General features: G+C 45.9%; 1 pseudogene across 1 annotated transcript; it reads left to right on the top strand.

Moving 5' to 3' along the window:
• The first annotated feature begins 26678 nt into the window (after positions 1 to 26678).
• On the top strand, positions 26679 to 30017 carry LOC147101978 (zona pellucida sperm-binding protein 4-like; annotated as a pseudogene). Its single transcript, XR_015073290.1, has 9 exons — positions 26679 to 26905; positions 27395 to 27573; positions 27756 to 27853; positions 27929 to 28047; positions 28130 to 28319; positions 28563 to 28710; positions 28870 to 28942; positions 29579 to 29692; positions 29765 to 30017. The product of XR_015073290.1 is annotated as a zona pellucida sperm-binding protein 4-like (transcript).
• The last annotated feature ends 42072 nt before the right edge of the window (positions 30018 to 72089 follow it).

The raw sequence follows: 72089 nt of genomic DNA, 5'->3' as shown, positions 1-72089 counted from the left end.
GGAGTCGAGACAGAGCTATTGAAAACACAACTGCTTTATTCAAGCTACATGGCAAACAGGAACTAGAAAAGCCCGCGCATCCACTTAAATACTTCCCAGACAGGAAGTGCACCCGGCAGCCTGTCCCTGCGGGAAACAAGCTGCTGGAGGAAAGGGCCCCCGGCTGGGGGCTTCTGCTTAGACTGTCCGTGCCGCCGTGAGCGGATTATGTCCAGTGGTGGCGTGTCGCCACACCAGGTTATTTAACAATCAGGAAGGACAGGCAGGAAGGAAGGGGAGGTGGGGTGGCTATGTTAATAAAGGAAGGAATCACTGTAATACAGAGAAATGATATTGGGTCAAAAGATCAGGATAATGAAACAGTTTGGGTGGAGATAAGGAATAATAAGGGGAAAAAAACACTAGTGGGCGTAGTATATAGGCCTCCGAACAGTCGCAACTCGGTTGGACGGAGTATCAATCAGGAAATAGTTGAGGCTTGTAACAAGGGAACATCTATAATTATGGGGGATTTTAACTATCATATAAATTGGACGAATCAAATTGGGCAGAGCTGCCTTGAGGATGAGTTCATTGAGTGTATTAGGGATGGGTTTCTTGAGCAGTATGTAACTGAACCAACCAGGGGGCAAGCAACCTTAGATCTGGTCCTGTGTAACGAGACAGGATTAATTAAAAATGTCCTAGTAAAGGATCCCCTTGGAATGAGTGACCATAACATGGTTGAATTCCATATTCAGTTCGAGGGTGAGGAGGTTGTATCTCAAACAAGCGTGCTAAGCTTGAATAAAGGAGACTATGAAGGTATGAGAGTGGAATTGAGTAAAGTGGATTGGGAAAATAGGTTAAAGGATAAGACGATACATGATCAGTGGTGTACATTTAAGGAGTTATTTTACAACTTCCAAAAAAAGTATATTCCACTGAGAAAAAAAGGGTGTAAAAGAAAAGACAGCCATCCGTAGCTAAGTAAAGAAATTAAGGATAGTATTCGACTAAAAACAAGGGCATATAAGGTAGCCAAATCTAGTGGGAGGATAGAGGATTGGGAAAAATTTAAAGGACAGCAAAAAATAACAAAAAGATTGATTAAGAAAGGGAAGATAGATTATGAAAGTAAATTAGCAAAAAATATAAAGACAGATAGTAAGAGTTTTTATAGTTATATAAAAAGAAAAAGGGTGGCTAAAGTAAATGTTGGTCCCTTAGAGGATGAGACCGGGAAATTAATGGTGGGAAATATGGAGATGGCAAAAACACTGAATGAATATTTTGTATCAGTCTTTACACTAGAGGACACCAAGGATATCCCAACACTTGACAAGCAGGGGGCTATAGGGGGGGAGGAGATAAACACGATCAAAATCACTGAGGAAGTGGTACTCGGTAAAATAATGGGACTCAAGGCGGATAAATCACCTGGACCTGATGGCTTACATCCTAGGGTCTTGAGGGAAGTGGCGGTAGGGATTGTGGATGCATTGGTAATAATCTTCCAAAACTCCCTGGACTCAGCAAAGGTCCCGGCAGATTGGAAAACTGCTAATGTAACACCCTTATTTAAAAAGGGCAGTAGACAGAAGGCTGGAAACTATAGACCGGTTAGCCTAACATCTGTGGTAGGTAAAATTTTGGAGTCCATTATTAAGAAGACAGTAACAGGACATTTGGATAATCATAATTTAATAAGACAAAGTCAGCATGGTTTTATGAAGGGGAAGTCATGTTTGACAAATTTGCTGGAGTTCTTTGAGGGAGTAACATATAGGGTGGATAAAGGTGAACCAGTGGACGTAGTGTATTTAGACTTCCAAAAGGCATTTGACAAGGTGCCACACAAAAGATTATTGCTTAAGATAAAAAATCACGGGATTGGGGGTAATATTCTGGCATGGATAGAGGATTGGCTATCTAACAGAAGGCAGAGAGTTGGGATAAATGGTTCATTCTCAGACTGGCAATCAGTAACCAGTGGTGTTCCGCAGGGGTCAGTGCTGGGTCCCCAACTCTTTACAATCTATATTAACGATTTGGAGGAGGGGACCGAGTGTAACACATCAAAGTTTGCAGATGATACTAAGATGGGAGGGAAAGCAGTGAGTGAGGAGGACATAAAAAACCTGCAAGGGGACATAGACAGGCTAAGTAAGTGGGCAGAGATTTGGCAGATGGAATACAATACTGGAAAATGTGAGGTTATGCACTTTGGCAGGAAAAATCATAGAGCAAGTTATTATCTTAATGGCAAGAAACTTGAAAGTACTGAAGTACAAAGGGATCTGGGGGTCCTGGTGCACGAAACTCAAAAGGTTAGTATGCAGGTGCAGCAAGTGATTAAGAAGGCCAATGGAATGTTGGCTTTCATTGCTAGGGGGATAGAATATAAAAATAGGGAGGTATTGCTTCAGTTGTACAAGGTATTGGTGAGACCGCACCTGGAATACTGCATACAGTTTTGGTGTCCATACTTAAGAAAGGACATACTTGCTCTTGAGTCAGTACAAAGAAGGTTCACTCGATTAATCCCGGGGATGAGGGGATGGACATATGAGGAGAGGTTGAGTAGATTGGGACTCTACTCATTGGAGTTCAGAAGAATGAGAGGCGGTCTTATTGAAACATATAATTTATGAAGGGGTTGGATCAGGTGGATGCAAGGAGGATGTTCCAGATGATGGGTGAAACTAGAACTAGGGGGCATAGTCTTAGAATAAGGGGCTGCTCTTTCAAAACTGAGATGAGGAGGAACTACTTCACTCAGAGGGTGGTAGGTCCATGGAATATGCTGCCCCGAAAAGCTGTAGAAGCTACATCATCACATAAATTTAAAACAGAAATAGACAGTTTCCTAGAAGAAAAGGGAATTAAGGGTTACGGGGAGCGGGCAGGAATTTGGACATGAGTCTAGGTTCGGATAGGTCATGGCCCTGTGGGTAGCGGAGCGGGCCCAGGGGCCGTGTAGCCTGATCCTGCTCCTGTTTCGTGTGTCTAATTCTGTTAGATTCAAGAGATAGTCCTGTCATACTGGATTGGCGGTTAGGATCAGATCAGCCATGATCTTATTGAATGGCGGAGCAGGCTCGAGGGGCCAATTGGCCTACTCCTGCTCCTACTTCTTATGTTCTTATGTTCTTATGTTCACAGGCTCGCAACCCCAGAGGACACCCACCAAAGGTGTCGAAACAGGAGCAACAGCAAAGTGAGCAAGGGGCCTCCACACCTGCTGAAGCCACAGGGGAGGCACCACGTAGGAGTATGCGCAAGAGGAAAATTCTGCACAAGTAGTCACAAGGGTAGTCACTCTGGTGCAATTTTGTGTTTACTGTAAAAATGCCATCACTTCGTAATTGTACATAAAAATTCTGATGGCAAATTTTGCAGCTGTGGCGTCTGTCATTTCACTATTGGGACTTCCACATTGAGGCCTTAGGAATACTTGCAACTGTCAGTATGGTGGTCAGAGTGCTAGGAATCCTCTGGTTCTTGGCCATTGTCAATGCTCTGCTAAGAAGCTGCGAGGCAAAAGTGTTTGATTGACTAGGCTAATCAAATCTGGCCAGGATGAGTGCGTTCCTTGCATCCCGGGCAGCAATGTCCTCGTGTAAGGCTGCTGCTGCTTGATGGACCTTTGCAGGATGCTCGTTTTCGCACTCCAAGGAGGAGGAGGATATGTGAGGAGCCACTTGGTCCTCAGGAATCTGCTAGTGACGAAGCTGTGCCATGTTGTGAAGTGCACAGCAAACCACAACGATTCTGGAGACCCTGGCTGCTGAGTACTGCATGACTCCACCTGATCTGTCCAGGCATCTGAAGTGCATCTTCAGCAAACCAATGGTTTGCTCGATTATGGCTCTGGTGGACATGAGGCTGGAGTTGTAGCTCTCCTCAGCTTCATTTGATGGGCTCCACAATGGTGTCATTAGCCACGTCTTCAGGGGATAGCTCTTGTGTCCTTGTAGCCATCCGTTAAATTGGTCTGACAGACTGAATAGCGGAGGCACACTATACTGGCACAGTATGAAGGAGTCATAAGAACATACGAACATAAGAAATAGGAGCAGGAGTAGGCCAGTCGGCACCTCGAGCCTGCTCCACCATTCAATAATATCATGGCTGATCTGATCCTAACCGCCAATCCACTATCACAGAACCATCTCCTGAATCTAACAGAATTAGACACACGAAATAGGAGCAGGATCAGGCTACACGGCCCCTGGGCCCGCTCCACTACCCACAGGGCCATGACCGATCCGAACCTAGTCTCATGTCCAAATTCCTGCCTGCTCCCTGTAACCTTTAATTCCCTTTACTTCTAGGAAACTGTCTATTTCTGTTTTAAATTTATGTAATGATGTAGCTTCTACAGCTTTTTGGGGCAGCATATTCCATGGACCTACCACCCTCTGAGTGAAGTAGTTCCTCCTTGTTAAGTCTGTGTGTTCTAGTTATTGTTAATAAGAATCACTGCACACAGACCACAAGAATAAATTCAACAGGTCTTTACTAGTCGAAGGTCAGGCTGAACTGCCCAATAAATCATTACACAGCACTTATATACCGGTGTGGTCACCACCGGTATTACAGTATACAGCAGCCAAGATAAAGTAGTGCATCTCTTAAAATAGTTCTCTTAAAGGTGGAACGGTTACATACACCACAATCCTCCCTTTTTAGCTTAACAGTATATATTCCCCATTTAACATAACATAATAACATATATACACAACTTCATGTAAAAACAGTTCACAGATTCAGTCTCTGAGGAGGCCTCCTGATCCGAGATGGATAACGCCTTTCAGAGGTCTCTGGTTCTCGTTGCTGGGGTGACTCATCTAGTTGATCCCCTATGGATAGGACATCATCATCAGGTATATTCACTTCTGAGGTAGATGCTTCAGGTTCACTAACTTCCTCCACGGTTGTCTCTGTCATAACCATGGGCTCAACCCTTGTTCTCGATCCCACCAGTTGGTCAGCATGACGTCGCATTACATTTTCACCAACATCTACCATGTACATCAGGGGTCCTTGGCTGGCCCGAATTGTTCCAGATTGCCATTTCTCGTTTTTATAGTCCCTGGCTAACACCGGTTGTCCTATTTCAAAACTCCGAGTGGGCTTGTTATTGATATGCTGGAACTGTTTGTTTTCAACTTCCTTCCGCACATTTGGTTTTAACAAGTCCAACCTGGATCGCAACCTTCTGTTATAGAACATCATGGCAGGACTTTGGTTTGTTGTTGCATGGGTGGCGTTTCGATATGCCAGTAGGAAATTGTCCACCTTGTGTTGCAGTGGAATCTGATCTTCGCTCATGGCCTTTATTGCCTTTTTGAACGTCTGTACAAACCTCTCGGCCAGCCCATTCGTAGCTGGATGATATGGGGCAGAGGTATAATGTTTCACCCCATTCTTCTTCAGGAATTTCTGGAATTCCTCTGACATGAACTGTGGTCCGTTGTCTGAACATATTAGCTCTGGCAATCCATTTCTTGCAAATATCATTCTTAGCACTGCGATCGTCTTCTCCGAGGCAGTGGTAGTCATTTTAATCACTTCTGGCCATTTAGAATGTGCGTCCACCGCAATTAAAAACATGGAATCCATGAATGGACCAGCAAAGTCAATATGTACACGTTGCCATGGGGTTGAAGGCCATTCCCATGGATGCAGCGGTGCAATTGGAGGTGCATTTTGGACTTTTTGGCACCCTGAGCAGCTTTTCGTCAGATCCTCTATCTGTTGGTCGATACCCGGCCACCACACATAAGCCCTAGCAAGGCTTTTCATCTTGACTCCCCCCAGATGACCTTCATGTAGTTCTTTTAGAACTCTCTCTCTTAACTTAGGAGGGATAATCACCCTTGTTCCATACATCAATGTTCCCTGACAGATGGACAGCTGTTCTCGTCTTGCTGAGAATGCCGGTAACAGTGGATCACCATGGGCTGGCCATCCCTTTACTGTCAATTCGTAGACCTGGGACAGTGTCGGGTCATTCCTAGTCTCCCTTTCAATATTTGCATTGGTGACAGGTAAACATTCGCTGATGGTCGAGTGAAATAACTCCACCGGGTCAACCGTCGGTGCCTCCTCCTCAGTAGGTAGTGGCAGGTGCGACAGCCCATCAGCATTACCATGCTGCTTTGTACCTTTGAATTCTATCTGATATTGATGTGCCCCTAGGAAAAGGGACCATCTCTGGAGCGCTGTCATCACCGAAACACCCTTCTTAGGGTTAAAAATGGATACCAACGGCTGGTGGTCTGTCAGCAGTGTAAACTTCTGGCCCTGCAGGTAGTGATTAAACTTCTTTACTCCCCACACAAGGCTGAGAGCCTCCCTATCTATCTGAGCATAGTTGCGCTCAGCGGAGGTCAATGATCTGGATGCAAATGCGACTGGCCTTTCCAAGCCATTTGGCAACTTGTGTGAGAGTACTGCTCCAATACCATAAGGAGAAGCATCACAAGCTAAACGAATAGGTAGCGTTGGGTTGAAGTGAGCCAACACTTCCTCTGAGGTGATCAATGCCTTGCTTTTGTGAAAGGCCTTCTTACAGTCCTCGCTCCACTTCCATGGTACTTCTTTCTGCAAAAGAGCGTTCAGCGGGTGCAGCACCGTGGATAGATTTGGCAGAAACTTATGGTAATAGTTAATCAACCCTTGGAACGACCTCAACTGGGATACATTTTCCGGAGCGGGAGCCTTCACAACAGCTTCGATCTTGTCAGGTGACTTGTGCAGCCCCTTTTGGTCAATGACATGACCACAGTACGAGATCCGTTTCTGAAAGAACTCACATTTCTGGCGATTAACTCGAAGTCCATATTCCTTCAATCTGGTGAGCACCAGTTTCAAATTTGCAAGGTGTTCCTCATCGTCATCTCCTGTAATCAGGATATCGTCCAAGTAACATTGAGTGCTTGGAATTCCCTGTAATACCTGCTCCATGGCCCTCTGCCAAATTGCTGGAGCCGAAGCCACTCCAAAAACCAGTCTATTATATCGATACAAGCCTCTGTGCGTGTTGATTGTGAGATACTGGCGCGACTCTTCCTCAACTTCCATCTGTAAGTATGCTTGCGCCAGGTCTATCTTGGTGAAGTGTTTCCTGCCAGACAATGAAGCAAAGATATCCTCAATCCGCAGAAGCGGATATTGCACCGTGTGAAGCACCGGATTAACCGTGATCTTGAAGTCTCCACAGATGCGGACCTTCCCCGGTTCCCCTGGCTTTTTACTCGATGAACGCTTCATGACGGGAACAATGGGCGTGGCCCACTCACTCCAATCCACCTTAGACAGTACTCCTGAATGTTCTAGCCCTTCCAGCTCAGCTTCCACAGCAGGTCGTATCGCATCAGGTACCGGTCTGGCTTTGAAAAATTTTGGGTTTGCATGTTCTGCAATCTTGATTTTTGCCGTAATTCCTCTCAGTGTTCCCAGTCCCTGTTGGAACACGTCTTTAGCCTCATCCAATATTCTGGACAAGCGTTCAGGTTTGACATCTTTTTTTCCGGAATCTACCGTTATTGCTTTTAGGGAGTGCCAGTCCATATTTATTTTCCTGATCCACTCCCGTCCCAGAAGTGGTGGACCTCCCTCAGGTAGCACATATAAGTCCATTCCTTGGTGTTCTTTGCCCTTGTGTACCATCTTGACTTTTATCTTTCCGATGGGGTATACTCCAATTCCAATTCCAATTTTTTCCTGCACCGTGTATGTCTGCAATACTATCTCCGTATCCCATAGGGGAATATGTGTGAATAACCTTTTGTAATCTTGCTTATTCATGACCGTCAACGCCGATCCGGTGTCCAATTCCATCTTCACTTGGACTCCTGCTATCTGAAGTGTGACCCAGATAGTTTGTAGGTCAGCTTCCTTACTCACATTGTGAATTCTCAGACTACCTAGTTCCTTGCTGTTGGAGTCTGAATCCGAATTCTGTTCATCCGAACTCTTCTCAGCCACCTTATGTACCTTTCTGCACTTTTCCTGCGGTGACATTTTGTTGCTGGTCTTCTTTCCTGACCGGCATACTTTAGCTATGTGACCAAGCTTGCCACATTTTCTACATTCCTGATTTTTAAACCAGAATTGGTTCTGATCGTGTGTTGTCTTTCCACAACGATAACATTTCACTGTACCCAAAGCCATTTGATCTACGCTGAGTACCGCTGCCTTCAGCTGCATTGCCGCAGTGCCTCTCGCTGCGGCTTCGTGCGATGCTGCAATAGTGACAGCCTTATCAAGTGTAAGATCATTCTCTTCAAGCAGCCGCTTTTGTGTTCCTTCTTTCGACAATCCACACACGAATTTGTCTCTCAGTGCCTCTGTCAGTCTTTCCCCAAACTGACAGTATTTCGCTAGCTTATGTAGTTCAATTAAATACTCCGCGTTGCTTTCCTCTTTCAGTTGCGTTCTCGCATAAAATTTAAATCGATCTGCTAACATCAGCGGTGTGGGGTTCAAATGATTTCTCAGGACAGCAACAATATTAGCGAAATCCTGATCCGCCGGTTTAGCTGGCGATAGAAGATGCTTCAATAGCCCGTATGTCTTCGCACCCATTGAGTTTAGTACGGTTAGTGCTTTATCTTCATCTGATATTTTATTTGCCTTACAATAAATCTCTATACGTTCTACATACGTGGCCCAATCTTCAACATCGGGATCGAAATCGTTGATGTTACCACGCTTAGGCATCCTCGCAATCTTCTTGAGAAACAAAAAGAAATTTTTCTTTTATTTTTTTTTTCAAAATGGCGGTTTCCCGCGCTTGTCTTCTTCCCCCGCCTACGAAAATGGCGGCTTCCCGCATTTGCCTTTCTCCCCCGCTGGCTGTAATGGCGATTGCCGTATTGCTGCGTTCGCCCTCCCCAGCGGTTCTCAAATCGTGCCTCCCAGCCCCTCTTGCAGTCCGGTCCTTTCCCCCGGCTGCGGCTGAGCTCTCCCCGGTTTTTAAAATTTTTTATCCCGCGCCTCGCGGCCTCGGTAGCTGCCCGGCCTTTTTCCCCGGTTGCGGTCGAGCTCTCTCTCGACGCTGTTGCGTCTCCCAGCCCGCTTGCAGCCCGGTCTTTTACACCGGCTGCGTTTGCATTCACCGCGGCTCCCATGCCTTACGCTGCCCCAGTCTCAGCGCCTCTGGCCCCGACTTCTGTCCGGCTCTTTTCCCCGGCCGTGGTCGAGTTCTCCGCCCTTATATCCTCCGTTTTTCCCTCCCCTACTTCACAGCCAACGTGGCCGACTTGCTGCTCATCGCTGATCGGCTTACCCACCACCGTGATAGAAGGGATGATCACTGCCTGTTGCTGATGGAAGGCTTCGTGTCAGGATTCTTCCTTGCTCTTCAGACCCAAGTCTTTTCTCAGCAGGATGATGAGGGCGGATGCCTCTTCTCGATGCCCGTTAAACTGCCTTGGATATATCTCTGCCGCAGGGTAAGATCGTCATTGTCGCCACTGTTAAGTCTGTGTGTTCTAGTTATTGTTAATAAGAATCACTGCACACAGACCACAAGAGTAAATTCAACAGGACTTTACTAGTCGGAGGTCAGGCTGAACTGCCCAATAAATCATTACACAGCACTTATATACCGGTGTGGTCACCACCGGTATTACAGTATACAGCAGCCAAGATAAAGTAGTGCATCTCTTAAAATAGTTCTCTTAAAGGTGGAACGGTTACATACACCACAGTGTAGACAAAAAGCAGCAACTCCTTCCCCCTCCTCTCCAAATCCCCACTCTTTCCAAATCCCAAATAAAACACTCTGTTTAAGTAGGCTCTGTGCAGACCACTTTGTGCTGTGCAGAAATGTTTACTTTTATCCACTCGAGCCTCGACCACTTTCCCAGTATTGACTCAGCTCCCCTGCCCTTGGTGATTGGCACTTATTCAAGGCAAACACTTGCAGCTGACTGACAGTTAACCCCCACTGGCAGGCAGCTCCTGTTAACCAGAGTTTTTAAAGTTCGAGGTTAAAAACAAAAGCTTAAACTAAATATCACTTTTTACAACTTCTACTAACCCAATATTAACCAGAAATTCCCACTCTTTCCAAATTCCCAAATAAAACAGTCTGTTTAATCCTGCTCTGTGCAGACAGATTCTCCACAATCCGCAGCTTCTCCACAATCCCAGCTCTTCCACAACCCCCAGCTTCTCCGTAACCCCCAGCATCTCCACAATCCCAGCTTCTCCGCAACCCCCAGCTTCTCCGCAACCCCCAGCTTCTCTGCAACCCTCAGCTTCTCCGCAACCCCCAGCATCTCCGCAACCCCCAGCTTCTCCGTAATCCCCAGCTTCTCCGCAATCCCAGCTTCTCCACAATCCCCAGCTTCTCCGCAACCCCCAGCTTCTCCGCAACCCCCAGCTTCTCCGCAGCCCCCAGCTTCTCCGCAACCCCCAGCTTCTCCGCAACCCCCAGCTCCTCCGCAATCCCCAGCCTCTCCATAATCCCAGTTTCTCCACAATCCCAGCTTCTCCACAATCCCCAGCTTCTCCACAATCCCCAGCTTCTCCGCAATCCCCAGCTTCTCCACAATCCCCAGCTTATCCACAATCCCCAGCTTCTCCGCAATCACAGCTTCTCCGCAATCCCCAGCTTCTCCGCAATCCCCAGCTTCTCCGCAACCCTCAGCTTCTCCGCAACCCCCAGCTTCTCCGCAACCCCCAGCTCCTCCACAATCCCCAGCTTCTCCATAATCCCAGTTTCTCCACAATCCCCAGCTTCTCCACAATCCCCAGCTTCTCCGCAACCCCCAGCTTCTCCGCAACCCCCAGCTTCTCCGCAACCCCCAGCTTCTCCACATCCCCCAGCTTCTCCGCAATCCCCAGCTTCTCCGCAATCCCCAGCTTCTCCGCAAGCCCCAGCTTTTCCGCAAGCCCCAGCTTCTCCGCAAGCCCCAGCTTCTCCGCAACCCCCAGCTTCTCCGCATCCCCCAGCTTCTCCGCAATCCCCAGCTTCTCCGCAACCCCCAGCTTCTCCGCAACCCCCAGCTTCTCCGCAACCCCCAGCTTCTCCGCAACCCCCAGCTCCTCTTCAATCCCCAGCTTCTCCACAATCCCAGTTTCTCCACAATCCCAGTTTCTCCACAATCCTCAGCTTCTCCACAATCCCCAGCTTCTCCACAATCCCCAGCTTCTCCACAATCCCCAGCTTCTCCACAATCCCCAGCTTCTCTACAATCCCCAGCTTCTCTACAATCCCCAGCTTCTCTACAATCCCCAGCTTCTCTACAATCCCCAGCTTCTCTACAATCCCCAGCTTCTCTACAATCCCCAGCTTCTCTACAATCCCCAGCTTCTCCACAATCCCCCAGCTTCTCCACAATCCCCCAGCTTCTCCGCAATCCCCAGCTTCTCCACAAACCCCAGCTTCTCCACAACCCCCAGCTTCTCCACAACCCCCAGCTTCTCCACAACCCCCAGCTTCCCCACAATCCCCGCTTCTCCGCAATCCCCAGCTTCTCCACAACCCCCAGCTCCTCCAGACTCTCCACATATCTGAAATTCCACATCCCTTGTATGATTCTAATAAATCTCCACGGCCCCTCTCCAAGGCTTTTACCATCCTGAGATGTTACTCGTGGTGCGTGAATGAATCTGCCATTTTATAATGCTCATTGCAGAGTGTGGAAGGGGATGCCAGGACCCTCTCCAGCTATTCCTTAAGGAGCTGAGTGACTATTCCAACATTCTCCTGGCTGGCCTCCCACTTTCTACCCTCTAAACTTGAGGTCATCCAGAACTCTGCTGCCCGTGTCCTAACTCGCACCAAGTCCCGTTCGCCCATCTACCCTGTGTTTACTGCCCGTGTCCTAACTCGCACCAAGTCCCGTTCGCCCATCTACCCTGTGCTCACTGCCCGTGTCCTAACTCGCACCAAGTCCCGTTCGCCCATCTACCCTGTGCTCGCTGCCCGTGTCCTAACTCGCACCAAGTCCCGTTCGCCCATCTACCCTGTGCTCGCTGACCTACATTGGCTCCCGGTCCGGCAACGCCTCGATTTTAAAATTCTCATCCTCATTTTTAAATCCCTCCATGGCCTCGCCCCTCCCTATCTCTGTAATCTCCTCCAGAGCTACAACTCCACCCCCCCCCGCCACCTCCCCGAGATCTCTGCACTCCTCCAATTCTGGCCTATTGCCCATCCCCTGATTTTAATCGCTCCACCATTGGCGGCCGTGCCTTCAGCTGCCTAGGCCCTAAATTCTGGAATTCTATCCCTAAATCTCTCTACCTCTTTTCTCCTTTAAGACGCTCCTACCTCTTTGACCAAGCTTTTGGTTACCTGCCCTAATATCGCCTTATGTGGCTCGGTGTCAGATTTTGTTTGATAATCGCTCCTGTGAAGCTCCTTGGGATGTTTTACAACATTAAAGGTGCTATATAAATGCCAGCTGTTGTTGTTGAAGGGGCAGGTGGAGTGGGAGTAATAGGATCGCTCGACCAAAGAGCTGGCACAGGCACGATGAGCCAAATGGTCACATTCCCAGCTGTGTGATTCTATGATTCTCTCCCTCCAACCTGTCTGCTTCTGACGGGCTCCATTCCAACCTTTTACGAGGTCTGATTGGGGTAATAATGTAGTAATACTATTCCACCAGGATTTATTGACCCCAGCGATTAAGAGCCACATAATACCATACAACGGATTGGTAAACTAAATTACAGTTCCATTTCCTAAACAATAAAACAGAGAACCTGTTCCTTTGAGAGTTCCGAGGCAGTGGAATGATCAGTTCTGTGGTGCTTGAGATCTTCTCCCTTTGACTTCCTCCGAGATGGCTCTTCTGTCTTCCGCACCGACTGCAGAGCCACCAGATGGAAAAGGCCTTTTTATATCTTCTGAATACAGATAGCTGTTTGTTGATTTACATGTCTGGTTGCACTCCTTCTGTAACGTATGCACCAACCTGTTTATCTATGGTAGCTGGGTCACAATATTCTGTTCCAGTAAATGCAATCTAAGTCACGTAGTCTCAAAAATTTTTTGACATATTTCTCATTCTTCCTTCGTCAGGTAAGCCATCAGATCTTCTGATATACATCACCCCTAGTTAATAATTCACATTCCGGTACAATTATAAAAAAACGCTTCTCTTGAAAAAAACTTTCTCAAGTTTGCTTAATACAGTATAACATGATAAGCAAAGGAACTCTGATTCTCTCCCTCCAACCTATCTTGTTCTAACAAGCTCCAGTCCCAGCTTTCGAGAGGTCCGATTGGGGTTGATACTGAAAACCTTCACTGCCAGGGAAAAGAAGTAGATTTTTCTTGTAAAACATTAGGCTGACACATGGGTTGAAACATTGATGTCACATTAAAGAGATGCTGGTCATCATGCAAATGGAGAGACTGTGCATCTTTTAGCAGGGCTCCTCATTGCTCTCACGTTAGTCTATTCCCTGTGGCCCATCAAATGGCAAATATATTGTCAATGCCAGGTACCTGCTGCATGTTCTCACACTCACACAAATTAGCTGCTGCATACCTGGGTCACATCTTTTCTCATATCCCTTAGTCCAACATATATCCCTTTAACCCTTTGCTGTCTGTTTGCAGGAGAATGTCACACATGACAGGTGAGAGAGCATGCAGATCAGAAAGAGGTCTTGTGCTGAGAGGATACATTCTACACGTTGGAGGTTTTCACAATCAGATCAGGATGGTGTAATGATCAATAACATATCATTCTATAGTGGACACTAGGTGGAGCCGTAGAGCTGTGTAGAGCTGTATATAGCTGTATGTATATAAGACTACACTACCCAGCTGTATGTATATTAAGACTACATTACCCATGAGGCACTAGGCTACCCACAAGGCAGCAGTCAATATGGATGCCTCTACAGATACTGTACCTAGTCCACATGGGCTCAATAAAGTGTCTAGCAAAAGCTAGCTGTGTTCATAATAAGAATGTCTATTTATTAATGAACATAAGATGGTACCAGGATTGGTGAAGATCAGCTGAAAATTGTGAAAAGCGACAAGGAGAATTTGAAGCCACCAGAGCGTTTGAAACTCACAGGAAATACCGACTACAATTGGCAGACTTTTAAACAACAATTCGAACTCTACATTGCAGCCATCGGATTCGGTACGAAGCCAGACGCAAGGAAGATAGCGTTGCTGCTTACGGTTGCAGGCCCACAGGTGATAGAGGTATTTAATACATTTGTATTTAATCCAGAGGAGAGCAGAGAAAAATTAGAAGATGTGCTAAAAAAATTTGATGCACATTGCTCTCCCAAAAAGAATGAGACCTATGAAAGATGCATCTTCCGTTCTCGGACACAGCAGCAAAATGAGATTTTTGATTGCTTTATAACTGATCTGAAACTGAAAGCACAGACATGTAATTTCTCTGAGCTGAATGCATCCATGATTCGTGACCAGATTGTGTTTGGTATTCATGATATAACAGTCAGGGAACGTTTGTTGAGAGAAACCGAACTAAATTTGGAAAATGCTGTGAAAATATGCCAAGCCAGCGAGCTAGCTCGAAAGCACACGAAGATTTTCAGTGAAATCAGTAATGATGCGATTGTAATGAATGATAATGCTGCTGTCGGTGCTGTGTCCTACAAGGGGAAGAAATGTGGACAGAACAGAAATGAAAAGCAATCAGAGGATGACATTTTTAATTGTAAACGCTGTGGTTACAAACACCAGTTAAGACAATGCCCAGCGTTTGGAAAAATGTGCACAAAGTGTAATGGAAAGAATCACTTTGCCATACAATGCTTGTCAAAAGTAAAAACTAAGAAAGGGGAACGAGTTAATGTAATTGAGGACACTGATTTAAGTGAGACATTTTTTGTAGGAATGGTGTCATGTGACAATATCAAAAAGGATACAGAAAATGTGCAGCCCTCAGAAATGGACAATGCTGAACATAAAGTTAATGCAGTAAAAGAGGACAAATGGATGATCCCACTGTAGGTAAATGGAGAATTAGTTACCTTGAAACTAGACACTGGGGCAAAAGCAAATTTAATCAGTATGAGTGACATTAACAATATGAAAGAAAAGCCCAAAATACAGAAAAAGTCAGTACTACTGAAGGACTATAATGGACAGAAAATAGATAGCTTAGGTGTATGCAGACTTAAAGTGACAGTCAAAGACAAAGTGCATCATCTCATGTTTTCTGTTGTGGCTGAAAGACTTGATTCACTACTGGGTGACAAAGCTTGTGAGGATTTAGAACTGGTCAAGAGAGTCTACCGTATAAAATGTGCCATAAGCAGACCAGATGACACAGTGGATTCTGTAGTGAATAATTTCCAGGATGTGTTCAAAGGATTTGGAGTTCTGCCATTCACTTACAAGATCCAGCTAAAGCAGGATGCTCAGCCAGTGCTACGGCAGCGCCCCTCGCAGACAGTCGCCGGTACCGCAATCTCATCTACAGCAGCTTCCCTCGCAGACAGTCACCGGTACCGCAGCCTCATCTACAGTAGCGCCCCTCGCAGACAGTCGCCGGTACCGCAGCCTCATCTACAGCAGTGCCCCTCGCAGACAGTCACCGGTACTACAGCCTCATCTACAGCAGCTTCCCTCGCAGACAGTCACCGGTACCGCAGCCTCATCTACAGTAGCGCCCCTCGCAGACAGTCGCCGGTACCGCAGCCTCATCTACAGCAGTGCCCCTCACAGACAGTCACCGGTACTACAGCCTCATCTACGGCAGCGCCCCTCGCAGACAGTCGCCGGTACCGCAACCTCATCAACAGCAGCTTCCCTCGCAGACAGTCACCGGTACCGCAGCCTCATCTACAGTAGCGCCCCTTGTAGACAGTCGCCGGTACTGCAGCCTCATCTACAGCAGCGCCCCTCGCAGGCAGTCGCCGAAACATAGAAGATAGGAGCAGGAGTAGGCCATTCGGCCCCTCGAGCCTTCTCCGCCATTCAATGAGATCATGGCTAATCATCCAAATTCAGTACCCTGTCCCTTCCTTCTCCCCATATCCCTTGATCCCTTTAGCCTTAAGAAATATATCTAAATCCTTCTTGAATATATTTAATGAATTGGCCTCCACTGCCTTTTCTGGTGGAGAATTCCACAGGTTCATCACTCTCTGGGTGACGAAATTCCTCCTCATCTCTGTCCTAAATGGCTTACCCCTTATCCTTAGACTGAGACCCCTGGTTCTGGACTCCCCGGCCATCGGGAACATCCTTCCTGCATCTAGTCTGTCTAGTCCTGTCATCATTTTATAAGTTTCAATGAGATCCCCTCTCATTCTTCTAAACTCCAGCGAGTATAAGACCAATCGACCCAATCTCTCCTCATATGTCATTCCTGCCATCCCAGGTATCAGTCTGGTGAATATTCACTGCACTCCCTCCATGGCAAGAACATCCTCCCTCAGATAAGGCGACCAAAACTGCATACAATACTCAAGGTGTGGTCTCACCAAGGCCCTGTACAACTGCAGCAAGACATCCTTGTTCCTGTACTCGAACCCTCTCGCTATGAAGGCCAACATACCATTTGCCTTCTTAACCGCCTGCTGCACCTGCATGCTTACCTTCAGCGACTGGTGCACAAGGACACCCAGGTCTCGTTGCACTTCCCCTTCTCCCAATCTATTGCCGTTCAGATAATAATCTGCCTTCCTGTTTTTGCCACCAAAGTGGATAACCTCGCATTTATCCACATTATACTGCATCTGCCATGCTTTTGCCCAATCACCTCTTCCTCCTTCTCTATGTCTGACTCGGACACAGTCAGCTTGAGGGGCCGCCTCCTCACCTGGCGAGTCACCATCTGAAAGCAGGGAGGCACAAGAGTTGCTTTAGAGTGAGGACAGGGCGGCAGCGAGGGAGGCATGAGTGCTGCTGTGCACTGCATTGGTTCGATAGTGGCAAAGGATGCTGGTGTGAGGCGCAAGTGGAAAGGGAGAGGTCAAAAAGGTGATGACCTTACCATTGGTGCCCAGAACAGTGTCAGCATCTCCAGTGGCGACGGGGCCACTCAGCCGGCCTGCCATGATCTGCTCCACTCTCTGCTCGAGGTCGCTCAGCTGTTTCAGGTCAGGACGGCCTCCTCTGCTCTGTCGCTGCTGTCTTCTGTTATGCGCCAGCTTGGACTGCAAGAGAAAGGACCGCCTCTAAGTACAGTGTCAAGCCCTGATATTGCCCGCACTGCCTCCCATGGTCGAATAGCCCTGACAGTGTCTAAAGTCCTGAATGTGCAAGTGCTTTTCATGACAGTCCCATAGCTGCTGGATGAGGGCTGGCCATTAGAGCTTTCAGACTCGTTTGGCCATAAAGTGAGGTGCACATGCAGGGATGAGGAGGATTCTGGAAAGGGTACTCACCCTGACAACCCGAGTGAGGACGTTGAATTTTTTCCGGCACTGGGTTGGTGTCCTGCCAACCACACTGTTGGACATGACCTTGTTTGCCACATCCCTCCATGCTTTCCGATATTCGGTGGGCAGCGGCTTCCTGCCACCCTCAGGGAAGAGGATATGGCGCCTGCGGTCCACTGCACCAACCAGCAGCCTCAGGTCACCCTCGCCGAAGCGCTGCACTCTCTCCCTGGCCTTCTCCATTCTCCTGGGCATGGAGCTGTTCCAGAAGCAGTGTTCAGGCCTTGCCTTAGGGCTGCAGCGTGCAGGGCGTGACAGCCAAGCAATTCCACCCTCCCCCTTTAAGTGCTGACCGGCGCCTGACTGTCTGCCCTCAATGAGCAACTCGCCGCACCTGCGCTGCACCCGCCCTCGGTGTTTGCGCCCTGGATCGCCGGCTTAGCGCCTAATGATAGTCGTGCATCGCCTGCTTTAGCGCAGCAGCAACCTCTTGGGGCAATGCAACTGAATATCGGCGAAGGTGGTGCTAAGTTGCGCCGGGCGCAAAAGTTAGCGAACGCCATGCTGTAGCGCCCCAAATGTGGCTATACTGAATTTCTAGGTCTTGGTGTCTAAATTCTATTAGTGCTGCCTCCTTAAGAGGGACACTTGTGGAGCTGACTCTTCTTATTACTGGCAATTGTCAATTTAAAGTCAACTACAATTTCCACACTTTTGTACTCTATAGCTCTATTTATGAAGCCCAGAATCCCGTAAGCCTTTTTAACTGCTTTCTCAACCTGTCCTTCCACCTTCAACGATTTGTGCACACATACCCCCAGGTCTCTCTGTTCCTGCACCCCCTTCAGGATTGTACCAGTTAGTTTATATGTCCTCTCCTCATTCTTTCTAACAAAATGTATCACTTCACACTCTTCTGCGTTAAATTTCATCTGCCACGTGTCCGCCCATTTCACCTGCCTGTCTATGTCTTCCTGACTTCTATCACTCTCCTCCTCACTGTTTGCTATACTTCCAAGTTTAGTCTCATCTGCATATTTTGAAATTGTGCTCTGTACACCCATGTCCAAGTCATTAATATGTATCAAGAAAAGCAGTGGTCCTAGAACTGACCCCTTAGGATCACCACTGTATACCTTCATCCAGTCCAAAAAATAACCGTTCACCACTACTCTCTGTTTCCTGTCACTCAGCCAATTCTGTATCCATGTCCACTGTCCCTTTTATACCATGGGCTTCACCTTTGCTGGCAAGCCTATTATGTGGCACTTTGTCGAACGCCTTTTTGAAATCCATGTTCACTACGTCAACTGTATTACCCTCATCAATCCTCCCTGTTGCCTCATCAAAGAACTCGTGAAGTTAGTTAAACACGATTTGCCTTTAACAAATCCGTGCTGGCTTTCCTTAATTAAACCACACTTGTCCAAGTGACTGTTAATTTTGTCCCTGATTACTGTTTCTCAAAGCTTCCCCACTACCGAGGTCAAACTGAATGGCCTGCAGTTGCTGGGTTTATCTTTACACACTTTTTTGAACAAGAGAATAAAATTTGCAGTTCTCCAGTCCTCTGGCACCACCCCCGTATCTAAGGAGGATTGGAAGATTATGGCCAGTACCACCACGATTTCCTCCCTAAATTCCCGCAGCATCCTAGAATGCATCCCATCCACTCCTGGTGATTTATCTACTTTAAATACAGCCAGCCTTTCTAATACCTCTTTTTTATGAATTTTTATCCTATCAACTATCTCCACTACCTCCTCCTTTACTATGCCTGATGTAAGAAAAGGAGACTTACCATCAAGTAACTTTAAATTAAGCTTTAAGTAACTTATAAACACACTATATACAGAGAGGTCTTTACCATGCCTCTGGTAGAAGCCTCTTACAATACTGAACAGACTAGTATTTATACCAGTCCAACAGGAAGTGACATGACAGGAAGTGAGGTATGTACACATTTCATAGTTCACAGTTCACAGTTCACAGGAAGTGATGACATAACTTCCCGGAAGTTATTATTTTTATCACATTCTTCCCTCCTGCAGAATTCGGAGGCTGTGGTCTACCTTTTGGTCCGCAGCCGCCGAACAAGGAAGAGTCGCACCCGTTTGGATTCCCGTCGTAGAGGGTCGCTGGTCCGCTTACATGCGGTTGGCCATTGGTCAGAGTCTGGATTGCCCTGTGAAGGGTCGGGGAGATCATGGCTTCGAGTACGAGCCCCAATAGGTTCAAAGTCGAACTGCCTCTGTTCAGAGGGAGGTGCAGAGCTGGTCTGTGGTAGATCAGTACTTTCATGCACAGTACTGGGAGGGTCGCAACCTTGAGCACGAGGTTCTACCGGCACCAAGCTAGTTGGTGTCCGATCAGGATCCTGGAGATGGGTACCCGATAGGTCCCAAGAGTTTCCTGGTGAAATGCCATCACCCGATGTCCCACTAGGTCCTGGTGGGCAGGGAGCCAGATCCCGTAATGATACGGTAGATTCTCGGCCGTCGGAATATCGTATGTTTGCATAGGTGGTGTTGGCATCGGTTAGTTCGACCTCGTCTACAAGGGTGTCATTTTTAGACGTCCGAACGTATCTTCGGAGTAATACAGGTCCAGGAGTAGGTAGCCATGACGGGAGTGATGTCCCATGAGATGAGCGATGCTGGAATCCAAAGAACCGCTCATGAGGTGTAGTATTTGTGGCTGTAGAAAGCAGGGACCGTATAGAGTGCAATGCATCCGGAAGCACTGTTTCCCATTGCTGGTCTGGTAGGCCCCGAGATCTTAAAGCGAGACGTACGGAATTCCAGATGATACTGTTATACCTCTCTACCTGCCCGTTTCCGATGGGATGGTATGGTGTTGTTTTGCTTGTAGCAATTCCCCGTTCTGAGAGGTAGTCCTTGAGTTCTCTTGACATAAATGATGGACGCCGATCTGAGTGAATTTAAGCCGGCATGCCACAGAGAGAAAATACCTGCTCAAGGCAGCAGATTACTGTGGACGCCAGCATATTGGAGCAGGGGAAGGCAAACGGAAAACGTGAATATTCGTCGATCATGGTGAGCAAATATGTGTTCCGAGTTGAAGAGGGCACTGGGCCCTTAAAATCGATGCCAAGTCGTTGCATCGGTTGGGTTGCATGTATGAGTGTACCATCTGAGGGGCGGAAGAACTGAGGTTTTAATTCCGCACAAAGCCGGCATTCTGAGCATATTTTCTTTACATCTCCAGTGGAAAAAGGGAGATTCCGTGATCGTACGAAATGTAGCATGCGCGTAACGCCAGGATGACACAATCCATTGTGGACATCCATGAGAGTAGAGGATGACATAGTGGAGCAGAATGCCCGTGTGAGGGTGTCCGGGGCCACATTCTCCTTGCCAGGCCGATAGAGAATGTTATAACCAAAAGAGGCCAGTTCCATCCTCCAAAGTTGTATTTTATTATTCTTAATTTTGGTTCGTTTTCGATTATCGAGCATGAAGGCAACTGATCGTTGGTCCGTGATCAATGTAAAGTGCTGGCGAGCTAGAAAATGGTTCCACTTCCGTACTGCCTCTATGATGGCTGTGGCTTCTTTCTCAACCGGAGGATAATGTAGCTCTGCACCTTGTAAGGTCCTGGACATAAATGCTACAGGACGACCTTCCTGATTCAGAGTAGCCGAGATCGCCACCTCCGAGGCATCACATTCAACCGTGAAAGGGAGATTCTCATCAATGGAGTGAAGAGCCGCTTTCTCCAACTGTTTTTTGAGAAGGTTAAAGGCTGCAACAGCCGCTTTTCCCAGTGGAAATGATCTAGCATGCAGCAAGGGTTGGATTTTGTCCGAAAAATGAGGAATCCATTTAGCGTAATATGCAAACAGACCGAGAGCCCGACGTAAAGAAGCCGGATTCTTAGGTGACGGGAGCTCTTGGAGCGGGCGAAGTCTTTCTGGGTCTGGTTTAATGATACCATTGCCTACGCAGTAGCCAAGGATGTTGATGGTCGGTTGCGACTCAACAGATTTGGATTCATTCAGGGTCAAATTACGGCGATGGAGGGCATCCCGAAATTTTTGGAGGTTGGCGTCGTGTTCCTGTTGATCGTGACCTGCAATGGTAATGTTATCAAGATAGGGAAAGGTGTCCCTTAGGTTTTCCTGCTTAACCAGGCCTTCCATTGCCCGTTGGAAGACAGCCACTCCATTAGTAACCCCGAATGGGAGGCGACGAAATTGGTACAGCCGTCCATTAGCCTCAAAGGCCGTGTACTGCTTATCTGAGACCTTCAAGGGTAACTGATGATAGGCACTTTTTAAATCGTAAGTTGAGAACACTTTGTATTCGGCCAGTTTATTAACCATATCATCAATGCGTGGCAATGGGTAGGCGTCCAAGTCGGTATATTGATTGATGGTTTGCGAATAATCGATGCATAGTCGCCGTTTGTGAGGTTTTAGAGGGTTCTTGACAATGACGACTTGAGCCCGCCAGGGCGACGAACATGGTTCGATGATATCCTCTGCTAGAAGTCGAGAGATTTCAGCCGCAATAAAAGATTGGTCTTCCTGATTAAAGCGCCGCGATTTCGTTATTATTGGTTTGCATTGAGGCGGAATACTGGCAAATAATGAGGGTTCATCAAGTGAAGCTGCTGATAATGCACAAAATGGTAATTTAGACGGTATATTAGAAATAGTAAGTCCGGGTTTGGATCCACCAAACTCAATGGTGAGTTTCTTATGCTGTTTTTGGAAGTCCAGCCCTAAGAGGAGATCACTACATAAGTCCTTGAGCACCGAAAGTCGGGTGGAGGGATACATACGACCATGAAGTGTCATATCAACAACACAAAAGCCGGAGATTCTGGTATTAAGTGATGACTGGGCCATCGCAATTGCCTGGTCCGATGGGAAGACATGTAGTTTCAATTTCGCAACAATCTGTTCCTTAATGAAACTATCAGTACTTCCTGAGTCAATTAAGGCATCTAAGGTATGCCCTTTAATTGAAATTTTTGTGGCTGCATGAGACAGGTTCTGTGGGCAAGCAGCTGTAATTGGTGTCGTTGCACAGAGAGAGGCTAAAACTCTCGGTGTGCTTCTTCGGGAGAGAGCTCGAGAGGAAGCTTGATAGGTCCTAGCTGGAGCATCTTGATAGGCCCTAATTGGGGCAGTTCGGTAGGCCTTAGCTGGATTGGCCCTCGTAGAGGCCCTTGATAGGCAAACTTTAGCAAAGTGTCCTTTTTTCCCGCAATAACTGCAGATTGCATTGCGAGCAGGGCAGGTTTTCCTAGGGTGAAAAGCATCTCCACAAAAGAAGCATTCCTTCCTAGATTGCCAAGAGGCTGCTAAAGTGGGATCATCCTCGTCTTCTTCATCGGAATTATCAGAATTAGATTCCCCCATGATAGGGTTCACCTGAGACCGCTTGAATTGTCTGGTTGCAGCTACAGCAGCAGATCGAGATCTGGGCAGCTGATAGAGGTCTGCATTTCTCTTTGCCAAATCCAGAGAACAAGCTAGGTCAAAAGCTTTTTGTAGCTCAAGTGTTTTACTTTCTAGTAGACGCTGGCGTATAAATGGAGAGGCAATCCCACAGATGAAAGCATCACGAATCATTTCTTGGCGGTACAGCTCAGCTGAGGCTGCCTGAAAGTTACAATCTACGCTGAGCCTGCGAAGTTCTTGCAGGAATTCGTCAATTGATTCCCCTGGCCCTTGTCGGGCTGTGGCCAGTAGATGTCTAGCGTAGACCTCATTTGGGGACTTCGCATACAGTTTCTTAAGTGCCCGAATCACCTCTTCGTAATTATCCCATTCATCAACATATTCGAATACTTTTGGGGTCACATAATTGACAAGTATCTTCAATTTAGCAGGAGCATCCGCTTTACATTCATCCAGAAAATTCTCAAAAGTACGATACCAATGCTTCCATACCCTGCCAGCTGCTGGTGTATTCGTGTCCAAGTCCAGACGAATAGGTCTAAGGATTTTCTCCATGATGGGTGGTTCCCTGGATCCTTAACTTCCGAGTTTGTCTGAAGGTCGAGTATTTGTCAGTGTAAATACTACGTTACTTAAATTGATGTAAGAAAAGGAGACTTACCATCAAGTAACTTTAAATTAAGCTTTAAGTAACTTATAAACACACTATATACAGAGAGAGGTCTTTACCATGCCTCTGGTAGAAGCCTCTTACAATACTGAACAGACTAGTATTTATACCAGTCCAACAGGAAGTGACATGACAGGAAGTGAGGTATGTACACAGTTCATAGTTCACAGTTCACAGTTCACAGGAAGTGATGACATAACTTCCCGGAAGTTATTATTTTTATCACAATGCCTATGGCAGCATCATCTTCCTTGGTGAAGACAGATGCAAAGTATTCATTTAGTACCTCAGCCATACCCTCTGCCTCCATGAATAGGTCTCCTTTTTGGTCCTTAATCAGCCCCATCCCTCCTCTTACTACCTTTTACTATTTATATGGCCATAGAAGACTTTTGGATTACCTTTCATGTTGGCTGCAATTCTATTCTCATACCCTCTCTTTGCCCCTCATTTGATTTTTCACTTCTCCTCTGAACTTTCTATATATAGCCTGATTCTCAGATGCATTTGCAACTTGACATCTGTCATACTCGCTCTTTTTCTGCTTCATCATATTCTCTATCTCTTTCATCATCCAGCGAGCCCTGACTTTAGTTGTCCTGCCTTCCCCCCTCGTTGGAAAGTACCTCAACTGCACCTGAACTATTTCCTCTTTAAAGGCAGCCTATTGTTCATTACAGTTTTTCCTGCCAATCTTTGATTCCAGTTTACCCGGGCCAGATCCGTTCTCATCCCACTGAAGTTGCATTTCCCCCTGTTAAACATTTTTACTCTAGATTGCTCTCTGTCCTTTTTCATAGCTAACCAAAACATTATGATATTTTGATCACTGTTCCCTAAATGTTCACCTATTGAAACTTGCTCCACCTGACCAACCTCATTCCCCAGTCTGGAGTGCAGTTACGTTGAAAGACTGAAGAAGCTGGTGTTGTTCTCCTTGGAGCAGAGAGAATTGAGAGGAGATTTGATAGAGGTGCACAAATCCATGAGGGGTGTGGACAGAGTAGATAGAGAGAAACTGTTCCCATTGGCAGAAGGGTGGAGAACCGGAGGGCACAGATTTAAGGTGATTGGCAAAAGAACCAAAGGCCACGTAAGAAATACTTTTTTACGCAGTGAGTGGTTAGGATTTGGAATGTTCTCCCTGAAAGGGCGGTGGAGGCAGATTCAATCAGAGCTTTCAAAAGGGAGTTGGATAAGTATCTGAAGGGAAGAAATGTGCAGTGTACGGGGAAAGGGCGGGGGAGTGGGACTGGCTGAAGTGCTCTTGCAGAGAGCCGGCACGGGCTCGACGGGCCGAATGGCCTCCTTCCCCGCTGTAACCATTCTATGATTCGATGGTTCTATGACCATGTGCTGTAACTTTAAAAAAGGTTAAAAGGAAATTGAACAAATTAAATTAAAGTACTGTTCCTTATGGTGATGCAGCACTCCAGTCCCTGCGGTGCCCACCGGTCGCGGAATGCCTCGAGCGTGCCGGCAGACACCGCGTGCTCCATCTCCAGGGCCAGCCAGGGGTGAACGTGGCCGCGGAAGAGAGGCAGGCAGTCGGGCCGAACAACCCCCTGGAACGCCCGCTGCCTGGACCAGTTAATGGCCACTTTGGCCAGGCCCAGGAGCAGTCCCACGAGGAGGTCCCCCGACCTGCCCGCTCCCTTCCGCACCGGGTGACCGAATATCAGGAGCGTGGGACTGAAGTGCAGCCAAAAATCGAGGAGCAGCCCCTTCAAATTCGCTCCCCAGGATGAAGGTCGGCATCCTATTGGGTGAGCGTGAGGCCTGTCTGGACGGATGAACGAACGCACGCATGCACGCAGGGAGACAAATACATAGATAGATACATAGAAGATAGGAGCAGGAGTAGGCCATTCGGCCCTTCGTGCCTGCTCCGCCATTTAATGAGATCATGGCTGATCCTTTAATTCAGTATCCCGTCCCCGCCTTCTCTCCGTAACCCTTAACCCCTTTTGCCCGTAGAAATATATCTAATTCCCTCTTAAATATATTTAATGAGCTGGCGTACACTGCCCTCTGTGGCAATGAGTTCCACAGGTTCACCACTCTCTGAGTGAAGAAATTCCCCCTCATCTCTGTCCTAAATGGTTTAGCCCTTATCCTTAAATTATGTCCTCTAGTTCTGTTCTCACCCGCCAAGGGAAACATTCCTTCTGCATCCAGTCTGTCTAGACCTGTCAGAATTTTATACACTTCTATGAGGTCCCCTCTCAATCTTCTAAACTCCAGTGTGTACATCCCTAAACTACATAGTCTCTCCTCATAGGTCATTCCCGCCATTCCTGGTATCAGCCTGGTGAATCGCCGCTGCACCCCCTCCATGGCAAGAACATCCTTCCTCAGATGAGGCGACCAAAACTGTACACAGTACTCGAGGTGTGGTCTCACCAGTGCCCTGTACAGCTGCAGCAAGGTATCCCTGTTCCTGTATTCTAACCCTTTTGCTATGAAGGCCAGCATACCGTTGACACGCACGCACGCAGACATTCACAATGGAATTTACACTTGAGCGAACGAACAGAGGAATGAATGACTGAATGATTGAGCGATGTCAGTAGGACTGGCGAATACGGGTTCTTTCTTTTCTTGGTTTATTAAACAGTGGCAGCTTGTACTGTAAACATTATTGATTTACCTGTAAAAATGAATTATTGTATTTATATTGTTGACCATTAAGCTGTTTTTGAGGCTTTATCCTTTTTATTGTGGTCAATGAATGTAATGGATTTACTATGTAATTGATGAGTTGTATAAGTAATGTTGTACATGAATATTAAAATTTAAAAAAAGGACAGCAGGTAATACCAAGCAAAAATGAAGAGTTACTAGATTGCCAATAGGACTGGTGTAAAATTGTTTTTCACTATGGGTACCTGTACTGTTAATATTGTTGATTTGTCTGTAAAATTTACCACTGCATTTGGACAGTTAGTCCTAAAGCTGTTTTTAAGGCTTTGTTTTATTGTGGTTAATGAATGTAATGGGTTTATTATGTAATTGATGAGTTGTGACAAGTACTGCCATATTTAAATAAATATGTTCCACACAAAAAAAGAAAAAAATAAGTTTAAACAAGGCCCCAATCTCTCCGTGTGCCCCGTGGGAATGCGGGTTCACATTGGGAGCCCGTGGGCCAATCAGACCATTCATTTACTGCGGGTTAAACAAGTGGATAAAAAGGGGGAGTCGGCTCTACAGCCTCACTTACCTGGGAGCCTCGCTTGTTAGAATGGAGGGGCTGCGGGTTCTGGGCTTGTTCTTTCTTACAATCTGTTCATCTCAGCCGCCCTCTCTCCTTCTCCCCGCCGATCAATGTTGGCTGGATACCGAATTCCGCCAAGACTGCGGCTTTGGGGGAATTGAAGGCAGTGAGTGTGTGCGGAAAGGCTGCTGCTTTGATGCCGGGAGCCGGGATGTGCCGCCGTGTTTCTATTCACTCCACAATCTGCCAGGTGGGTGTATTCTCGGCTCGCCTATATTCTGGGCCAGGGCTTCCCAGGACCAGCCGCAATCCAACTGCACTGGGGATTCCATGGACAGAATCCTCTCTCCTCCTGTCCTGAAACATCAGCTGTGTTTATTTCTACAGTTTGAAAGTCTGATCATTGAGATCCTGACCCAAGATCTCTCCTTCCTTCTCTATGCGACTTGGGACTTCTGATGGTTGAATTGCGCCCCAGGATAGGAGGGCAGAGTAAAGATCAGTCCCTGGCTGGCACTGACCGGACAGGGTGTGGATTTGATGCAGGTCTTGTGTAACCAGTCCAGTAGGGATGGAGTTGGTGAACCGTCTCCAGTAGATGGAGAATTGGGGAGTGGACGGGGAGAGAAAGAAACTAGAAGCTGGTGCTGAGCTGGGCGGAGTTTCTCCCCCTCCCGGTAACGGTTCCCTTGCCATTCCCCGTGCAGCAACTAACCGCCTTTCATTGACTCTCTTGCAGTGTGCACCAAGGATGGGCGGGTCCTGATCGCCATCTCCAAGGATTTGACGCTGCCTCCTGTAGACCTAACAACGGTCCATCTGAAGGATGGACACGGAGCGGACTGCAGTCCGACCGTGGCCTCTGCAGACACTGTGCTCTTTCAGTTCGCAGTCACTGAGTGTGGCACTACTCAGCGGGTAGGTATTGTGGGCTGGGAGCCCCATCAATGGCTGTCAGTCGGGTGGGAAAGAGGGGGTCTAAAGGGCAATGGGGGCCCTGAAAGACACTACATGTGATAAGGCAATGGCAGACTTGCTCAATTTCCCTGCAATCGGTCTACTCCTGGTCCTCTGTAATGATGGTCTTCTGTCTCTTGTAGCTGGACGGGGTGAACGCCGTCTATGAAACGGATGTGTTGGGTCAGTTTGAGATCTTGGATGGAGCTTTGGGATCGGTGACCCGGGACAGCCCCTTCAGGTGAGACTGGGAGCACATGGAGCGGGTAGAGAAGGTGAGGAGCTGAATTCTCCAGCCGTGTCCGTTCTCTTGCAGGCTCCATGTGCAGTTACAAGGGGAGCCAGGAGTCTGAACTGCAGGTGAAGCCCCGAGTTTACAGCCTTTCTCTGCCACTGAGGCCGGGATCCTGGTTCTGGAGCTGAGAATAGCGAGAGGTAGCGAGTGCTGCTGATGGTTAGTGTCCAACTTCAGGCTCTCTCTCCAAATAGTGGCCGGCCTTCATCTTTCTCTTTGCAGATGGTGGCTACCGGAGCTGGTACGTGGCCAGTGACTACCCGATCCTGAGTGTGCTCCGGGACCCCGTGTTTGTGGAGGTTCGAGTCCTGAACCGGAACGATCCGTCCCTTGTGCTGGTGCTCAATGACTGCTGGGCGACCCCCACCCCCGAGCCGCATTCGGGGCTCCGATGGGACCTCCTGGTGGGCAGGTAAGGCAGCGAGTGAGGGACCTTGGGGCAGGCTGGTGATTGGGGAGGGGGGCGACATGGACTGGGTGAAAGAACGGCCAATAATCAAACCAATCTGAGCTCCAGGTTGACGATTGGTGACTTGAATGGACTGGTTTCTTTATCTAGTCTAATCTCGGGACTTTGCTTTGATGTGCCGCTGTAACTCTGTAGTTGGGAGTTCCAGGTGCCCTCTCCATATAACCCGCTCTTTCTCTGTTCCAGGTGCCCCTTTACTGGAGACAATTACAAAACCCGCCTCCTCCCGGTAGACGCCGCTTCCCATTCGCGGTTCCCAACTCACCAGAATCGGTTTGTAGTCAGCACTTTCGCTTTCTGGGACCGAGTTTCGGGCCGGGCTCTGAGCGGGGAGGTGAGTTTCCTTCAGTCTTTCTCTCTGGCTCTCTTGGTTGAACTTGTTCCCTGGGTCTTGCTCACAGTGAGGAGGCCCCTGTTGACCCTTTGACTGTAGAAGCATGAATCTCTTGACTGGGAGCTGTGGCACTGACCAGACCGCACTGTCTCTTTCCAGGTTCACTTCCACTGCAGTGCTGAGGTTTGCTTCCCTTCCACCCGAGAGAACTGCACGGCTCCCTGCAGCCCCAGTAAGTAGCTGGGATCTGACTAGAAACTGAACCTTGATGGGGAGGGGTGGGTGTGGGGCATCTGGACACTGGGCTCACTCAGCAAGGGCCCAACACTGGGCACAGGAGCAGTGTCCTCAATCTGCCCGCTCAACTCTATCCCAGTTAGTCTATTGCAGAATAGCAATCTGGCTCAGCGGCTCTGAGCACATCTTGCACTGGTTCTGAATGGAACCCACCTCTGGCCTTGAACATTGATCTAGCATCCTGCTGTCACCGGGAGTTCCAGGGTGGCATCGAACCGATTTCTGGGGGAGACCTGGGCAATGTGTGTATGTCCAGTGTAGCCGCTAGTCAAACTAGTGCTTCAAAACAGGTCTCTTTCCCTCCCCCGCCCCCAGGAGACCAGACTGGCCATTGGACCCGTCAACGACTGCAAACTTTGCTGGGTTGAAGCGGGTCTTTCTGAGAATAGGGAGTGAATCTTAGTCTGACAGTGAGGGAACCGTATTTAACTAGTCCAATCTCACTCCGGTGCTCACTGCCCGAGGGTTTTTGTATTGGGCCATCGGATTGACCACCTGATTTGGGGCTTCAGACAGCTGCACATTGAATCGCCCACCTTGAACTCTTGTCTCTGTCTCTTGTCTCCCCCAGAGAGGCGAAGAAGCGCCGATGTTCGGGCTGGGTCCCTGGTGACTGCTGATGGAGCCATCATTTTCCTGGAAGATGAGGAGCGATTGGCTGCTGGGATCCACCAGGAAGAGAAAGGTAAAGGAGGCCCCTGCCGCTGTCTAGTGATGGAGTAACTGGTGCCCATCTAACCCTCCCTTCTCCCCACAGATGCTGCTGCTGATTCCCCCTCCCGTGTTGTTCCTGGAGGCGCGGTTGGGGTAGCTCTGCTCTCCGTGGCCCTGTTGGTTGGGACTGTTGCCATGTGGAAAATGAACCATCGCCGCAGGGTGGGCTCCGAGTGCAGCTCCATGGAACTGTAGATGTGTCTGTTGGATAATAAACCCCTGTTATACATGAAACCTGATCTCGTTATATTCCAAATTCTGGCTGGATTTTACTGTCCTTGTGTTAATTGGTAGCCTGTTTTGAGAATCTATTGGGCCGCTTCTCTCAGCTGCCTTAACAATTGTGCCTGCCCAAAAAAAATCAGCCAAATTTGAGTTCCAGAGCAGTTTTCTATTCGTTCCTGGGATGTGAGTGTCACTGCCACGGCAGCGTTTATTGCCCTTGTGGTGGTGGTGAGGTGCCTTCTTGAACTGCTGCAGTCTGTGGTGAAGATACACTCCCAGTGCTGTTAGGGAGGGAGTTTCAGGATTTTGACCCAGTGATGAAGGAATGGCGATATTACCAAGTCAGGATGTTGTGTGATTTGTAGGTGGTGGTGTTCCCATGCACTTGCTGCCCTTGTCATTCTAGGTGGAAGAGGTCACCGGTTTGGGAGGTGCTGCTGGAGCAGCCTTGGCGAGTTGCTGCAGTGCATCTTGTAGATGGTCCACAGTGCACCGGTGGGGCAGTGAATGTGTAAGATGGTGGATGGGGTGCCAATCAAGCAGGCTGCTTTGTCCTGGATGGAGTAGCGCTTCAAGTGGTGTTGGATCTGTACTCATCCAGGCAAGTGGAGAGTATTCCATCACACTTAGATTTGAACTCCAGATGCTTGGAGATTACTGGATCTGTGACTGGAGCCTGGCAGAGATACAGGTCTCCAGGCTCCCATTGTTTCACTGGTCAGGGGTGATGTGGGTACATGTGACTGGCATTCTCTACAGGTAAACTACAATAAATGGTTGGGTTGGGCCTCACTAAAGCGGCAATGGAAACATTGGGCTAGAAATTCAGTTGTTAGTGCTGGAGAAGTGGGGCGCGAAGCAGCTAGCACCCAGGCATGGCGCGATCTGCGCCTCTCGAACTTCAGTCAAGATTTAGCGGCAGCACAAAACTGCAGTGCCCACTCAGAAGCGCGCACAGATCCTGAAGTCATTTCATGGTGCAACGCCCTTGGGGCACCCTGATCTGGAACTTCAGTGGCACCCCCTCTGTGCGCCTGGCGCCCCCAGCGACTGGTAGGGGGAACGGTTCCCAGTTGCTGCGGGGGGTGCTATTTAAGGGGTACTCTTCCTGTATTATAAGTGGCAGCCATTTTGTGCCAATCCTTCTGGGGGAGAGCTTTCTGCTTTGACTCAGTGCTCGCACAGGTGCTTCAGGCCAGAGCTTTGTACTTGGATTTAACTTTCAGTGCCACAGCCTAGAGTCGCCACATCTAATAGGGGCTGCAATGGGTGGAAACGTTGGCTTTCTGCATTGCATTCAAACGACTCCGATGCCGTGAGTGCCAATCGTGGCCAGACAGAAGGGCCAACAGGTGTTGGCACAGGAGGCCTTGCCTACCCAGGCTATACCGCCAGCAGTTCTCATATCTGGACATGTCTGAGGAGTAGTGTGTTCGGAGGCTGTGATGCAGAAGGGAGGTGGTCACTGAGATCTGCCACCTGCTTCGCAGAGATCTGCAGCCACAGATGAGGAGCAGGATGTCTGTCGGTGGCAGTGAAGGTGATGGCTCAACTTCTATGTCACTGGCTCCTTCCAATCTGCTATTGGGGACATTGCCAATATCTCCCAGTTTGCGGTACATTGCTGCATCCAGCAGGTGACAAATGCCCTTCTCAGATGAGAGGTTCTGCTGAGTGAGTTTGAGCAGCTAGGGGTCAAATTAAAAAGCAGAACCACAAGGGTAATAATCTCTGGATTACTACCTGAGCCACATGCAAATTTGGCTAGGGTAAATAAAATTAGTTAAATACGTGGCTCCAAAGCCTGGTGTGGGAGAAATGGGTTTTGCTTCCTTGGACACTGGCATCAGTACTGGGACAGGAGAGAGCTGTTCTGTTGGGATGCACTTCACTTGGCCAGTGCTGGGACGAGAGTGCTGGCGAATCGAATAACTAGGGCTGTAGAGCGGGCTTTAAACTAATTAGGGGGGGTGGGGAGGATTGAAGAGCGAAAAATGACAGCAGAGAAGGCAATAGAGCAAGGTAGCAGTGGGGGAATTAAAAACCAGAGCGTGTCAGGAAGGGACAGAATGTATAATAAAGGTAAAGTAGTAAAAGCAGGAATAAATTGCCAAAAGATATTAAAGTTCTTTATCTGAATGCACGCAGCATTCGTAACAAAATTGAGCTGAGTTGACGGTACAAATAACTACACATGGGTATGATCTGGTGGCGATTACGGAAACATAGCTGCAAGATAATCATGACTGGGAACTAAACATACAAGGGTATTTGACAATTAGGAAGGACAGACAGGAAGGAAAGGGAGGTGGGGTTGCTATGTTAATCAAGGATGGAATCACTGCAATAGTCAGAAATGATATTGGGTCAAAGGATCAGGGTAGTGAAATAGTTTGGGTGGAGATGAGGAATAAGAAGGGGGGGGGGAAAGTCACTAGTGGGCGTAGTCTATAGGCCTCCTAACAGTTGTAACTCTCTGGGTCGGATTATAAATCAGGAAATAGTTGGGGCTTGTAATAAGGGAACAGCTATAATCATGGGGGATTTTAACTTTCATATGGGCTGGACTAATCAAATTGGGCATGGCAGCCTTGAGGAAGAGTTCATCGAGAGTATTTGGGATGGGTTCCTTGAGCTGTATGTAACTGAACCAACCAGGGGGTAGGCAATCTTAGATCTGGTGTTGTGTAATGAGACCGGATTAATAAAAATGTCCTTATAAAGGATTCCCTTGGAATGAGTGACCATAATATGGTTGAATTCCAAATTCTGTTTGAGGGTGAGTTGGATCTCAAACCAGCATACTGAGCTTAAATAAAGGAGACTATGAAGGTATGAGAGTAGAATTGACTAAAGTGGACTGGGAAAACAGATTCAAGTGTAAGACGGTACAAGAGCAGTGGTCTACATTCAAGGAGATATTTCACATCTTTCAAGCTAAATATATTCCACTGAGGAAAAAGGGAGTAAAAGAAAAGACAGCCATCTGTGGCTTAGTAAAGTAATAAAGGATAGTATCCAACTGAAAACAAGGGCATATCAAGTAGCCAAATCTAGTGGGAGGATAGAAGATTGGGAAGCATTTAAAAGCCAGCAAACAATAACTAAAAGATTAATTACAAAAGGGAAGATAGATTATGAAAGTAAACTAGCAACAAATATAAAAACAGATAGCAAGAGATTCTACGGCTATATATTTATTTATTTTTTAAAAAGGAAAAGGGTGGCTAAAGTGAACGTTGGTCCCTTAGAGGATGGGACCGGGACACTACTGGTGGGGAACATGGAGATGGCAAAGATGCTGAACAAATATTTTGTATCAGTCTTTATGGTGGAGGACACTAAAAATATCCCAACACTGGACAAACAGGGGGCCATGAGGGGGGAGAGAGGAGCTAAACACGATTAAAATCACTAAGGAGATGATACTCAGTAAAATAATGGGACTTAAGGCGGATAAATCCCCCGGACCTGATGGCCTACATCCTAGGGTTTTGAGAGAAGTGGCGGTAGGGATTGTGGATGCATTGGTGATTATTTTCCAGAACTCCCTGGACTCAGGAAAGGTCCTGGCAGATTGGAAAACTGCTAATGTAACACCCTTATTTAAGAAGGGAAGTAGACCAAAAAGCTGGAAACTATAGACCAGTTAGCCTAACATCTGTGGTTGGCAAAATGTTGGAGTCCATTATTAAGGAAACTGTAACAGAGCATTTGGATAAACATAATTTAATAGGACAGAGTCAGCATGGTTTTATGAAGGGGAAGTTGATGTGCCTTCAATAACCACAAAACTAGAAGTTTTAGACTTTAACAAGTTGGCTTTTAATCACTAAGATCAGAGCTAACATCTCAACACACTGACTGGCTCGCAGGAATGAGTCATACAGATCCTGGGATCTTTATGTAAGAGAAGTCCGGGGCGGAGCCAAGAGCCAAGACCTGGAACATTCCAGGTTAGTCAGGAAAGAGGAAGTGGAACGATACACCGTGTGGGGGAGGGTAATATACATGAGTGCAAAACGAATACAGGCAAGCCAAACACATTTCATTACATTCACCCCTTCTTTAGATTTAGTCCATCGGGGTGATGTTTCTTAAAAGTTGGTATAAGTGAGTCTGTCAGGAGGTTTTGCGGTTCTCGGTGATCGGCGCAAAGCCGGTTGGCGTGCCTCTAGGGGAGTGGATTCTGGTTCCTCCGCTGTCTGGGCCTCCACAGTATCCTCCATGTTAAAGTTGGATATTGATACCTCTGGGCGTCCTGTCTCTTTTTGGTGTAGGTCTTCCTCGGGTAGTCTCTCATCGTTCTCTCCGCTCCCCGAGGGAGCGAGGTCTTTTATGGAAACAGTGTCCTCTCTCCCGTCAGAGTATTCGATATAGGCGTACTGAGGGTTTGCATGGAGGAGCTGTACCTTTTCCACAAGGGGGTCTGTTTTATGGCCTCTCTCTCGTGCTTCCACAATATTACTGTCCCCGGAGACATCAGCCACGTGGGTAGAGATATGCCCGAGGTAGATTCCGGGGGAAAACTAACATCTTTGCGTGAGGGGTAGCGTTAGTGGCTGTACATAACCGAGACCTTATGGAGTGGAGCACGTCTGGGAGGACTTCCTGCCAGCGGGAGGTCGGAAGGCCTTTTGACTAAGGCTAACGTGACAGCCTTCCAAACAGTAGCATTCTCCCTTTCCACTTGCCCATTACCCCGGGGGTTGTAGCTAATGGTTCTGCTAGTGGCTATCCCCTTTGAGAGCAAGAACTGGCGCAGTTCGTCACTCATAAATGACGTCCCCCTATCGCTGTGTATGTAGTTCGGCATGCCAAAAATGCAGAATAGATTACCGAGACACTTGATGACCGTGGCACTGGTCATGTCTGGGTAGGGAATGGCGAAGGGGAAGCGGGAATATTCATCGATGATATTGAGGAAGTATACGTTACGGTTGGCAGAGGGAAGGGGTCCCTTGAAGTCCAGACTTAGGCGCTCGAATGGCCGTGTGGCTTTGATAAGGTGTGCACGGTCAGGCCTGTAGAAACGAGGCTTGCATTCCGCACAGATGCGGCAGGCTCTGGTCATTGCCCTGACCTCCTCGATGGAGTGGGGCAGATTGCGGGACTTTATAAAATGGTATAGTCGGGTGACCCCTGGGTGACAGAGGTCGTTGTGGAGACCCTGTAATTTGTCCGTATGAATGCTGGCACACATTCCCCGCGATAGGGCGTCTGGGGGTTCATTAAGGGCTCCCGGCCTGTACATAATATCATAGTCGAACGTGGATAGTTCGATCCTCCACCTGAGTATTTTGTCATTCTTGATTTTGCCCCTTTGTTTGTTATTAAACATGAAAGCCACCGACCGCTGGTCGGTGAGCAGGGTGAAACGTTTGCCGGCTAGGTAGTGTCTCCAGTGCCGCACTACCTCCACTATAGCCTGTGCCTCCTTCTCGACAGAAGAGTGCCTGATTTCAGGTCCCTGAAGGGTTCGGGAGAAGAAGGCCACAGGTCTCCCAGCCTGATTGAGGGTCGCAGCTAAAGCAAAGTCTGACGCATCGCTTTCGACTTGAAAGGGAATGCTTTCGTCCACTGCACACAGTGCAGCCCTTTCAATGTCCTGTTTGATACTGGTGAAAGCCTCCTGAGCTTCAGCTGATAGTGGGAAGGACGTCGATTTAATGAGGGGTCGGGCCTTATCGGAGTAATTGGGCACCCATTGGGCATAATACGAAAAAAATCCCAGGCACATTTTTAAAGCCTTGGGATTGTGTGGCAGGGGCAGTTCCTTTGAGGGGCGTAATCGGTCAGGGTCCGGTGCAATTACCCCATCTTCCACCACACAGCCGAGGATACAGAGACGGGTTGTGTTGAAGACGCATTTGTCTTCGTTGTAGGTTAGATTCAGCTTTAGGGCAGTTTTTAAAAATCTCGCAAGATTTAGATCGTGGTCTTGCTGGTTGTGCCCGCAGATAGTGACATTGTCCAGATAGGGGTAGGTAGCTTGTAGTTTATTCTCGTCAACCATGCGGTCCATCTCGCGTTGGAAGACCGAGACCGCATTTGTTACCCCGAAGGGCACTCTGAGAAAATGGTAGAGGCGTCCGTTCGCCTCAAAGGCGGTGTATGGGTGGTCCTCCGTTCTAATGGGGAGCTGGTGATATGCGAATTTGAGGTCGATAGTCGAGAAGACTCGGTATTGCGCGATCTGGTTGACCATTTCTGATATGCGGGGTAAAGGTTAGGCATCGAGCTGGGTATAAATATTAACAGTCTGGCTGTAGACAATTACCATCCGTTTCTTTTCGCTATTTTTAACTATGACTACTTGGGCACGCCACGGACTGGTACTGCATTCAATAATGCCTTCCCGCAGGAGTCTGTCCACTTCCGCCTTGATAAAGTGTCTGTCTTCCAGACTGTACCATCTACTTTTGGTCACTATGGGCCTACAGTTCGGAGCGAGATTAGCGAATAAAGAGGGCGGGCTGACTTTTAAGTTTGATGGGCCACAGACTGTGAGTGGTGGCTGGGACCCGCCATATGCTAGCGTGACACTTTCGTGGTGGCACTGGAAGTCCAGGCCCAAGATTACATTAACACAGAGCTCTGGCATCACGCAGAGTTTAAAATCCTTGTAGTCCGTGCCTTTTACAGTCAGTGTTACCACACAGTAGCCCAAAATGTCCAAAGTGTGGGGCTTAGCAGCCATAGCAATTCTGCTCTGTGTAGGGGTTACCGTTAATGAGTGCCACCGTACCAGGCTAGGGTAGATAAATGTCTCGGTACTCCCACAGTCAATTAAACATTTCGTTAAATTCCCGTTTACCTGTATGTCCATCATGGATTTTGTCAACGGGTGTGGCCTGGATTGATCCACCGTGATGGAAGCCACTGTTGGGCCCTGGTCGGCCGTTGAGTCAGGAAAAGATGGCGGATCCCAAGATGGCGGCCCACATGGCACGCACGAGGCGGTGACGGAGTTGGAAATCGGATTCCCCCTGCAGACTTTGCTAAAATGCCCCGATTTCTTACATTTGAAGCATGTAGCGTCCTTCGCTGGGCATCGTTGACTGGGGTGCCTGGCCTGGCCGCAGAAGTAGCATTTTGGGCCTCGATACATTGCCGCTGTAGTAGGACTCCTGGGTGAACTTCTGTGTGGGGACTCCGGCGGCGTAGAGCTGGTCTGAGACCTGGATGGGGAAGATGGCTGATTCCAAGATGGCGGCCCCCTCGGCGCGCACGAGGTGGTGAGGGCCGCATGGCCGGAAGAATAAGAGTCAGAGTTTTTCTGGGCCGCGTCCAGCGATTGCGCAGTGGCCACTGCCTTTTTTAAGTCCAGGACCTCCTTCTCCAGCAGTCTCTGATGGATATAATTCGATTTGAGGCCCGTGATGAAGGAATCGAGGACCAATTCGTCAGAGTATGCATTGGCCGTCACAGCCTTGCAGTTACAGTTCCGGACCAGGTCCTTTAGGCCCTGTAAGAAATCGTCCATTGATTCCTCTGGTCGCTGCCTGCGTGTAGCCAGCAGATGTCTGGCATACACTTCGTTTACCGGCCTCTGGTATTGGGTCTTCAGGATAGTGTTGGCCTCCATGTAAGAGGTGGCATCCCGGATGAACGAATAAATCCGATGACTTACACAAGTAATCAGTAGACTCAGTTTATCTACCTCGCTAGTGGATGAGGCCCCTGCGAAGAGTTCGAAGCATTTGAGCCAGTGTCCAAATTGATTTGATGCTTCAGCAGAATGTGGATCCAAGTCCAGACGCTCTGGTTTTAGGAGTCGATCCATCCTAGTATTCTTTAGTGATTACAATTGATGGGCCTTCAATAACCACAAAACTAGAAGTTATAGACTTAAACAAGTTGGCTTTTAATCACTAAGATCAGAGCTAACATCTCAACACGCCGACTGGTTCACAGGAATGAGTCATACAGATCCTGGGATCTTTATGTAAGAGAAGTCAGGGGAGGAGCCAAGAGCCAAGACCTGGAACCTCCCAGGTTAGTCGGGAAAGAGGAAGTGAAACTATACACAGTGGGGGAGGGTAATATACATGAGTGCAAAACGAATACAGGATCAAGACAGACAGCTTTCATTACACCCTGATAATAAACGATGTGATAAAGACAGTAGAGATAAAGGATCTTAGCTCTGAAAATCAAGACGTAGAATCAGATTGGGTGGAGCTATTAAAAAGCAAAAGGCAGAAAAAATTTGTGGAAGTTGTTTATAGACCCGAGAAAGTAGTTGGATTGTAAGGCAGAATATATACCAGGAAATTAGAGGAGCAGGTAACAAGGGCAATTGAGTAATCATGGGGGACTTTAATATACATATAAACTGAGCAAACCAAATTTGCGGTAATAGTGTGGAGGACGATTTCATGGAATGTTAGCAAGATGTTTATTTTAGATCAGTATGTTGAGGAACCAGTCTATTTTAGATCTAGTATTGTGCAACGAGAAAGGGTTAATTAATTACCTTGTAGTAAAGGGGCCTTTAGGGAAGAGTGATAATAATATGATGGAATTTTATATTGATTTTGAAAGTGACTTAGTTAAATCCGAAACTAGGGTCTTAAATATAAACAAAGCAAACTATGTAGATATGTGGGGCGAGTTGGCTAAGGTAGATTGGGAATCTACATTAAAAGGAATGACAGTGCACGAGCAATGGTTATCATTTAAAGAATTAATTTATAAATTACAACAAATATACATTCCTTTAAGTCACAAAAATCCCACAGGAGAAGTGGTCCAACCGCGGCTAACAAGAGAAGTTAAAGATAGTATTTGATCAAAGGAAGAGGCTTATAATGCTGCCAAAACGAGTAGTAAGACTGAGGATAAGGAGGATATTAAAAATCAGCTAAGGTGGTCCAACAAATTGATAAAGAAAGGGAAAAAAAAATATGAGAGTAAACTAGCAAGAGGCAAGAAAACATACTTTAACATATTCACCGGTATATAAAAGGAACAACATTAGCGAAAGTAAATGTGGGTTCCTTACAGGCTGAGACAGGAGAAATTATAATGGGGAATAAGGAAATGGCAGATAAGTTGAATAAATACTTTGTGTCTGTCTTCACGGAAGAAGAGGTAAAAAATTCCCAGAAAGAGTGGACAACCAAGGGTCTAGCGAGAATGAGGATCTGAAAGATATTAGTATTAGTAAAAAAGGTAGTACTGGAGAAATTAATGGGACTGAAACTGATAGATCCCCTGGACCTCGTGGCCTGCATCCTAGGGTTTTGAACGAGATAGCTGTAGAGATAGTGGATGCATTTGGTTGTCATTTTTAAATTTCATAGATTCTACAACGTTTCCCGCAGATTGGAAGGTAGCAAATGTAACCCCACTATTTAAGAAAGGAGGGTGAGTGAAAATGGGGAACGACAGACCAGTTAGCCTGACATCAGTAGTAGGGAAAATGCTAGAATCTATTATTAAGTATGTGGTAAGACAGCACTTAGAAAATAGTAATAGTACTGGGCAGAGTCAGCACGGATTTGTGAAAGGGAAATCGTGTTTGAGGTTGTAACTAGTTGAATAGATAAGGGGGAACCAGTGTGTGTGGTGTATTTGGATTTTCAGAAGGCATTCGATAAGGTGCCATGCATGAGGTTATTAAACAAAGTAGGGCTTAGGGTATTGCAATTAATATACTAGCATGCATTGATGATTGGTTAATGGACAGAGAACATATAATAGGTATAAACGGGTCATTGTTCTGATGTCACTATTGAATGGTGACTCCGTGTCTGTTTTAATAAGGAAAATATTCCTTTCTTTCCGCTGGCTGGGCAGGCTGCAGTTCATGGGTGTGTGAAAGGGGGAGATGGTGAGCTGTGCGCGGCAGTAATCAATTGTACTTGTTCTATGATCCTATGAAGAAATGTACTTCCAAAGTAAACCATAGAGCAAGGTCACAATCGTGACCTTGATTCAGTCATCTAGGATAACGCAGGAAATTCTGGTGGGCGGAGGGCCAGACGGGCGGACAGATGGACAGGTGGATGGACAGGCGGGAGTTGCACAAGTGGGTGGGCGGATGCACAGACGACTGATGGGCGGCCGGCCGGCGGGCGTACGAGCAGGCGGGCGGTTGGGCAGATGGATGGTGCTGCTAGATAGTGACATCCACTATTTTGTGTCTGCGGCGATGAACGCAAATGTAAACAGATACTATTCCCAAATGTTGCCAGTATTTTGCAATTACCACAATCTGTCAGTAATTAAATTAGCTAAATTAGTCAACATTATAAAAATGCTAAAATCAAGTTACCACTGTCAATATTCATCAAGCCAGTAATTAGAACATAAGAACATAAGAAGTAGGAGCAGGAATAGGCTGCCTGGGCCCTCGAGCCTGCTCTGCCATTCAATAAGGTCATGCCTGATCTTGGGCTCAAAGCCACTTACCTGCCGGCTCCCCATAAGCCGTCACTCCCGCAACTTGCAAAACTCTGTCTATCTACAGCTTAAATGAATTTAATGACACAATGCGGAAGCAGCCCGAGGCGGGAGAGCTTAAAAGCTCACCTTTCGCGGGCTTTTTCTTTCACAGCTGGTGCAATCAGGAGAGCAGGAGGCCAGTAACTCTTATATAGGTGGAGCTGTTGCTAAACCCGAAACACTACAGTGTAGTGTCTCCCACCCTTCCACCTCCTCTAACCTTTTAGAGGTTAGGGGAAGTTGAAAAGGTAGGTTCAATTTATTTTATTTCAGGAGCCTAACCTAGGTGGAAAAGGTTCCAGGACAGGAGGCGGCAGTGAAAATACAACACCAGAAAACAGGTAGGTGACTGGTTGGTGAGTACTTTCACAAACTTATTCTAAGTAGAATTCAATAATTAAGCTAAATCGTAGTAAATAAAAGGGTATTGCAAGGGTTAAGTCATGGAAGGGCAGCTCGGACCCGTGCCATGCTCCTCCTGTGCCATGTGGGAAATCAGGGACACTGTCCCTGACAACTATGTGTGCAGGAAGTGTGTCCAGCTGCAGCTCCTAGCGGACCGCATGGCGGCGCTGGAGCTGCGAATGGACTCACTCTGGAGCATACGCGATGCTGAGGATCTTGTGGATAGCACATTCAGTGAGTTGGTCACACCGCAGGTAAAGGCTAGCTCAGACAGTAAATGGGTGACCAAAAGGCAGGGTAAAGGCAGGAAGGTAGTGCAGGAGTCGCCTGCGGTCATCTCCCTCCAAAACAGGTTTACCATTTTGGGTACTGTTGGGGGAGATGACTTATCAGGGGAAGGCACCAGCAGCCAGGTTCAGGGCACCATGACTGGCTCTGCTGCACAGAAGGGCGGAAAAAAGAGGGATAGGGCTATAGTGATAGGGGATTCAATTGTAAGGGGGATAGATAGGAGTTTCTGTGGCCGAGACCGAGACTCCAAGATGGTATGTTGCCTCCCTGGTGCAAGGGTCAAGGATGTCTCGGAGCGGGTGCAGAGCATTCTGAAGAGGGAGGGGGATCAGCCAGTTGTCGTGGTACATGTAGGTACCAACGATGTAGGTAAAAAGAGGGAGGAGGTCCTACAAGCTGAATTTAGGGAGTTAGGAGCTAAATTGAAAAGTAGGACCTCAAAGGTAGTAATCTCTGGATTGCTACCAGTGCCACGAGCTAATAAGTTTAGAGAGAGTAAGATAGATAAGCTAAATACGTGGCTTGAGCAGTGGTGCAAGGGAGAGGGATTTAAATTCCTGAGGCATTGGAACCAGTTCTTGGGGAGGAGTGACCTGTACCAAGGGGACGGTCTACACCTGAACTGTGAGGGAGCCGATGTCCTCGGGGTAATATTTTCTAGGGCGGTTCGGGAGGATTTAAACTAATTTGGCAGGGGGATGGGAACCTAGGTAGTGGAAAAGAGGGAAGTCATATGAAGTCAGAAATAGATGGTAGAAAGGTGAGAAGCAATAAGCAAAGGAGAGAAACACAAAGGGCAAAACTAATTCATAATGAGAGTGTGAAAAAAGCAAGCCTGAAGGCTTTGTATCTTAATGCTAGAAGCATTAGGAACAAGGTGGATGAATTAGTTGTGGAAATAGAGGTAAACAAGTATGATTTGATTGGGATTACAGAAACGTGGCTGCAGGGTGGGCAAGGCTGGGAACTTAACATCGAGGGATATACAATATTTAGGAAGGATCGGCAAAAAGGTAGGGGAGGTGGGGTAGCATTGCTGGTAAAGGAGGGGATTAATGCAATGGAAAGGAAGGATATTAACTCGGATGAAACGGAATCTGTATGGGTAGAAATGAGAAATAGCAAGGGGAGGAAAACGTTAGTGGGTGTGATATATAGGCCTCCAAATAGTAATATGGAGGTGAGGGAAGGCATAAAAAGGGAAATTAGAGAAGCGTGCGATAAGAGCACAGCTGTCATCATGGGTGACTTTAATTTACATATTGATTGGACTACCCAAATTAGTAAAAATTCTGAGGAGGAGGAATTCCTGGAATGTTTTCGGGACGGTTATCTGGACCAATATGTCGAGGAGCCGACTCGAGATCAGGCCATTTTAGACTGGGTATTGTGCAATGAGAAGGGACTTATCAGCAATCTTCTTGTACGAGGCCCCTTGGGTCAGAGCGATCATAATATGATCGAGCTCTCAGTCGAGATGGAGAGTGAGGAAATGGAATCAGAGACTAAGGTCCAGAACTTAAATAAAGGGAATTACGAGGGTATGAGACGGGAATTGGGTAAGATTGATTGGGTGGTGTTTCTGGGGGGATTGACAGTGGATAGACAATGGCAAGCATTCAAAGATAGAATGGAAGAATTCCAGAACATGTTTATACCGGTTTGGCATAAAAATAAACCTAAAAAGGTGACTCAACCGTGGATAACGAGGGAAATTAGGGACAGCATAAAATCAAAAAAAAGGGCATATCAACTGGCAAAAAAAAGCACCAGACCGGAAGATTGGGGGCAGTACAGGATACAGCAAAAGAGGACAAAGGGATTAATCAGGAAGGGGAAAATAGAATACGAAAGTAAACTTGCAGCAAACATAAAGACAGACTGCAAAAGCTTTTATCGGTATATCAGGAGGAAAAGACTGGTAAAATCCCAAGTCGGTCCCTTGCAGTCCGATTCGGGAGAATATATAATGGAGAATAAGGAAATGGCAGACCAATTAAACTCATACTTTGGTTCTGTATTCACAAAGGAGGACACAAATAACCTCCCAGGAATATCGGCAAACATAGGGACTAATGAGAGGGAGGAGCTGACAGAAATTAGTATCTCTAGGGATATGGTGTTGGGTAAGTTGAGGGGACTGAAGGCTGACAAATCCCCAGGGCCTGATAAACTACATCCTAGGGTACTTAAGGAGGTGGCCCTGGAGATAGCAGATGCTCTAAGGATCATCTTCCGGAACTCCATTGACTCGGGAACAGTACCCGTGGATTGGAGGGTAGCTAATGTTACCCCAATATTTAAAAAGGGGGGTAGAGAGAAAGCAGGGAATTATAGACCAGTAAGCCTTACATCGGTTGTGGGCAAAATGCTAGAGTCCATTATTAAGGATAAAATAGCGGAGCACTTGACAAATGGGGAAAGGATCGGACAGAGTCAACATGGATTTACAAAGGGTAAATCGTGTTTGACTAATCTGCTGGAATTTTTTGAGGAGGTAACTGGTAGAATAGATGGGGGAGAGCCAGTGGATGTGGTGTACCTTGACTTCCAGAAAGCCTTCGATAAGGTTCCACACAAAAGATTATCATGCAAAATTAAGGCTCATGGGATTGGGGGCAAAGTATTAACGTGGATAGAGAACTGGCTGGCGGATAGAAAACAGAGAGTTGGAATAAACGGCTCGTTTTCGGAGTGGCAGGCAGTGACCAGCGGGGTGCCGCAAGGATCTGTCCTGGGACCCCAGCTGTTCACAATATATATAAATGATCTGGATCAGGGAATTGGATGCAATATTTCCAAATTCGCTGACGACACTAAACTAGGAGGAGGGGTGGGCTCTGATGAGGATGTCAGGAGGCTACAGTGTGATTTGGACAGGTTGGGGGAATGGGCGGATACGTGGCAGATGCACTATAATGTGGATAAATGCGAGGTTATCCACTTTGGGGGTAAAAACAGGAGGGTAGATTATTATCTAAATGGCAATAGATTGGGAGATGGGGAAGTGCAGAGGGACCTGGGTGTTCTTGTGCACCAGTCACTGAAGGAGAGCATGCAGGTGCAACAGGCGATTAAGAAGGCAAATGGTATGTTGGCCTTCATATCAAGGGGGTTCGAGTATAGGAATAGGGATACCTTACTACAGCTGTACAAGGTGCTGGTGAGACCGCATCTGGAGTATTGTGTACAGTTTTGGTCGCCCCATCTGCGGAAGGATGTTCTTGCCATGGAAAGAGTGCAACGGCGATTCACCAGGCTGATACCTGGAATGGCGGGAATGACCTACGAAGAGAGATTAAATAGTTTGGGCTTGTACTCACTGGAGTTTAGAAGATTGAGAGGGGATCTCATCGAAACATATAAAATTATGGCAGGCCTGGACAGGCTGAATTCAGAGAGAATGTTTCCAATGGCCGGGGAGCACAGAACCAGGGGCCACAGTCTAAAAATAGCGGGCAAATCATTTAAAACAGAGATGAGGAAGAATTTCTTCACTCAAAGAGTGGTGAGCCTATGGAATTCCCTGCCACAGAGGGCTGTGAAGGCTAATTCAATAAATATTTTCAAGAGAGAATTGGATATATTTCTGAAGGCTAAGGGGATTAAGGGTTACGGAGAAAAGGCGGGGACGGGGTACTGAACAGTAAGATCAGCTATGATCTCAGACGAAGATCAGCCATGATCTCATTGAATGGCGGAGCAGGCTCGAAGGGCCGAATGGCCTACTCCTGTTCCTATCTCTATGTATCTATGTAACCTCCACGGCTCTCTGGGGCAGAGAATTCCACAGAATGACGACCCTCTGACAGAAGAACTTCCTCTGCATCTCAGTTTTAAAAGAGCGACCCTTTATTCTGAAACTATGCCCCCGAGTTCTAGACTTTCCCACGAGGGGAAAAAATCCTCTCTGCATCTACCTTGTTGAGCTCCCTCAGTATCTTAAATGTTTCAATAAGATCACCTCTCATTCTTCTTAATTCCAATGGTTATAAGCCCAACCTGCTTAACCTTTCCTCTCAAGTCAACCCCCTTATCTCTGGAATTAACCTAGATAATCGTCTCTGAACTGCCTCCAATGCAAGTATGTCCTTCCTTAAATAAGGAGACCAAAACATTACGCAGTAGGTAATGCGTGGTCTCACCAATACCCTGGACAGATGTAGCAGGACTTCCCTAGCTTTATACTTGAGATAAAGAATAGATTTGCCTTCCAAAGCTAGGCTTTATTAACTTAAAAATCTGCAGCACATCTTTCCACATCCAGTCCCAACCAAAGCTGGAAAAGAACTGAATTTAAGGTGGCCACCACACATCATGTGACATCAACTACCAATGAGATTACAACATATATCCCAAGGCAGTTAACAAACAACCAATCACAATACTTTTACTAAACAAGGAATAATCACCACATTCACCCCTCCTTTTAAAATATACTCCAACCTAAATAACCTTTACAATTTATAATTAATTATTTACAACTAAAACTATGCACAACAAGAGTAAAACTGTTTACATGACACAATACTAAGTGAACAACAACAAATAATAACATTGCACATAAGTATTAAGTATCTCTCAACGTGAAAACAATATAATATAATATTTCAACAATTTTAAAACATTACTATCAATTTAAAAGTCCATTTTCAATCGGTCGACCGAATATCTTGTTCGTGTCGACCTTCTTAACCTTGGTGAAATTCCTTGCCCTCCCACACCAGAAGGCACAGAAGTATCTTCAGCAGGAAGGCTATCCATATCCCGATTTTCAACGGTTTCCGGATTAGAAATCCCATCAGAAGGTAAACTGAGACGGTCATAAACATCCATCAAGGGCTGACTAATAGAAGTATAATTATCTGCAATCGGATTGGAGACATTCGTAGTACCTGTAACAGCATCCACATTATCTAAATCATGACTATTGTTAATATCCTCAAAAGAGGGCTGGCCACCACAAGGAGCCAAGTCTTTAATTGAAACGGTACTTTCTTTCCCATCTTGGAATCGAATATGAGCATATTGGGAATTTGCCTCCAACAGCTCCACCTCCTCCACTAAAGGATCATATTTTGACAATCTAACATGGCGTCGAAGCAGCACAGGTCCCTGCATAGTAAGCCATGAAGGTACCGAATATCCCGTAGTAGATCTCCGCGGATAGTTAAAGAGCCTTTCATGTGGGGTCACATTAGTAGCCGTTGAAAGCAATGATCTAATGGAATGCAGGGCATCAGGCAGTACCATTTCCCACTGTGTATTCTTAAGGTTCCGGGATGTCAAAGCCAACATAACTGCCTTCCAGATCACCCCATTGTATCGTTCGCACTGTCCATTACCCTGGGGATTATACGGGGTAGTTCTACGAGTAGAAATTCCCCGACTCTGAAGGTATTCCTTCAACTGGGAAGACATAAAAGAACTTCCCTGATCCGAATGGATATACGCAGGCATCCCAAAGATGACAAAAAGTTGAGTCAGACATTTGATAACTGTAGCAGCTGATACATCTGCACAAGGAAAAGCAAAAGGGAACCTTGAAAACTCATCCACAACAGTAAAAATATATCGGTTTTGAGTAGTTGAAGGAAGAGGCCCCTTAAAATCGACGCTCAAACGTTCAAAAGGAGAAGTAGCCTTTATAAGATGAGCTCAGTGAGGCTTAAAGAAATTCGGTTTACACTGAGCACAGATAGAACATGATGAAGTCATCCGCTTGACGTCTTCAACTGAAAAGGGCAAATTCTTACTGCGTACGAAGTGTATCATCCTCATAACCCCAGGATGACATAAGGCATTGTGAAGATTAATAAGCGTATCTCCGTGAATCACAGAACAATAAGCCCTCGACAGTGCATCAGCAGCAACATTATCCCAGATGATAAACTATGTCAAAATGGGAACATGCCAACTCAATCCTCCATCTCATTATTTTATCATTTTTGATCTTTCCAAAATGTTTAACATCAAACATAAAGGACACATATTTTTGATCAGTTACCAACGTGAAATGTCGCCCCAATAAATAATGTCTCCATTTGCGCAATGCTTCTACTATAGCGTATGCCTCTTTCTCTATTGAAGAATGTCTTTTTTCACTATTGTTCAAAGTACGTGAGAAAAAGGCCACAGGTCTTCCATTTTGGTTCAGAGTAGCCCCAATTGCAAAAGGAACCTGCTCGTCAATAGAATGCACAACTGCTCCTAAAATATCCTTTTTAAAATTCTCAAAACATGTTCTGGCCTCCCATGATAGAGGATATGTCATAACCCGAATAAGAGGCCGGATCTTCCGTGAAAAATTTGCAATCCAATTAGAATAATAAGAAAACAGTCCAACAACTCGTTGCAAAGCCTTAGAATTAGTGGGACAAGGTAAATCAATCAATGGTCGCAGACGTTCTGGATCTGGTTTAATCTTGTTTCCCGAGATAATATACCCCAATAGATTTACCTCAGTAGTCGAAAAGATACATTTCTCTTTATTAAAAGTTAAACCAACATTTTCCGCAGCTTGAAGGAATCTTTTAAAATTAGAATCATGCTCCACCCTTGATTTGCCACACACTGTGATGTCATCTAAGTATGAAAAGGTGTCAGAGAGGGAGTTATCACTTATAAAAGCATCCATTGCCCGATGAAAACAAGCAACACCATTAGTAACACCAAATGGTATTCGGCAAAACTGATACAGCTTTCCACCAGCCTCAAAGGCCGTATATGGTTGATCCTTCTTAACAATAGGAATCTGATGATAAGCACTCTTTAAGTCAATAGTGCTAAAAACCTTATACTGAGATACTCTATTGATAAGCTCATCAATCTTAGGCAAAGGGTATGCATCTAACTGAGTATACCTATTAATAGTTTGGGAATAGTCTATCACCATTCGTTTCTTGTGTCTCTCGTTAGTCGTGACAACTACCTGTGCTCGCCAAGGCGAACAATTAGGTTCAATGATTCCTTCCAATAAGAGACGTTGAACTTCAGAATTAATAAATTCTCTATCCTGACTACTATATCTTCTTGACTTGGTAGCAATTGGCTTACAATCCGGCATCAAATTGGAAAAAAGTGATAATGGAGAAATGGATAAAGAGGTTAATCCACAAATAGATAAAGGTGGCTTAGTCCCTCCAAATGAAATACTAAGAGACTCGTGTAACTGAAGCACATCATGTCCAATCAAAATATCCGCACAGAGATTAGGCAAAACAGATACGTGTATATCAGTATATGTATTACCTAGAAGAATCATTTTCACAAAGCAACAACCAGCTATTTCTGAAGTAAGGGTCGTCTGAGCCATACACACCTGATACGTAACAGGCGAAATTTTCAAATGCTTCTCCTTCGCAAACTGAAGACTTATAAAACTCTCAGTGCTGCCCGTATCGATAAGGGCCTTCACTTCCAACCCATTAACTTGAGCCGTAACTATAGCTTTGTTTAGGCCATGAGCAAATGCAGCAGAAATTGATGCAATAAACGCCCTATCTAAAGGCTGAATAGTCACAGAGGAGGAGGTAGTAGAGGAGGGCCCTCCCACACCAGGAGAGGAGGAGGTAATTGAACCTGATAATTTGCACACGCGTGCATAATGACCTCTCTTGCCGCATTTACTACACACGGCTTCCCAAGCAGGACACTTCAGACGAGGGTGCCGGATATTCCCACAAAAATAACACTTCTGAACCCTAGAGGCAACAGCCGCCGAAGTAGAAACTGTTTCAGAATCTAGTAAACCACTCCCATTAAGTCCACATAATTCCTTTTCATCCGAAACTGCCGAAACCATAGTCGCAGGCCGATTAAAAAGAGCATAAGAATCCGAACTTCTCTGAGCCACATCCAATGTAGAAGCTTGCTCAAAAGCACTTTTAAGATCCAAAGTCTTATTTTCTAACAACCGCTGATGAATTGATCTAGACAGTAATCCATTAATAAAAGCATCCCGTACCAATTCTTCCTTATGTTCTTCAGCCATCACGGCCTTATAATTACAGTTAACACTAAGGCACCGAAGTGCTTGTAAATAAGTATCCAAAGATTCTCCCACCTGCTGCCTACGGGCAGATGGAAGGTGACGTGCAAATACCTCATTCTTTGGTTTAACAAAAATCTTTTCCAATGTAGAAATAGCCACTTCATAAGTTTTACAGTCCAAAATATATTTATATACATCCGGAGCAATGTAGTTGATCAGCATATTCAGCTTATTTAGAGACTCTTGATCCAACACGCCCAAAAAGTTTTTAAATGTACAATACCAATGTTTTCATTTATCATCCACTCCAGCAGAATTGGGATCAGCCTTGAATCGTTCTGGTTGAAGATATCGCTCCATTCTAACATAAAGTTAATAAATTGAGATAAAGAATAGATTTGCCTTCCAAAGCTAGGCTTTATTAACTTTAAAATCTGCAGCACATCTTTCCACATCCAGTCCCAACCAAAGCTGGAAAAGAACTGAATTTAAGGTGGCCCCCACACATCATGTGACATCAACTACCAATGAGATTACAACATATATCCCAAGGCAGTTAACAAACAACCAATCACAATACTTTTACTAAACAAGGAATAATCACCACAATACTCCAACCCCCTTGCAATAAAGGCCAACATTCCATTGGCCTTTTTGATTAAGTGTTAACTGATTCACCAAGTCGAGTTGTGTTTCAATGATTTATGACTGATATTCCCAGCATTATTAAACCAAGCCACAGTTTAAATAGTTGTGACACTTCATTAAAATGTATCTTATTATAAAACGATTACAGTCAAATGCATTTCTTTCTCATTTGAAGTGTTATATGTTGGTGCGAGATTAGCAATCAATTTACCTCACTCACGTAATCTAACCACCAATATTGTCAGATACATCTTATTATATCATTACTACTATGCTTTAATGTTTATATTATAGATCTCTCCATCCCTTCAGTCTCAGGGATCACTGACCATACAATGCCTCGAATATTCACGTTGTAATATGCAAATTGACTGCAAACTGATAATAATGGAATGTTGTGGCCATAGACCATAACCATACTTGCTCATGAAGCACAACTTTAATTGCTTTCAGGAGCTACTTGATAATACAAAATAGTTAACAGGAGTGTCTATAGATTTAATCTATATGCACTTCCTGAAGGCGTTCGAGAAAATTCCTCATAAGAGAATGTTAGTTAAAGCTGAAGCTCACACTATTTTAGGCAAATTATTGACCTGATTAGAAAACTGGCTAAGTGGCAGGAGACAGAGTGCGGTGTAATGGGCATGTAATCTAACAGGCAGGATGCGACTAGTGGTGTCCCACAGGATCTGTGTTGGGGACTCATCTACTCAGAGTATTTATTTACAACTGGAATAATGTATAGCGAGACACATATCAAATTTGCTGATGTCACAAAAAATGGCAACATTGTAGAGAGAGCTGTAAAATTACATAGAGTTTATAATAGATTAAGTGAATGAGCAAAACCGTGGCAAATGGTTTCAATATAAGTAACTGTGAGATCATTCATTTGGAACTAAAGAGGATAGATCAGAGTACTTACTAACTGGTGAGAAGCTAGAAAGCGTGGAGCTCCAAAGGTATTTGGGTCCCTTGCACATAATCATTCAAATAACATGGGCATATATAGAGATTAATCAAAAAGTATAATGGATGTCTGGCCTTTATATCTGGAGGACTAGAATGCAAGGGGTAGACAAATTCACTTTGCTGCGGTGGGGATAGAAGTTTCTGCTCAGTTTATTATTTTCTATTACTATCCATTACTATCTATTCTGCGCCTTTTCATTTTGATCGTTATGTAATAGTATAGAAGATTAGACTGAGGAATAGAGGATCATTAGGAACACAAGCAGGTCATTCTGCCCCTTGCGCCTGCTCCGTCATTCAATTAAATCATGGTTAATCTGCTATTCAACTCCATGATCCCACCGTTGCTCCATATCCCGTGACATCCTCACCTAACAAATATCTGTCGATCTCAGTCTGAAAGCTCCATTTGGCCCATAATCCAAATTTGTGGGGACAGAACGCCATCATTTCGAGTACACTTCTTCAGGATGAGTGCTTGCTGATTTCGCTCCTCAAAAGCCTCACTCTAATAGGAAATTTCCGATCACTGTTCTTGAGCGCAGCACCAGAGGAAACACCTTTTTTGCATCTCCCATCTGTACTACTCACTGTCCCTGCTAACTTAGCCTCATCTCTAAACTTGGAGACACAACATATATTCCATCATAGAAGTCATTAATATGTATTGTGAAAAGTTTAGATGTTCCTGCAGAACACCACTTTTTACGTCACACCAATCAGAGAACATCCTCTTCACCCGCTTTCTGTTTCCTATTTCCCACCAATTTCCAGCAGAAGTCAAACGGCTACCTCCAAAACACTACCCTCTCATTGTTGGTTAAAGAAAATCCAATTAATTAATTTACTGCAAGATGAATATTGCTAAGGTCCGGAAATATGCACCACTGAGATTAAACGCACATTAACAAGCATTTGTTGTGTCAATAAAATTACATAGAATCAACAGCACAGTAACGGACCATTGGGCTCAACTGGTCAATGCTGCTGTTTATTGTGCACACAAGCCTCCACCCCCCACCACTCTTCATCTAACACTATCAGCATAACATTCTATTCCTTTCTCCCACATGTGTTTATGAAGCTTCCCCTTAAAAGCATCGCTACTATTCTCCACATCAATCTTTTTAGTAGCGAGTTCCATATTTTTACCAATCTCGGGTGAAATAATGTTCCCCTGAAATAACTATTGGATTAATTGGTGAATCCCTTATACAGATGGACCCTACATTTGATCCCTTCGACAAGAGGACATTTGTTTACCCAGAGCATGGTGAGAATGTATATCTCCTCATTTGTAGAATCATAGAATAGTACCGCACAGAATTAGGCTATTCGGTCTCTCATGTCTGTGCCGGCTCTTTCGAAGAGGAAATCAATTAGTCCATCCCCCGCTCTTTCCACATATCTGGACAATTTTCCCTCCTCAAGTATTTACGCCATTTCCATATGATAACTACTATTGAATCTGTTTTCACCAGATATCAGGCCGTGTGTTCCAAATCCTAACCGCTCGGAGTGGAAAGCAGGTTTCCCTCATGTTGCCTCTAGTTCTTTTGCCAACCATTTTAAATCTGTGCCCACACATTATTGAACCTTCAGCTATTGTGTTATTTGTGGTCAGTGTAACATTGTTCTCTGTGCCTCTATTTATAAAGCCCAGGATATCATATGCTGTATTGGCTGCTGTGATAATCTGTCCTGCCATCTTCAAAGAATTGCACACAAACACCCCAAGGTCTCTCTTCTTGCACCCCCTTTAACACTGTACTATTTAACAGCTATTGTCTCTCCTCATTCCGCCAAACATAATATCTCAATTCACACTTTGCTGCATTAAATTTGATCTTCCGTGTGCCCAGTCATTCCAAATGCGTATCTATATCCACTTGAAGTCTATTACTATGTTCCTCACTGTTCGCTACATTTCGAGGTTTCGTCTCATCTGCAAATTTCGTAATAGTGTCCTCTGCCCCCAAGTCCAAATCATTAATGCATATCAAAAACAGCAGTGGTTCTAATTCTGAACTCTGGAAAAAAACCACTGCAATCTTCCCTCCATTACGAAAAACAGCCATACATCACAACGCTCTGTGTTGTATCTCTTAGCCGATTGTGCATCCATGCTGCTGCTGCCAGTTTTATCCCGTGGGCTTCAATTTAGCGAACAAGCCTAGTACGTGGTAAGTTATCAAATGCCTTTTGAAATCCCTTCACACAATAACAACTGTACTGTCCTCATCCACCCTCTCTGCTAACTCATCAAAAAACTGAACCAAATAGGTGAAGCAGGATTTGCCCTTAACAAATCCGTGCTGGCTCTCCTTTATTCGTCCAATCTTGTCCAAGTGGCTATTAACTACTTCCGTATTATTGATTCTAAAACCTTCTCCACCACCGATGGTAAACTGACTGGCTTTAATTACCAGGTTTAACCTTCTCCCCTTCTTTGTGCAAGGGTGTGACATTTGAAATCTTCCAGTGCTCTGGCACCAGCCCTGTATCTAAAGGGGATGGGAAACAGAACACCCATAATTTCAACCCTTTCTTCCTTCAGCAACATAGGTTGCATCCCGTCCGCAGATCGTGACTTCTGCACTTTAAGTAATGGTAGCCTTTCCAATTTCTCCTCTTTATCTATTTTTATCTCATCCAGTATCACACCAACCTCCTCTTTTAACGTAGATTTTGCAAAGTCCTCTTCCTTGTTAAGCACCGAAACATAGTATTCTTTTATTTCCCAGCCTTGTCATATGCTTCCACCAATAGATTTCCATATTGGTCCCTAATCGGCCCCACCGCTCCTCTGAAAACCTTTTCTCGTGTCATCCTTGTAAATCTGTCTTGCATTTTCTCCATTGCCTCCATTTCCTTTTATAATATGGGGACCATAACTCCACACATTGCTCCAAGTCTGGTCTGAGCATTGTTCGATGCACGTTTGACAGAACTTCTCTGCTTTGTATTCTATTACTGTACAAATTATCTCAATGCTTTGAGTTTGTGTTTATGGCCGATTAACATGCGTCTCCGCTTTTAGTGAGTTGATAGCAAGAAAGCTTGTGAAAAATTTGAAGCTCAGCCAGCAGAATATTAAAATGTTGGAATGTTATAGGAAAGGCAGAGTCCACTCGGGCTGGCGGGCTGAGGTAGTGAATTCTGTTCACTCTCTCCATTCTGTGTTTCTCTGTGTTGAATCATAATTCACCAATTTGTCTTTTATTGCATTGCGTCTCCTCATATATTACAGACACAGTGTGAAAGAGGTTGGGTTTGACAGCTAAACATTTTGATCAATGATTTCAACCTTGTTTCTTTTGACTGTAGATTGCTCAGAGACCCAGCAGTGTGTCACTCTTCAGTTTTCTAAAAGGCAAGGTTGCTAAAAGCAGAGAGAGAAAAAATTAATGAACAACATGCAGAAAGTGTAAGCTAGAGACAGATACAGGCTGAGTTTTCCATCGCCTCTGCTCTGGTTAAAGATCATTTGTCAGAATCGATAATATGTTTGACTTCGGTGTTCATCTTGATGTTATCAGAAGATTGCTGGTATGAGTTTACGCAATTGTGTTACACATGGTGTTATATCGTGTCCTACTTGGGCCGGAACTGTTTGACACCCCATCATTTCTAACAGTCTCAAATCTGTTGTAACCGAAATACATCAACAACTTGCATTTGTATAGCACCGTTAACGTAGTAAAGCTTTGGAAGGCGCTGCACATATACATTAACAAGCACATTTTGACACCGAGATATATAAGGAGATAATAGGGCAGATGACAGAAAGCTTGTTCAAAGATGTGGGTTTCCAAGAGCTTCTTAAAGGGGAAAACTGAAGTGTAGCGGCCTGGAATCACAATTCACACTGTGCTCACAAACATGGTGATGAGCGTAGTTATGAGGAAATGAACCATTTTTCAATCTTTGAAACCATTTGCTGATTCTGCAGCAGCAGATCCGGCCGGGGCTTCAGTTGACTGCTGGTCACTGCATGTCAGCTGATTAACATTAGATTAACTACTGGTGCCTGCTCCTATGATATCTGACCGCAAGTTGAGATGCCCCTAAATGAGCGAATTGGGTGGAAAGTTGCCTTTCCGACCATGGGGGCATAACCCGTTTTGTGGGTGGGGATCTGTCTGACAAAACGTCTGTTGCTTGCTGATAATTAGGCTCAATGTATTTAACGGTGCAACGCCCTTACGAATAAAATTCCGTGCTACTTTGAATTATGATTTAATTTCGCCTATTCTAAACCTTTATCCTGGCGGAAATACTGTGGAAATTCCAGAACTGTTGTGCACTGGTGGTTCAGGCAAAATTATGGTAACTTCAATTAAGATCACAGATCGCAGAGGACAGCAGCTATTCTGAAACAAAAAACAGAAATGCTGAGAATACTCAATAGGTTAGGCAGCATCTGTGGTGAGAGTTACAGTTAACGTCTCAGGTCAATAAGCTTTCGTTAGAACTGGAAGATGTTGGTGATACGCAGCTGTTAAACAAGTGTGGAACCAGGGAAACGTTCACAGGAAAGGGATAATGGATGGTTTGTGATAGTGTGCAAGGCTGGAGTGATTAAATAACAAAAGGGATGACAGTGTGGGGCAAAACAGGGCGGTAATGTGAAAAGTGAAGGAAAAAACGATGGCCCAGTGACGGTGGAAACCCACTCCTCTGATCGGCTTGTTTGTTTGCAATATTCTGCCCCCAACATCCGCCTGATCCAGTGTGTTTCTCCAACTTTATATTCAACTTGTTTCAGTTCCGGGCCACTTCATACAAAATAGTGAGGTGCTGAAAATTTTAACCCGCAGGGAGGTGGACGGCAGGAGGAGACAAAACGGTTATTTTGCTTCACCAGCAATGACGAAACGCTGAGTTTGTCTTTCTTTACCGTTGCTCTTTCCAAGAGCAGTCTTTTGTCAAAGACTGGGAATCTGGGACGGCGATCAGTATCTCCGAGAGGGGTAGAGGCAGCGAGCCAGAGGGTGAGGGAGGGACTGGAGCTGATAAATCGAAGGCCAGCACGGGTCATATTTAAACAGGATATGGGCATCCCTGCCAAGGCCAGGATTTATTGCCGAACACTCATTGCCCCTGAGAATTGGTGGTGAGCTGCGTTATACAACTGAGTTCCTTCATGGGCCATTTCAGAGGGAAGCTAATTGTCAAAAACATGGCTCTGTGTCTGGAGTCACAGAAAGGCCAGACCGCGTAAGACCGGCAGATTACCGCCCCTAAAGGACATCAGTGAAAGAGATGGATTTTTACAACAATATGTTCCATGGTTATCATTAATGGTACTAGTTTTGAATAAGCCAGATTTATTCAATTAATCTGAGATCGGATTTGAACATATAGTCTTAAATATTCTTAGTTACTCCATATAACACATGGTGAGGTCTCCAACGGTGTGTCAGCTCACTGTGTTTATAAACACTTCAGTATAATTCACTCTGTGTCCGACACTGTGAGCTCTCCCCTGGTGTGTCAGCTCACTCTGTTTATAAACACTTCAGTGTAAATCACTCCGTGTCCCACACTCTGTGCTCTCCCCTGGTGTGTCAGCTCACTGTGTTTATAAACATTTCAGTGTAATTCACTCCGTGTCCAGCACTTTGAGAGCTCCCCTGGTGTGTCAGCTCTCTCTGTTTATAAACACTTCAGTGTAAGTCACTCCGTGTCCGACACTGTGAGCCCTCCACTGGTGTGTCAGCTCACTGTGTTTATAAACACTTCAATGTAATTCACTCCGTGTCCAACACTGTGAGCTCTCCACTGCTGTATCAGCTCACTGTGTTTATAAACACTTCAGAGTAATTCACTCCGGGTGCAACACTGTGAGCTCACCCCTGGTGTGTCAGCTCACTGTGTTTATAAACACTTCATTGTAATTCACTCCATGTCCAACACTGTGAGCTCTCCCCTGGTGTGTCAGGTCCAGTGTTTCTAAACACTTCAGTGTAATTCACTCCGTGTCCAACACTGTGAACTCACCCCTGGTGTGTCAGCTCACTGTGTTTATAAACACTTCGTTGTAAATCACTCCATGTCCGACACTTTGAGCTCTCCCCTGGTGTGTCAGCTCACTGTGTTTATAAACACTTCAGTGTAATTCACTCCGTGTCCAACGCTGTCAGCTCTCCCTTGGTGTGTCAGCTCTCTATATATATAAACTTCTCAGTGAAGGTAACAGTGCATGGTATCGATAGGAGTAATGATAGCCAGAATGTGACAGGGAGGAACAGAACGTATGCACATAAGTTTGTTACAGAAAGAGGGGTCCGTGTAGGGAAAAATTGTAAAAATACTTAATTAAAAGCTCTATATCTGAACGAAGGCAGCATTCGTAACAAGATAGATGAGTTGACAGCACCAATAGAAATAAATGAGTATGATCTGATAACCAGTAGACAGATGTGGTTGGAAAGTGACCAAGGCAGGGAACTGAATATACAGGGGGGTTTACCATTTCGTAAGGAAAGGCAGAAAGGAAAAGGAAGTTTTGTAGCTCCGCTAATAAGGGATGACTTCATTGCGGTTATGAGAAAGTAGGTAGACTTGATGACTAAACGGGATGGTTCCTTTGAACAATATGTTGTGGATCCAACGAGGAAGAAGAGTATTTTAGATCTGGTAATGTGTAAAGAGGCTGCATTAATTAATGATCTCGAAGTGAAGAACCCTCTTGGGTAGAGTGACCATAGCATGGTAGTACTTCAAATTCACTTTGAGGGTGAGAAAGCTAGCTCTCAATCCAGTGCCTGAAATTAAGCAAAGGAAATTAGAAAGGTATGAAGGCAAATCTGGCTAAATAGACTGGAAGGAACCTGTTACAGTGTAAAGCTGTAGAAAAGCTTTGGCAATCAATAAGGAGACATTTCATAACTCTCAGCAAAGATATACTCCAGTGTGAAGGAAAGACTCTAAGAGAAGGAAGAACAATCTGTGGCTAACTATGGAAGTAAAGGATGTTTTCAATCTGAAAATAAAGCATATCAAAAGTTGCAAAACATAGTGAAAGGCCAGAGGATTGGAATTTTTTTCAAAACCAGCAAAGGACGACTAAAAAAATGGTAATGGGAGAGAAGATAGCTTATGAGATTAAGTTAGCAAGAAATATAAAAACAGAGTGTAAGAGTTTATACACGTATATAAAAAGGAAAAGAATAGCTAAAGTAAAAGTTGGTCCGCTAGAGGATGCATCTGGGGAACGAATAATAGGAAACAGGGATATGGCGGACATTCTGACCAAATATTTTGTATCGGTCTTCATGGTAGAAGACATTTGAAGCATGCCAATAATGGATAATCAGGGAGCTATTGGAGTTGTGGGGTGGAAACTTGAAACAATCACTGTCACTGGACAGAAACTACTGGGCAAACTTATGGGACTAAAGGTGGAAAAGTTCCCTGGACCCGATGGCCTGTATCCTAGTGTCTTAAAGGATGCGGCTGCAGAGATAGTTGATGTTTTGAGTGTAAACTGCAAAAGTTCCCGGGATTCTGGAGAGGTCCCAGCGGACTGGAAATCCACAAATGTAACGCCCATATTTAAGAAAGTAAGTCGACAGAATGCAGGCAATTTTCTACCAGTTAGCCTAGCTTCTGTCATTGGGAAAATGCTGGAGTGCATCATTAAGGAAGTGATAGCAGGACAGTTTGAAAATCATAATATAGATAAGCAGAGGCACCATGGTTTTTGAAAGGGAAATCATGTTTGACAATTTTGCTGGAGATCTTTGAGGATATAACGAGCAGGGTGGATAAAGAGGAACAATAGAGATCGTGAATTTGGATTTCCAGAATGCATTCGATAAGGTGCCACACAGAATGTTACTACACAGGACTAGATGGACTACATGCAGGAAGGATGTTCCTGATGTCCGGGGAGTCCAGAGCCAGGGGTCACAGTCTAAAGATAAGGGGTAAGCCATTTAGGACAGAGATGAGGAGGAACTTCTTCACTCAGAGAGTGGTGAACGTGTGGAATTCTCTACCACAGAAGGCAGTGGAGGCCAATTCATTAAATATATTCAAGAAGGAGTTAGATATATTTCTTAAGGCTAAAGGGATCAAGGGATATGGGGAGAAGGCAGTGACAGGGTACTGAATTTGTATGATCAGCCATGATCTCATTGAATGGCGGAGCAGGCTTGAGGTGCCGAATGGCCTACTTCTGCTCCTATCTTCTATGTTTCTATGTTTACACAACATAAGAGCTCACGGGGTTCTGAGTAATATAGAAGTATGGATAGAGGATTGGCTAACTAACAGATAAAAAGGAGTAGAGAAAAATCGGTAATATTCAGGTTGGCAAACTTTAACTAGTGTGGTGCCTCAGGGATCAGTGCTGGGGCCTCAAATATTTACAATCTATATTAATGACTTGGTTGAAGGGACTGAATGTAATGTGGCCAAATTTGCTGAATATACAAAGATAGGTGGGAATGCAGATTTTGTGAAGGACACAAAGTATCTCCAAAGGTATATAATTAGGCTAATAAGTGGGCAAAAAAATGGGGAGAGATTACAAAATGCAGAGGTACAGAGTGATCTGGGGGTCCTTGAAAAGTAATCACAAACAGTGATCATGCAGGTACAGCAAATAATTAGAAAGGTGGCGTTAGAACACTACCAGGCACTTGGTCTAAACATTAAACAAAGCTTCAGTGAACAGTTTTACAACATGGAGGTCTAGATGTGTTCTTCACCAGATCCTGTTAAGAATGTCCTGCGCAAGCTGGGACCATGCCCGAGGGTTTATACGCTCCCAGGACAGCGCCATCCGCAGGCCGCTCAGTATTATTTCATAAGACTTTCTTTCATGAATGACAGATTCATGTCAAAAGGCAAATGGAATGTTGGCCTTTATTGCAAGGGGGCTGGAATATAAAAGCAGGGAAGTCCTTTTACAAATGTACAGGGCGTTGGTGAGACCACACCTGGAGTACTGCGTACAGTTTTAGTCTTCTTATTTAAGGAAGGATATACTTGTGTAATACCCACTGGAAATGTTATGTACGCTAAGTATGGTTATCAATCTTTAACTTAGACACTGTATTATCATTGTTATAAATCCCTGGGTTAAATTTGCCATGCGAAGGTACGGCAAGAACTTTTAAGGACACAATGTGACTAAGAGCAGAATTTCCATAATTCTGCACCAGTGTCAACTGTTGCAGGCAGTGAGGCTGCGCAGTCTCCAGGCAGAAACCCCAGGAGGAAGGAGTGGAGTCGGGTTTTTCGAGCGGGAAAAGCTGCAGAGAGCGACTGGAAGAGGAGAGGGCAGGAGCTCTGAAAAGAGGGCTCAGGAAGCAAATGGCTGCCGCATCCCGTCCCGGGCTTCCAAACTCGGCCGCCGCCCTTTGTATTAGTAGCACTGCATCCTGAACTGGCTGGCTGCAAGTCACCAGTACAGGGGGATCGTCGTCTGAACCCAGATCTGCAAGGCAGAGGTCTGGGGAGAGCTGCTTGCCTCGTGCTGATGGGGAGCTACTTGGAAAAGCTGCAGAGAGAGAGAGAGAGAGTCACCAACTCCAGCGGCTGCTGTGTGCTCTGCATCCAGAACTCAAAGTGCGATTCAGTGATCATGAAGAGGATTCAACGAAAGGGTTCGGAGTTGTAAGCCTTGCAGACATTATACATAACATGAGCTCCAAATTAAGCGCGCCAACGAAAGAGTGCACTCGAATTTGGACACAGGGACAGTCCTTTGAATCCATGTAAATGGAGAATGTATGTTTATTATGTCTAGAGTCATTCTAATGTATGCAAATGTCTAATTTAGTTCATTGACCTGTAATATTCTTATACTGTCTGATGTTAATACTATAAAGTAAGATAGTTAGAATTAAGCCATTGTAGTAGTGATCTCCTTACTGGACTATAGAATACTCTCTACAACAGAGGCCACATCTCACATATATCTAAAGAACCGTGAAGGGGTTACATTTTGGGGGCTCGTCCGGGATAGTGGTCTATTTATGTCAGTAAACTAACAGTATTGAATGCTCATTGCTAAGAGAGTGGTTTGTGGTTTCTACTGGGCTGTTTGAGCATAAAAGATGGATGTTATTGAGATTGAAGCTTGGTGCAAACGGAAGCAGATAGCTACTACCCATGCCATTGTGCTGAATGGTGTTGCTAACGATGACACTAATGATGTCCTGCTAAGGGCTCTGAATTGTGTCAAAGCCTTTGGAAAGGTTAGGATAATTGAGCGCTGCTTGGATACAGCTACCAAGAAGCAGTTTGTGTTGATCCAGACAACAAAGAACCTGAGAGGTCGTGGTTTACCTGAGGCAGTTGAGCTTTCTGAAGAGGCTGGTCCCTGGCCAGTTCAGTTTGTCCCTATTACTATTAAGGAAGAAGAAGGGTTTCAGACCAAGTTGTTGTCATTATTGAGACAAGAAGGAAAGACTGTTGCTGATGTCAAAGTTCTGATAGGTCCTTCGGCCCTGGATATGAACACTCAGTTGGTCAGTACCATTAGTTCTCTGGTGGATTAATGCACCAATCTGCCCTTCGAGGCTCAGGGATACCGTAAGCTCCGTATGTTCTCAGGAGTGAGACCAACTCCCAGTGGGGAAGAGGAGTACGACGCCTGGGTTGAGCAGACCCTGTCTCTGCTAGAGGAATGGCAGTGCAGTGACAATGTGAAGAGGCAGAGAATAGTAGAAAGCCTTAAGGGTCCTGCTGATGACATTGTAAGATTCTTAAAGGCGCAGAACACCTCTGCTACTTCCTTTGACTACATTCAGGCTCTAGAAACTGCCTTTGGAACAACTGAAACCATTTCAGATTTGATGGTCAGATTCAGAAGCACATTCCAGTGTGAGGGAGAGAAGCTGTCCAGTTATCTGCTGAGAATAGACAAACTGCTGCATTGTATGTTACGGAAAAGAGGGATTGAGTTGCCTGAAATGAATCGGTTCCACATTGAACAGGTTGTACGAGGTGCATTGCTCAAAGACGTGACTGCTCTTCGCATACGCATGACCCATAAGTTGCGAGATCCACCTACCTTCACTGAGCTGCTAAGGGAAGTCAGAGAGGAGGAGGATATGCTTCAGGCCCGGAATGTAGCAAAGAGTGCTGTGATGTCCAAGCTTGTGACTCCTGTTACAGTTCCTACTCCTAAGGGTGATGTCAACCCTGAGATGGAACAGCTGAAGAAGGAAATAAATGTCATGAGAGCTGAGATGGCATATTTTCGGTCTAAGCCCAACACAGAAAGGGATGACGCACGGGTGCAAAACGTTGAACACCCTGCGAAGTCTAACAGCAAAATGAATGATTCCTCTCAAGGATATCCCCATGAAGGAGATAGACCTGGAGTCTTTTGTTATAACTGTGGAAAGGTTGAACACCCTGCGAAGTCTAACAGCAAAATGAATGATTCCTCTGAAGGATATCCCCATGAAGGAGATAGACCTGGAGTCTTTTGTTATAACTGTGGAAAGGATGGACATTTCAAGCGAGAATGTAGAGGTGAGGAAGATCTAAAAAAATAAAATGACTGTCTCATAAAACTTACCAAGAAGTCGGGAAACTACAAAAGGGGCGCAGTAACGGAATGGCCTGCTGTCCCTGTAGTTAAGACACGTTCCGTTAAGTGCAATAATAGACGAGGGGAGAAGAAAGTCATCGCAACAAAGGTTCTTGGAACAGTAAAGTGGATTCAACGTACGAAATGGCTATGGATTCATCAACAGGAATGATGCAAAGGAAGATGTATTTGTACATCAGACTGCCATAAAGAAGAATAACCCACGGAAGTAACTACGCAGTGTTGGTGACGGTGAAACTGTGGAGTTTGTCGTAGTGGAAGGTGAAAAGGGTGCAGAGGCAGCAAACGTCACTGGTCCAGGTGGAGTTCCAGTTCAAGGAAGCCGATATGCCGCGGACCGAATTCGTTGCCGTCGCTACAACCCTCGCCTCCGAGGGCCACCACGTCATGACCAACAGAACATTGACGCAGATGCTCTGTCTCGTCGCCCACACTACCAGAAACCAGAGTGGAAAGATGTTGCTTCAGCAGATGTGAAAGTAATGTGTCAGATGTCCGTGGTATCTGGACCAAAGAATTCATTTCATGCCCGAGATATTGACCACTTGGGAGGGTCAATGCATGCTGTTCCCCAGGCATTTTGCAAACTTTCCAGTTTGGACGTACCAAACGTACCCATGTTGTGTTCATCTGAAATATCCAAAGTACAACAGGAGGATCGCTGTATTCATGAGGTGTTTTCAGCTCTCCGTCTGGGTGATATTACACAGATCGACAAATCAAAACATCCTGACTGTCGTCTGCTCCTAAGAGAATGGGACCGCTTGTAAATTAAAGAGGGAGTGTTGTGTAGAATCACTCACCCACCCACTAAACCATGTCATTCACAGTTGGTCCTGCCTGAAAAGTACAGGGAAATAGTGATGAAGTCTTTGCATGATGACGCAGGTCATCTGGGAGTAGATAAGACATATTGGATGGTCAAGGACAGATTCTATTGGCCGCGTATGAAGTCTGCGGTTGTGGAGTTCTGCAAGTCCTGTGCACTTTGTGTCCAGAGAAAGACTTTACCTAAAAGAGTTGCTCCTCTGTTTCACATGCAAAGTGACTAGGAGTGCCAAGTGTAATGATAGCCCCTACGGTTCGATATGTTACCTCCATTTATACATGGTTGGGAAGCATGCAACCACTTATGTGTAAAGTTCATTAGTCTTGGGGACATGCCTATATTTGATAGGGGGGTGTGTAATTTCCCACTGGAAATGTTATGTACGCTAAGTATGGTTATCAATCTTTAACTTAGACACTGTATTATCATTGTTATAAATCCCTGGGTTAAAGTTGCCATGTGAAGGTACGGCAAGAACCTTTAAGGACACAATGTGACGAAGAGCAGACTTTCCATAATTCTGCACCAGTATCAACTGTTGCAGGCAGTGAGGCTGCACAGTCTCCAGGCAGAAACCCCAGGAGGAAGGGGTGGAGTCGGGTTTTTCGAGCGGGAAAAGCTGCAGAGAGCGACTGGAAGAGGAGAGGGCAGGAGCTCTGAAAAGAGGGCTCAGGAGGCAAATGGCTGCCGCATCCCATCCCGGGCTTCCAAACTCGGCTGCCGCCCTTTGTATTAGTAGCACTGCATCCTGAACTGGCGGGCTGCAAGTCACCAGTACAGGGGGATCGTCGTCTGAACCCAGATCTGCAAGGCAGAGGTCTGGGGAGAGCTGCTTGCCTCGTGCTGATGGGGAGCTACTTGGAAAAGCTGCAGAGAGAGAGAGAGAGAGTCACCAACTCCAGCGGCTGCTGTGTGCTCTGCATCCATAACTCATTGGTGTTTAGAAGAATGAGAGAGGAAGTTATTCAAACTTATACGATTCTGAAGGGTCTTGACAGGGTAGATGCAGAGAGGGTGCTTCCCCTCGTTTGGGAATCTAAAACTAGGGGTAATAATTTCAGAATATGGGGGCACACTTTAAAATCGTTAATGGGGAGGAATTTGTTCCCTCAGAGGGACCTGAATCTTTAGAGTTCTCTTCCCCAAAGATGTTTGGAGGCTGGTTCATCGAATATAAATAAGTTGGAGATAGACAGATGTTTGAAAGGTAAGAGAGTCAAAGGTTATGGAGAACGTGCAGGGAAGTGGAGTTGAGGCCAAGAGCAGATCAGAAATGATCGTAATAAATGGCGGAGCAGGATAGAGTGGCCAAATGACCCATTACTGCTCCTGCATCTTATGTTCTTATGATGTTTTATATTTCATTCCATGCCGAACATTGTGAGCAATCCCCTGGTGTTTCAGATGACTGTGTTTATAAAAACTTCTGTATAATTCACTCCATGCCTAATATTGTGAGCTCTCTCTTGGTGTGTCAGCTCTCTGTGTTTATAAACACTTCTGTGTAATTCACTCCGTGTCCAACACTGTGTGCTCTATCCTGGTGTATCAGATCACTGTGTTTATAAACACTTCAGTGTATCTCACACCATGTCCAACACTCTGAGCTGTCCCCTGCTGCGTCAACTCCCTGTGTTTATAAACACTTCAGTGTAATTCACTCCGTGTCCGACACTCTGAGCTCTCCCCTGGTGTGTAAGCTCACTGTGTTTATAAAAATTTCAGTGTAATTCACTCCGTGTCCGACACTGTGAGCTCTCCGCTGGTGTGTCAGCTCATTGTGTTTATAAACATTTCAGTGTAACTCACTCCGTGTCCAACACTGTGAGCTCTCGCCTGGTGTGTCAGCTCACTGTGTTTATAAACACTTCAGTGTAACTCACTCCATGTCTGACACTGTGAGCTCTCCCCTGGTGTTTCAGCTCCCTCTGTTTTTAAACACTTCAGTGTAATTCACACCGTGTCCAACACTGTGAGCTCTACCCTTGTGTGTCAGCTCACTGTGTATTATAAACACTTCCGTGCAACTCAGTGCGAGTCCAAAACTGTGAGCTCTCCCCTGGTGTGTCAGCTCACTGTGTTTATAAACATTTCAGTGTAACTCACTCTGTGCACAGCACTGTGAGCTCTCCCCTGCTGTGTCAGCTCACTGTGTTTATAAACACTTCAGTGTAATTCACTCCGTGTCCAACACTGTGAGCTCTCCCCTGGTGTGTCAGCTCACTGTGTTTATAAACACTTCAGTATAATTCACTCCGTGTCCAACACTGTGAGCTCTCCCCTGCTGTGTCAGCTCACTGTATTTATAAACACTTCAGTATAATTCACTCGGTGTCCGGCACTGTGAGCTCTCCCCTAGTGTGTCAGCTCACTCTGTTTATAAACACTTCAGTATAATTCACTCCGTGCCCAACACTGTAAGCTCTTCCCTGGTGTGCCAGCTCACTATGTTTATAAACATATCAGTGAAGGCATCAGTGCATGGTAGCGATAGGGGTAATGATCGCCAGAATGTGACAGGGAAGTACAGAGCGTATACACATAAGAGTGCATTAGAAGGAGGGGTCTGAGTAGATAAAAATTGTAAAAAGACATAATTAATTGCTCTATATCTGAACGCATGCAGCATTCGTAACAAGATAGATGAGTTGGCAGCACCAATAGAACTAAATGAGTTTGGTCTGATAGCCATTAGACAGACGTGTTTGCAAGGTGACTAAGTCTAGGAACTGAATATTCAGGGGGTTTTGCCATTTTGTAAGGATAGACAGAAATTAAAACGAGCTCTGTTAAAAAGGGATGACTTCAGTGCGGTATCGAGAAATTAAATTGGCCTGCAAGATCAAGATGTGGAATCAGTTGTGGCGGAGATAAGAAATAATAAGGGTAAGAAGTCATCGGTGGGAATGGTCTCCAGCCCCCCAAACAGCAGCCACACGGTAGGGCAGAGTATACAACAAGAAATAATAGAAGTTTGTAATTAAAGTACGGTAATCATCATGGGACATTTTAACCTTCATATTGATTGGAGAAAGCAAAATGGCAAAGGTAGACTTGACGAAGTGTTGTTAAAGATTAAACGGGATGGTTTCTTGGAACAATATGTTATGGACCCGGCCAGGGAGAAGAGTCTTTTAGATCTGGTAATGTGTAACGAGGCTGGATTAATTAATGAACTCGAAGTGAATGATACTCTGGGAAGAGTGATCAAAGCATGGTAGCATTTCAAATTCAGATTGAGGGTGCGAAAGCTAGCTCTCAATCTAGTGCCTGAACTTTAACACAGGTAATTAAAAAGGTATGAAGGCAAATCTGGTTACAGTGGATTGGAAAAAACAATTTTAGTGGGTAAAACTGTAGAAAAGCAGTGGTAATCATTTACGGCAACATTTCAGAACTCTCAGTAAAGATATTTTCCAGTCTGAACGAAAGACTGTAAGAGAAGGATGAGCAATCCGTGGCTAAATAAGGAAGTAAAGCATGGTATCAATTTGGAAAAGAAAGCTTATCAAAAGTTGCAAAAAATAGTGAAAGGCCAGAAGATTGGAATTTTTAAAAAAAAGCAGCAAATGACATCTACATAAATGGTAAAGGGAGAGAAGATAGCTTATGAGATTAAGTTAGCCAGAAATATAAAAACAGAGAGTAAGAGTTTCTACACGTATATAATAATAAAGAGATTAGCTACAGTAAACGTTGGTCCCCTAGAGGATGAGTCTGGGGAACTAATAACAGGAAACAGGGATATGGCGGACATTTTGACCAAATATTTTGTATCGGTCTTCATGGTAGAAGGCCTTTCAAGCATGCCAATAATGAACAATCAAGGGGCTATTGGAGTGCGGGGTAGATACTTGAAACAATCACTGTCACTGGACAGAAATTACTGGGCAAACAAATGGGACTAAAGGTCGACACGTTCCCTGGACCCGATGGTCTGCATCCTAGTGTCTTAAAAGATGTGGCTGCGGAGATAGTGGATGCATTGTGTGTAAACTACAAAAGTTCCCAGTATTCTGGAGAGGTCCCAGCCGACTGGAAATCCACAAATATAACGCACCTATTTAAGAAAGGAAGTAGACAGGGTGCAGGGAATTTTCGACCAGTTACCCTAGCTTCTGTCATTGGGAAAATGCTAGAGTGCATCATTAAGGGAATGGTAGCAGGAGAGTTAGAAAATTTAGAATATAGCCAAGCAGAGTCAGCATGGTTTTATGAAATGGAAATCATGTTTGCCAGTTTTCTGGAGTTCTTTGAGGAAGTAACGAGCACGATGGATAAAGGGGAACCAGTAGAGATCGTGCATATGGATTTCCAGAAGGCATTTAATAAGGTGTCACATATAATATTACTACACAGGACTAGACAGACTAGATGCAGGAAGGATGCTCCTGATTGCTGGGAAGTCCAGAACCAGGGGACACAGTCTAAGGATAAGGGGTAAGCCATTTAGGACAGAGATGAGGAGGAATTTCTTCACTCAGAGAGTGGTGAACCTGTGGCATTCACTATCACAGAAGTCAATGGAGGCCAATTCATTAAATATGTTCAAGAAGGAGTTAGATATATTTCTTAAGGTTAAAGGGATCAAGGGATATTGGGAGAAGGCAGGGACAGGGTACTGAAGCTGGATGATCAGTCATGATCTACCTGAATGGCACAGCAGGCTCGAGTGGCCGATGGCCTACTCCTACTCCTATCTTCTATGAAATAAAGAAACATTAGAACATGGTTCTATGTTTACACAAGATAAGAGCTCATGGGGTTGGGAGTAACATATCAGCATGGATAGAGGATTGGCTAACAAACATATAACAATGAGTAGATGTAAATTGGACATTTTCATGTTGGCAAACGTTAACTAGTGTAGTGCCACAGGAATTAGTGCTGGGGCATCAACTATTTACAATCTATAGTAATGACTTGGATGAAGGGGCTGAATGTAATGTGGCTAAATTTGCCAAAGAAACAATCATAGGTGGGAAAGGAATTTGCGTGGAGGACACAACATTTCTCCAAATGTATATAGATAGGATAAGTAAGTGGGCAAAAATCTGGCAGGTGGGGTACTGCGAGGTTATCCACATTGGTAGGAAAAATAAAAAAGCAATTTATTTTTTATATGTGGATACATTACAAAATGCTGAGCTACAGGCTGATCTGGGGGGTCCTTGTACTTGAATCAAAAACAGTTATCATGCAGGTATAGCAAATAATTAGGAAGGTGAAGTAACAAAACTACTAGGCACTAGGTCTAAGCGTTAAACAAAGCTTCATTCAACTGTTTTACAGCATGGAGGTCTAGTTCTGCCCTTCAATCCATCCTGTTAAGATTGTCCTGCGCAAGCTGGGCCCGTGCCCAAGTATTTATACCCTCCCAGGACAGCATCACCCGCAGGCCGCTCAGTATTATTTCATAAGGCTTTCTTTCATGAATGACTGATTCATGTCAGAAGGAAAATGGAATGTTGGCCTTTATTGCAAGGGGGCTGGAGTATAAAAGCAGGGAAGTCATTTTACAAATGTACAGGGCGTTGGAGAGACCACACCTGGTGTACTGCGTTCAATTTTGGTCTACTTATTTAAGGAAGGATATACTTGCATTGGAGGCAGTTCAAAGAAGTTTCACGAGGTTGATACGGGAGATGAAGGGATTGTCTTTTGAAGACAGTTGAAACAGGTTGGGGCTATGCTCATTGGAGTTTAGAAGAATGAGAGAGGATCTTATTGAAACTTATAAGATTCTGAAGTGTCTTGACAAGGTAGATACAGAGAGGATGTGTCCCCTAGTAGGGGAATCTGAAAATAGGGGGCAAAATTTCACAATATGGAGGCAAATGTTTAAATCGGTAATGGGGAGGAATTTGTTCCCTCAGAGGGACGTGAATCTTTGGAGTTCTCTTCCCCAGAGATCTGTGGAGGCTGGGTCATTGAATATATTTAAGTTGGAGTCAGACAGATGTTTGAAAGGTAAGGGAGTCAATGGTTATGGAGAATGGGCAGGGAAGTGGAGTTGAGGCCTGATGCGCCTCAATAACTTCAAGGCTCAAAGTTAACTGGATAAAACAAGGCTTTTATTAGCAAAGAAAGATGCGTGTGTTCACCTAGCATTCTGCTGTTCTGCTGCAAGACAAGCCTGGGCTTGTCTTAAGTAGGGCCAGGTATGGGCGGAGCCGACACACCCAATGGGGAGAAAGGGGGCGGTGCACTATATACAATACAAGGTAAAACACAGGAGCAGGCAATACAAACACAGGAGCAGGCAATACAATATATGTCGTTAAATACAGAGTCTGATGAATGACATATTTCATCACATTCACCCCTTCTACAGATTTAGTCTGTCCGGGGGTGTGATAGTCCTCTGTGACCGATGTAGCGGTTGCGGTGCTGCGGGTGCCGGCTGGGTGTCCCAGGTGACCTCCTGGGTCTCTGCCGGGGGCGCCACCGGGGTTGTTGAAGGAGGAGGTGGTGGGGGTACCGTTGGCTGGTGTTCTTCCGGGGGTGATGAAAGGATAGTGGGTGGAGTGGGTGGGTAATAGTTATTGTGGTTGTTGTCGTTGTTGCTGTTGTTACCGGCTGGGGCGAGGTCTTTTATGGGCACAGTGTCCTCCCGTCCGTCGGCATGCCGGACATACGCATATTGTGGGTTGGCGTGGAGCAGGTGCACTGACTCCACGAGGGGGTCCGTCTTGTGGCCCCTCACATGCTTCCACAAAAGTTCCGGACCTGGGGTGGAGAGCCATGATGGTATGGATACGCCTGAGGTGAATTTCTGGGGAAACACAAACATTAGCTCATGAGGCGTGGCATTAGTGGCGGTACACAATAGTGACCATATTGAGTGGAGCACATCTGGGAGGACTTCCTGCCAGCGGGAGATAGGGAGGCCCTTGGTCCTTAGAGTTAGAGTGACTGCCATCCATATTGTCCCGTTCTCTCGCTCCACCTGACTGTTACCCCGGGGGTTGTAGCTGGTGGTACGGCTCGTGGCAATCCCCTTGGACAGCATGTACTGTCGTAGCTCTTCACTCATGAAGGGCGCCCCCCTATCAGTGTGGATATAGCTTGGCATACCGAACAGGCAGAACAGGCTGTTGAGGCATTTAATGACCGTGGCACTGGTCATGTCTGGGCAGGGGAAGGCGAATGGGAAACGGGAGTATTCGTCCACAATGTTCAGGAAGTAAACATTGCCATCGACGGACGGGAGGGGGCCCTTGAAATCTAAGCTAAGCCGCTCAAAGGGCCGTGTAGCTTTGATTAGGTGGGCTCTATCAGGGCGGTAGAACCGAGGCTTGCACTCAGCGCAAGTGCGGCAGTTCCTGGTCAGAGACCAGACTTCCTCAATCGAGTAGGGTAAGTTGCGGGACTTTAGGAAGTGGAACAGCCGTGTGACCCCTGGGTGGCAGAGGTCGATGTGGAGGGTCTGTAGCCGATCCCTGGTGGCGTTGGCACACATCCCTTGTGAGAGGGCATCGGGGGATTCGTTAAGGGCGCCCGGCCGGTATATGATGTCGTACTCGAAGGTGGAGAGTTCGATCCGCCACCTAAGAATCTTATCATTTTTAATCTTCCCTCTCTGTTTATTATTGAACATAAACGCTACCGACCGCTGGTCGGTAAGTAGGGTGAAGCGTTTGCCGGCTAGGTTGTGCCGCCAGTGGCGCACTGCCTCCACGATGGCTTGGGCCTCCTTTTCCACGGAGGAGTGTCTGATCTCGGGCCCCTGGAGGGTCCTCGAGAAGAAAGCTACGGGCCGCCACGCCTGGTTGAGGGTGGCCACCAAGGCAAAGTCAGACGCATCACTTTCCACTTTAACGGGAGTGTTCTCGTCCACTGCCTGTAGCGTGGCCCGCTCAATATCCTGCTTAATGCTTTTGAAGGCAGCATGGGCCTCAGCAGAGAGTGGGAAAGAGGATGTTTTCAAGAGGGGCGGGCTTTATCGGAGTAGTTAGGGACCCATTGGGCATAACACGAGAATAACCCCAGGCACCTTTTGAGGGCTTAGGGAGTGTTGGGCAGGGGCAGCTCCCGTAGGGGGCGCAATCGGTCGGGGTCTGGTCCGATTTCCCCATTCTCCACCACGCTGCCTAGTATGCAAAGGCGCGAGGTGTTGAAAACGCACTTGTCCTCGTTGTAAGTGAGGTTGAGTTTTTGTGCGGTTTTCAGAAACCTCGCGAGGTTTGAGTCGTGTTCCTGTTGGTTGTGGCCGCAGATGGTGACGTTGTCGAGATAGGGGAAGGTTGCCTGCAAGTGGTGGTCATCGACCATGCAGTCCATCTCCCTCTGAAAGACCGAGACCCCATTCGTCACCCCAAAGGGGACTCTGAGGAACTGGTAGAGGCGTCCGTTTGCCTCGAAGGTGGTGTACGAATGATCCTCTGGTCTGATAGGGAGCTGGTGGTACGCTGACTTAGGGTCGATAGTGGAGAACACCCGGTACTGGGCGATTTGGTTCACCATTTCGGATATGCGGGTTAGTGGGTAGGCGTCTAGTTGGGTATAGATGTTGACTGTTTGACTATAGTCAATCACCATCTGCTTCTTCTCACTACCCCTCACCACCACCACTTGGGCGCGCCACGGGCTGTTGCTGCGTTCAATAATGCGCTCCCTCAGGAGCCTGTCTTCCTCGGTCACGATAAACCGCCTGTCCTCCCAGCTGTACCTCCTGCTTTTGGTCGCTATTGGCCGGCAGTTAGGGGTAAGGTTCGCGAATAGCGAAGGTGGCTTTACCTTCAGGGTAGCCAGACCGCACACTGTGAGGGGCGGCTGAATCCCACCGAAATTGAGCGTGATGCTTTGGTGGTGGCACTGAAAATCCAGGCCCAATATCACGCTCACACATAAATCCTTCATAATTAACAGTTTAAAATTATTATATACAGTGCCTTTAACGGACAATCGTACCGCGCAGTAACCCACAATAGTCGATATCTGGGTTTTGTCGGCCATAGAGATTATGCTCT

This window comes from Somniosus microcephalus, chromosome 22 (genome assembly GCF_052327205.1).
Source record: "Somniosus microcephalus isolate GS21.2 chromosome 22, FLI_Smic_1.0, whole genome shotgun sequence".
Taxonomy (NCBI): domain Eukaryota; kingdom Metazoa; phylum Chordata; class Chondrichthyes; order Squaliformes; family Somniosidae; genus Somniosus; species Somniosus microcephalus.
The sequence above is the reverse complement of the archived record's forward strand: the minus strand, read 5'-3'. Positions and strand labels throughout refer to the sequence as shown.